This window comes from Nelumbo lutea, chromosome 3, assembly GCF_056320005.1.
Source record: "Nelumbo lutea isolate HS-2025 chromosome 3, American lotus-T2T, whole genome shotgun sequence".
Lineage (NCBI taxonomy): Eukaryota > Viridiplantae > Streptophyta > Magnoliopsida > Proteales > Nelumbonaceae > Nelumbo > Nelumbo lutea.
Window position 1 is genome coordinate 66,008,243 of NC_142686.1, and position 72,089 is coordinate 66,080,331.

The 72,089-nt window shown below is 38.4% G+C and overlaps 4 protein-coding genes and 1 non-coding gene across 9 annotated transcripts in view; 2 read left to right on the forward strand and 3 right to left on the reverse strand.

Moving 5' to 3' along the window:
* Positions 1-731: 731 nt before the first annotated feature.
* On the reverse strand, positions 732-2,285 carry LOC148865373 (xyloglucan endotransglucosylase protein 1-like). The gene is made up of 3 exons (XM_088977728.1): positions 1,702-2,285; positions 1,385-1,578; positions 732-1,291 (listed from the first exon to the last, which is right to left on the reverse strand). Exons 1-3 carry the CDS (start codon positions 1,975-1,977, stop codon positions 895-897), a joined length of 867 nt encoding a protein of 288 aa, XP_088833854.1. The 5' UTR covers positions 1,978-2,285; the 3' UTR covers positions 732-894.
* Positions 2,286-14,628: 12,343 nt separating this feature from the next.
* On the reverse strand, positions 14,629-23,034 carry LOC148865374 (uncharacterized). Of its 3 annotated transcripts, none has more exons than XM_088976632.1 (2): positions 19,235-23,034; positions 14,629-19,138 (listed from the first exon to the last, which is right to left on the reverse strand). In XM_088976632.1, exon 2 carries the CDS (start codon positions 17,033-17,035, stop codon positions 15,956-15,958), a length of 1,080 nt encoding a protein of 359 aa, XP_088832758.1. In that variant the 5' UTR covers positions 17,036-19,138; positions 19,235-23,034; the 3' UTR covers positions 14,629-15,955. The 3 variants fall into 3 exon arrangements, with proteins under 3 accessions (XP_088832758.1, XP_088832757.1, XP_088832759.1); XM_088976631.1 differs by having other exon boundaries at positions 14,629-18,613; positions 18,715-23,034; XM_088976633.1 differs by having other exon boundaries at positions 14,629-18,613; positions 18,706-23,034.
* On the forward strand, positions 16,407-16,513 carry LOC148865375 (small nucleolar RNA R71). The gene has a single exon (XR_016112070.1). It is a non-coding gene; the product is annotated as a small nucleolar RNA R71 (small nucleolar RNA).
* Positions 23,035-23,397: 363 nt separating the features above from the next.
* Positions 23,398-38,355, reverse strand: LOC148865376 (FK506-binding protein 2-like). The gene is made up of 6 exons (XM_088976634.1): positions 38,076-38,355; positions 37,894-37,943; positions 34,126-34,188; positions 32,831-32,921; positions 24,079-24,183; positions 23,398-23,673 (listed from the first exon to the last, which is right to left on the reverse strand). Exons 1-6 carry the CDS (start codon positions 38,143-38,145, stop codon positions 23,582-23,584), a joined length of 471 nt encoding a protein of 156 aa, XP_088832760.1. The 5' UTR covers positions 38,146-38,355; the 3' UTR covers positions 23,398-23,581.
* Positions 38,356-64,715: 26,360 nt separating this feature from the next.
* LOC148865377 (inositol transporter 4-like) overlaps positions 64,716-72,089 on the forward strand; it is a 7,614-nt gene continuing 240 nt past the window's right edge. The window contains exons 1-7 of one of the 3 annotated variants that reach the window (XM_088975455.1): positions 64,716-64,919; positions 65,227-65,465; positions 66,343-66,413; positions 66,500-66,835; positions 67,214-67,321; positions 67,467-68,069; positions 71,648-72,089. The exon at positions 71,648-72,089 is cut by the window's right edge and continues 240 nt beyond it. In XM_088975455.1, coding sequence (XP_088831581.1) covers positions 65,333-65,465; positions 66,343-66,413; positions 66,500-66,835; positions 67,214-67,321; positions 67,467-68,069; positions 71,648-72,089 — 1,693 coding nt within the window. In that variant the 5' untranslated portion in view covers positions 64,716-64,919; positions 65,227-65,332. Of the gene's footprint in view, positions 64,920-64,954; positions 65,082-65,226; positions 65,466-66,342; positions 66,414-66,499; positions 66,836-67,213; positions 67,322-67,466; positions 68,070-71,647 lie in introns of those variants that run through there. The other 2 variants (XM_088975456.1, XM_088975457.1) reach the window with 2 other exon arrangements.

Sequence of the window (72,089 nt, forward strand, 5' to 3'; positions counted from 1 at the left end):
TACGTATTTCAAAATATGTTGAGTGGGCTCAGATGAGATTATGTCAAGCTCGAGCTAATTGAGGCCTCAACTTAAGCCCAAGTTGAGTTTAGGTTAGTCCAAAGCTTTTTGGCCAAGCCCAGCTTGAAGTTTGAAAACTCAAACCCAATCTGTGCAAAAGTTTTAGTTGAGCCAGATTAGGATTGGGCCCACCCAAGTTGCACCACTAGTTAGAGAATAAATTGGTAGCTCACCTAATAGCTTAAAACATTTTAGGTTGAACAGTTGTTTGAGAAGAATTAAGCCGCTCACAATAACTGGAATTCAGCAGCGAGAAATTGACTAGACGAAACATGGGTTGGCTAGGTTCTGTACTTGCTCCTTCAGCCCAATCTGACCTGGGCCATGCTTGAACATCCACAAGTGAATTATTATTTCCCTCACTTCAACCCGGAAATAAACAATAAAAAACAAAAATATTAAATACATTTGTAAGGGGTTTTTATCATTCAGTACACCTCAATACCTCATAAACATGAGTAGGCCATAAATTTCCATATTTATAAAGTAAAGAAAAAAAATTCATGGTATTTGACTGAATCTAATTATAGGCCTTTCTGTCACATATGCTGAGCAATTCACCAGCTACGAAGCTTCGCTCAAAAAAAGAATTAAAGAAGATATATCATTTTGCATGTTTGAAATTTATTTATAATAAATGAAAACAGAAGGGATGATAAACAAACAAGAAATAATGAATATAATTAATTTATTTGACTTCTTTTATTACATAGCATCAAACCATGTAAATTTGAATATGAACAAAATAATAAAGAATCAACACCAACGAATATGTTACAAACTCGTTTCAATAAACTAATAAAACAAAAGCCATGGTGCCATTTCTTAGAACCTTCAACGTCTACACTCAGGAGGGAGACCCTGAGGGAAGCGCTTCACATCTGTGCAGTAGTTGTAGATCATGTAATACTTCTGTACCCATCTGAGTCTTCTTCGGCTCGTTGCATCGAGTTCTTGAGTCTGCCAAGCACTATCTGTGAAAGAATTCGTAGACTTGGAGCTGCAAGAAGAGGATCCAGCAGACCAGACACAAGCATTGGCATTGAAGTTCCTGTAGTAAGCAGTGAAGGGTGCTTTGGTCCAATCAGTTTTCACTAGGCCACCTCTTGTCGCCCAGTCATCGGCGTTCCAGAGACTGGAGTAGATTCTCATGGGTTGGTTCTTAGGGAAAGGAACGCCTCTCGCTTCTGCGTTGTTGAATTCTCTGATAGGAATGTTGTCCACCAAGAATCTGCAGAAACAAGAACATAAATATCTACTAATAAAATGAAATTAGTTCTCAACTTATGATTAAATTGATCAGATTAGAGATTGTCCTTCGTACATGATCCTTTGTGGGTTCCAGACGATTGAATAGGTGTGGAAGTTCCTGGTAGGGTCGAACCAGAGATAGAACTGTTGCTCTCTGTTTCCCTTCCCTTGTGTGAATACATTGGTGTGAAGGATGTAAGGGTCTCCACTTAGGTTTCCCAAGAACTCGAAGTCGATCTCATCATGCGTTGGTCCTTGAGAAGATAACTGCACGACAAAACAGTGAGATATGAACATTAGGCTACAAGCTAGAGTCCTGTGTTTTAATCCACAGGATTTAAGTTAAGGATTTGAGAGTTTTATCAAAACGAAATAGAGAATGAGAATTACGTAGTAGGCAGTCACTGTGCCGGCAGAGTTTCCGGCGACGAGCTTGAGCTGCATATCAATCCTCCCGAAGAGATATTCTTTCTTGGACTGGAAGCCGGAGCCAGAAGTCTTGTCGAGGGAAAGGGAGAGAAGCTGTCCTCCATTGAATATCTTGGCACGATGGTCACCCCATGTGAGGTCAAAGTCTTGGTAGAAGTTAGCAGCATAAGCAGCCATTAGAGAGCTCATGATCAAAGTTGACATGAGAAGGTCTGAAAGCCTATGAGCAAACGCCATGTTTGGCACTTAAGCGAGCAAACAAGAGAGAGGGAGAGGGGTTTTGACTTGGTGATGAATGGAGTCGGGTTTAGGGGGAATTTATACAGAGAGGGAATATGTCGAGGGATAAGGACCAAGGAAAAAGGAAATGCCCGTGAAGGAGAGAGAGAGAGAAAGAGAGAGAAAGGTTTATGGTGGAACGAGATGACGCGTGACCACAAAATAGAGCGCAAAGCTGGCAAGCACAGCTGGGAAATTTGAAACCGGAGCCACCGAGCCAAGAAGACATGGGCGGAGGGGTTGAGATCCTTCGTTTTAATTTCTGCGTACATAGGTTGGTTTTTGTTATTTTATTGGAGTGAACGACGGTGGTCCCCTCTCCTGCATTGCTTTTGTTTCTTTATACTTTGGATTTTATTACCAAACAGCTGTCAAAGATGGGAACTATGTGGATGTATGCTTATTTGTCCATGTTGGATCATGATCTTGTTGGAATTATTAATTATGTGGGACCCAAGAAAGAGAAGATTCACTGAAAGTTTAAAACATATATAGCTGGAATTGGGATGTATGAGTAGTGGACCCACTAATTGATTGGTGGCTTCTGTGTGGTCAGGACCCACCCATGATGTCCATTTCATCTGCAATTGACATGTGTATGCACCATGGAAGATTAAACATGTAGGTTCTGGATGATTCTCTACATCTCAGAGCTGTTCATAGAGATATGAAATGTATTGGTGTTTTTTTTTTCCTTTTTATTTGGCTCCAAGTATTGGTTTTTATTAGTTTTTTTTTTTCCTTAGTTGGCAATTATATTTTATGTCAAAAAATATTCTTTTAAATTTCTATCATGATATTTTTTTATAGGTATATAACCCTGTGCTGATAATTGCATTTTGTCCTATTAAATACCCTTTTTCTTTACATTCCTCCCTGTGAATTTAGAGTTTAATTTCAAAATTTTCCATTATAACTTTAATTATTATATTACTGTTCAATAATAGAAAGCCAAGTAGTTGGATTGGTATTGAATATTTTCTCCACATTCCTCATGGAATCCTTGTTCCACTTCTTTAATGAAATTAAAGACCCATTATTTGCAGTGCAAAATGGGCCAGGATTTTTTTACTAGTCTAAATATTTCAACTACATTTATAGTCCTTCTCTATGATCAAAACATATTCTTCTATTTTTGATAAATTTGAAACTTTATTTCATTTATAATAAAGAAACTTTATTTCATTTATAATAAGGAGTCACATGAAAAATATATATCCTCTGTAATCAAATACTATATAGCGCCATGTTAAGATCACTATACATAAATTATTTATATTAGGTTTAGAATAACATACTATTTATACTGGAAAATAAATTTTGGTATCTTAAGGTAAAATATTACAAATATATTAATCTAAGATTTCATGTACTCTAAGAAAAGAAAAAACTACGATTTCCAAGTCAAAAATTGGGTAAACCTCTAAAACCTATTTGGGGTAGTTTTGATTTGTATTTTTATATCAAATAATATGTTTTTTTTTTTTGTAAAAGAAAACATAGTGGTTTATGCAAGGTTTTTAAAACCAACCCAGAGAGCAAACTGGTCAGGGGTCCAATTCCCAGGTTGAACGGTCCGATCGTTCGAATCTGACAAAAAAATTAAAAAATAAAAAAAATAAAAAAAAATGATCAAAATCGTTTGAACGGCTTAAACAATTAATCGTCTGGATCAGCGGTTTGTTAACCAAAATCAACGATTTTTGAAAAAAATCTAATTTTAAGGAAAAATGAAATTGGTCACCTGATCGGTTCCCGATTCTCTGGTCCAACCATCCGGTCCGGTCCGGTTTTGAAAACCATGGGTTTATGGGTAGAGATGTGATGAATAGAGAAAATAGAGAAGCACACAGAGAAGAAAATATAATTATGGACATACTAAACTAAAGGGAAGAAAATGTGTATTGACTTTAGAGAAAGAAAACGTGTATTGCAAAAACTGTTGGCTCCACTGATTCTATGTCTTTTCACATTTTGTCTTTACACATGGCAGCTGAGTTGGAGAGATGGGGGCCACACATTCTACCATCGTTCACACATTTCACCAACAAACTTCGAGCCCAATGGAACTTTACAGCTTTGCTAAACGGGGAAATAAAAGTCTGTTTCCTTTCATTCACATCAATCAAATAGAAAATAGTTACATGGGAAAATTTTGAGGCATTGTTGGATCTAGGGAAGATGTGGCAGGAAAAACTTCCATGTGGATAATTGAAAAAGTTGTTCAGTGGATGGTTTAGATTGGGCCCACCGGAAATTAGGTGGCAGAGAACTTAATGCATAATTACAGAATGACCCCTTTTGCAAATGGGCAATTACACTTGTATATCATTTTGTTTGAGATTCATTGTTTATTTGTTTTGTTTAATTGACTTCTTTATTTAAGTTTAAAATTTAAATTATATTTATAACTGATAATCTTTGTCTAATAAAATGAGACCCATGTCATTGAAAATTTTTATAATGAATTTTTTTTATTTGAATTAGGAAATTAAATTTGAAAATTTATATAGTCCATACACCTTTTTATAAGTAATCAAATATTAGCATCGTCCAGTGGAGTTAACTAGTCTCACTAGTGAGTAGAAACATGTCGAAGGAAGAAGGCCTCTATTTGACAGTGGAAACACCAACTTTTTAGATACTATTTTCTGAAAAAAAGGTTGCCACGTGTCTAAAAGAGAAGTTCTCTAGTTTGAGGATTTTCATTTATATATATTAGAGAATGCCTCGGGTGTCGAGGGCTTTGAGAGCATGATAAACTAGACATATATAAGCAGGTGTGTAGCATATATGAGAACAGGACAGGTGCGTGTATGCTTAATCGAAAGGAAGAAATAATCTTTATCGCTGTCATAATGTGAGACCATATCGCATATCAAAGAAATGGTCTAAAGAGACTCATAATGGATTTATAAAAAAAAGTTTACATTTGTATGATTACAAAGATATATGATTAATCGAAGTAAGGTATCAACTAGATCATCTTCGCCTGTGTCTACAGATTTTTAGTTCATATTAACCCGAGCAGTAGGATTTCTTGCTGATTTGCCTTGCCTAGAACTTAGAGTTGTCTTCAATATTTTCTCCCCTTCTTTAAAGTTTCTAGGTCGTAAGTGCCTGTTGAAGTTGTTAGATAGGGCCCGTTTGTATTTACTTTTCTTTTCTACAGCCCCATCTCTAATTTCATCCACTACCTCAAGCTTGTCTATGAGTAAAATGTCCAAGTTTTCTAGCTTGATCTTCTTACCCATTGCGAAGGCTATCCTGTGTACTCTTCCTAATAGTTGCCATGGGGGTAATATGTGTAGATGTTCCTAATTTTGCCCCATATTGCCCAAGAAGGTCACAGAGTTCCTGATTTTTGATGGACAAGCCATTATCAGTCAATATTGGCATTGGTACCCCTAATCTATGGACTATGTTCTGTCTTAAGAAGTTTGCTATGTTGGTTGCACAGATTCGTCACAAGGGAATGGCTTCTGCCCACTTAGTGAAGTAGTCTATTGCTACAATGATGAAACAGTACCCCTAGAGGGTAGATGCATTTTTCCTTTGAAGTCTACCCCCCAAGTGCAGAAGGGCCAAGGTGTGATAACTAGATGCAGGTTGTTGGCGGGTTTGTGGATTGTGATGCCATGGATTTGGCACTTGTGACACCGGTGCACATGCTGATGTGTCTTCCATCGTAGTCGACCAATAAAAACCGAGGTGTAGGATGTGGTTGTGTAGGGAAAATTGGCTTGATGGGCTATAGGTTCAAAGCTATGGGCTGCCTCTAATATGTCATCAATTTCCTCACCAGCTAAGCATCATAGAGGTTTTACCGTGTGAGATTTCTTGTACAGCACGCCATCCTAGAGATAGAATCTTTTGATCTTGGATAGTAGCTTCCTTTGTAGTTGGATATCAATGGGGAGTGTGTGTTCTCACAGGTACTCTATGTACATCCTCCTCCAGTCTTCGTCGCAGACCACTAAGCATTCTTTGCTCTCTATCTATGGGATGCATTTATCACATTCTTTATGCACCTTAGTGGAGTTCTACTTCATCGTGGGCCAATAATATCCCAACCGTTGTAGTTTGCAAAATAGGGTGTTAGACAAAGTATGCCCTTAGCTCTAATCAGCTTGATGTACATTATGACATTTATTGTAAATGAATAAAGTACATATTTGATTCATGTTATATTGGTGTATTTCTGTGTAATACCCTTAAACTAGACATTTATGAGACCTGTGTTAGTTTAGAATCTTCACAGTCGTTGGATAGATCTAAGGAGTGTTATCATGTTAAGGTTGATACTAATGTGCCACCAAGCGGGTTGGGCTGGCTTGTCTCAGCTGCTAGGGTGAGACCTTAGGTACATGCAGTGTAGGTTTTCTTCAAACCCTGAACCATAACAAATTCTAGTATTGCTCTAGACTTTGGAGACAAATGCGCAAAACTGAAATGTTACACTTGGCCCCTAGACTTTATTATGGTATTGCACTATGTGTCGGATTGGTCCGTCTTTTATATGCCAATCAGTGAGATCCTTAGAGGGGGTCAAAACTTGGGTATGTTAGGACAAACTGATAATTCACCTGAGTGGGTGATCATAGTGACAAGATAAGCCCCTTTGTCAAACAAAGTGAATGATCAGGGAATGCACTCTCTTTGATGGAAACCTAAACTACCGGAAGTTGATTTTAATTTGTTGAGATTTGTTTTTGCAAAATATATTTATAAAGAAATATACATATATATTATGATTTTACAAAATTTTTGCAAAAATGTTTTAATTCCTGGGATTCATGTGAGTAGAGAGTGCAACACTGTACCTTGCAGTTGAGGGAGAGGTCTGTTAGACAGTTTATGCCCTTAGCTCCAATCAGCATGATGTACATTATGACATTTATTGTAAATGAATAAAGTACATATTTGATTCATGTTATTGTGGTGTGTTTCTATGTAATACCCTTAAACTGGACACATATGAGACTCATGTTAGTTTAGAATCTTCACAGCCGTTGGATAGATCTGGGGAGATTTATCATGCCAAGGCTAACACTGATGTGCCACCAAGTGGGTTGGGGTGGCTTGTCTTAGTTGCCAGGGTGAGACCTGAGGTACATGTAGTGTTCATTTTTTTGAAACCCTGAACCAGACCAAATTCTAGTATTGCCCCAGACCTTGAGACAAATGGGCAAAACTAGAATGTTACACCTGACCCCTAGACTCGATTATTGTGCTGCACTAGGTGTCGGATTAGGCTGTCTTTGATATGCCAATCAGTGAGATCCTTGGAGGGGGTCAAAACCTGGGTATGTTGGGATAGTCCGAGAATTCACCTGAGTGGGTGATCGTAGTGTGACAAAATCAGCCCCTTTGTCAGACAAAGTGAATGATCGGGGAATTGTACTCTCTCTGATGGAAACCAAAATTGTCGGTAGTTGATTTCAAATTGTTGAGATTTGTTTTTTCAAAATATATTTATATAGAGATACACATATATATTATGGGTTCACGAAATGTTTTCAAAAATGTTTTAATTCCCAAGATCCATGTGAGTAGGGAGTGCAACACTATACCTTACAGCCGAGGGAGATGTCCTCTCTTGTCGGGTAGTGTTTAATTATTATGGGCTGAGATTAAGTGTAAGACCATTTAGGGATAGTAAATTTGATGGGCTAATCTCACATCTGTCCATAGTCCTTGGGCCTTCATAAAATGACTGGACCTAAAGACCATTTAGTGTAAATGTTGGGCCCATTAAGAACCCATACTGATAGACTCGGGGGGTTCATTGTATTCAACAGTGAATTCGAACATGCCTTGTAACAGAGGCTAGGCCGAACCCATGTGGCTTATGTGGAGATCAATGATAGGGTCCTACACCATACAAAGAGAGCCGAGCTAGCCAACATTAAAGGAAGCGAGCCTGAAAGCTTAATGGGCCTAAAGCCCATTGAACCGGGTTAATTAGATTAATTAAATAGGGGGTGAATCTGAGTATGGATCAGATGATAAGGATAAGAGGATAACTCTTATCTACTTAAGAGTCCAAATCCAAATAAAGATTTGGATTAGGAATATTCTAATTGGATTAAGAGAAGTTGATCTTGATCTATAGATAAGATAAGGGATAAGCCTTGTCACTTAAAGAGTCCATATCCAAATAAAGATTTGGATGAAGAAACTCCTAATTAGATTAGGAGATTGACTCTTTAAGGTCTATATAAAGGAGGATGGTGAACTAAAATAATACACACAGTTCTATTGCTTTCTGCTTCTAGTTCTCGCTCTCTTTGCTCTTACCACCCTACCCTGTTCGATCTCCACCTCTTAGAGTGATCAAGATTGGATCTTGATATTGTTTCTTGGTGGAAAAAAACAATCTTGAAATTGTGTTCACTACCTTGTTCGATTCTTACTGAAGAATCTGAGGTTCTTGCTGAAGAACCATTTGTTGATCCTGCCTCACCCTAAGCTATGTCATCTTCAGTGGATGAAGGATTTGGTACCCTCTTTGGGCATGAACACTTACATTGGGAGGAGCTTTTTGCAAAGATTCTGTATCAGGTATTCCTCTCCCTAATCTTGGTTTCAGATTTGGTCTAGATTGTTTCAAGAATGAACCTTGGAAAATGCAGTTTTTCTAAATTAGGCAATAGGATTCCTAGATGGGAGAAAGAAATTTTTGAAATTTCGCCCAGCCACCCTACATGGTTCGACCATCCATATGATGGATCTCCCATCCCTTCATAGGGTACTTGTGACATCTCCATAGTTGGCTTTGTGAACTTTGTCCAGTACCGTTTCCGCCTCCTGCTTGCCTAAGCACCTTGTCCTCACACCGTCTGACTCTCTTTGATATAGTATTCCATGCTCCAACTGGAACTTTGTGATCAATCTGATGTCCTTTGTCCCTATGGTCTGGCCTTTCAGCTTCTGTATCACTTCGTACCTCCAATTGTCAGCCTCTATTTGGCCCTCATCTTCCACCCGGTCTTTTAGGGTGAGAGTTGATTGTTTGTTGACCATCTAGGTGGCAATCTCTATTGGTTTCGGGCTGGCTTGTATCTTTGAGCCTAAGGTAGCCAATGCGTCGATGAATCTATTCTTGGCTCTATTCTGGTGTTCGAAGTCTACATCCAAGTTGTAGACTAGTTTTTGGATTAGGGTTCTATAGGGTAAGATGGTTAGGTCCTTCACTGTCGTACTTCTATCGAGCTGCCCAATCACCATCTTAGCATCACCAATCACTTTTATCTTCTTTGCGTCAGCTTCTATTGTTTTTATCAGGCCAAGGACTAGTGCCTCATTTTCTGCTATATTATGGGAACATGGGAATTGAAGCTTGAACGAATATGCAGAGGTCTACCTATCAGGGGAAGTTAGGGTCACCCCAGCGCTTGCCGAGGTGTTTGTGCTACTCCCATCGAAGGTTAGGACCCATTCTCTACTTTTCGCGAAGGCAACCATGGGTATGTCTCCAGGGACTTCCTCTGATATAGGGAAGTTGGCTTGATGGAAAGGTGATCAGTAAGTCTGCTACTGCCTGACACATTATGGCTTTAGGCTGTGTGTATTCTATCGCATACTCGTTGAGCTGCATCATCCTCTTTACGAGTCTACTAGAGAGGGGACGCCTATCCATGAAGAACTTGATTGGGTCACTTTGTACGATGAGCTGCACCTTTCGCCCTAGGATATAATGCCTAAATTTTTGTGTGGCGAAGACTAAGGCCAAGCATTGTTGCTCCATGTGAGAATAGTTTTTCTTTGCTGCCTTGAGGGGGTCCTACTAGCGTAATAAATGGGGATTTCTACTTTACTCTCATCTTCCTGTGCCAATAGGAATCCTATGGCCTCTATCCCTGTTATGATGTATATCCTGAATTCTCGTCTGTCTTTAGGTGGTGACATCGTAGGTGCCTTAGCCAACGCTTGCTTCAACTGCTTGAAGGTGTCCTGGTGCTCCTGGGTCCATCCGAACTTGACGTCTTTCTTGACTAATTTCATTAATGGCAGGTCTGCGTGTGTGAGGCCGGGAACAAACCTCCTTAAATAGGAGACTTTTCCTAGGAATGTCTTTAGTTGCGACTCATTTACTAGTGGTGGCAAATCTAAGATGGCTCCAACCTTATTTTCATCTGGGTGTATTCCAGTATGATCTACTCTGTAGCCTAAGAACTTGCCTGACTGTACTCCAAATGCACATTTTTTTGGGTTTAGCATCAACTTGAATTCCCTGCATCAGATAAAGACCTTCCTTAAGACTTCGGGGTGCCCTTCTTTCTTCTTGGCTTTGACGACTATGCATCCATGTAGCATTCTATTTCCTTGTGGATCATGTCGTGGCTGCTTCACCAAGCGAATACATCTTGAAACTCTGTGAGAGAAACATGGATTAGGCTGGCTTTAGGCTCTAAGGTTTCTGTGATAAGGTGTTTCCTTACCTTTTAGAAGTGTGATGAGGTTTCCCCTATCCTTTGACGCTAATTTGGTAGAAATGTATAAGGGTCTTTTGTCAGGTACGTCAACTGCTAAGTCGATATCTTCTAAATGTTCCTCAACTTTATCGATGGAATCCGTCATGCACTTTGGGGGTGTCTTGGCCTCATCGCAATATTCTAGTGCATCCTCTTTCGATTCCTGAAGTTATTTAAGTTATTATTTGTCTTGAGTCATGGGTGTTTTATGTTTATAGAGGTTTGCGGTTTGAACATTGTGCCTTTGTGCCTGATTCAGTGTTTGAATCGTCATTTGATGGTATGATCATAGCAATGTCAGTGTGCGATGTATTGAAATAGTGCTAGTTGAAATATTACTTAGAGTCTTCAGTTAGAAGATGTAATGATTTTTGCAACAAATATATGTTTCTTGTTTGAAAAGAAAAACGTCGATAAAAGATGGAGGTTGAGACCCCCCCTTTGTTTGAAAATAAATTTTGATATGGTACTTGATGCGGTAAGGCTACGCTAAGTATTCTAAAAAAACTTATACCTCAAGGATGACCTTTTTAGCTGTGGGAGGTCCATCGCTCTCATGGTCCTTGATGATGGTGTAGTATTCCTTCCTATTGTCCCCTATCACCCGTACGCATTTGCTCCTCTTCCAGTGTTCCAACGTCCCTTTCGCTCTTGACTGGATGTGGCAGCTTCGTCCCCTCAACTTTGATTATCTTTGTTTTGTCATCCTCCACCAACTCTGTGAAGTAGATGGCATCATGGAGGTATGTCTCGGACTTGTCAAATGGGGCCCTTGTGGTCGGGATCCTTATCGACCTCCCTCAGTATTTGGCCTTGATGCACTGGTTGCATGTTGAAGGGACAAGGGCCAGGTTGTGTATCAGTGGTCACCCCAGGAGTGTGTGGTAGGAAGTCTTCCCTCGGATCACCTGGAACTCTAGCGTTATGTTGAATGGCTCGATCACGACTTGCAGCTCTATGGACCCTTCGGTGATCGATGGGTTACCGTTAAAGTCTGTTACCTCTAACGACAGTCCCTTGGTGTCCTCTTTTCGGATATTCATCAACTCCAATGTGTGGATTGGGATGAGATTTACAGAGCTTCCGAGGTCAACCATTGATCTGCGCATGTCATACCCCCTATCTTCGCCATGATATAAAAGGGTTGGTTGTGAAGGGGATCGGTAGCTAGCGTGTCATCTGTTGTGAACTCCACGTTGCTACGATTACGGCTATAAGGTTGTAAGGGGTATCAGAATACTTCTACCAATGCCTTGATGGCCAACCTCTATGTTGTTGCGTTGGCTCCCTGTTTAGTGAAGAACTAGTACAATTCTTCAATCTGTTCTAGCTTTTCAATCAGGGCATCAGCTTGGTATTTCCCGGTTGCCCAACTACGTTAATGCTACCTTCTTGGGCGTGGGCTGGGAAGGGATCAGTTTCTATGCGGGCTGGCTCCTCTGTTACAAACTGGTCCAATTTTACCTTCTACGCAAATATTCTTCTGAGGGTGAAGCAATCCATCAACTCATGATGTGGTGTCTGATGATAATTGCACCACCTGCCACCACGCTTGTCTTTTCTCAAATCTACTCCTGGAGTGGTAGTGGCTGGCTAATGACCCTATCCCATACTAACTTATTCATAATCATGATTACCTCTTCCCTGGTGTAGGGGAAGGGAGGAGGTGGTGGTGCGTCTCTCTTACCTTGGGCATTACCTCTCTAGTATGGCCCCAGCCTAGTTCCTCCATTATTTCTAGTCTTCCTATTGACGACATATGCCTCATTCCTGTTGTATGGGGATGTGTCTTTGACGGTTTGCACTATCCTCTCTGCACATCAACAAAGCTGGCTAAAAGTTTCAATTTCAACTTTTTCGATGCCTATTCTATAAGTAGGGTGCATACCCTAAACGCACTGCTTGACAAAGCTATTCTTAGTGGCATGCTCATCGAAGACAGAATGAGTGAGCTTCTGAAACCTCATGACGTAAGCTAGGAGGTCTTCTCCTGGTCCCTGCTCTACGTTCTGCAGATCGGCCATCGTTAGTTTCCTTTCCAGAGTAAACCATTTTGACAAGATCTTCTAGGCTAATTCACCCCACAAATCAATACTCCCGGGGGTGAGACTTACGAACCATGTGTATGTCAGGCTGGTCAATGACTTCAAAAACTCTCATACTTTGAGGTCTCCATCGAGGGCGAAGGAACCGAGGGCATCTTCAAACTTGTTGATGGGTTCCTGCAGGCTATCCCTCTATCCGTCGTATTGAAGCCATTGCTGGGGAGAAATGTACCTAGTAGGATAAGGCTTGTATAGAATATAGTCAGAATAAGGTTTCTACAAGACTATTGAATCCTGGGCCCAACTACGACTATCGACCACGAGTCCCTGAACGTACTCCCTCAACTCATCTCTGTTGAGAGGGACTTCTGATACCGGGTTGGCACGGGGGAGAATGCGAAATTGGTGTGTAGGTGTAGAGCCTGCATGGGATGGGACTGGGTCAGCCCTGTGGAGTTGTTCTGGGATGGTGTGCATGATGTTGGAAGTATGACAACTAGGATTAGGGTTAGGATTCGGGACGCCACGGATAGTGGCAGCAGGGATCTGCTCAGCTTGGGTTGATAGATTAAGCATGATCTAGAGAGTGCTTCTCATTTCCTCCATGCTCTACTCGATTTTCTTGAACCGTTCCTCAAAAAGTGGAGGAGAATCCTCGAACTCGTAGACCTAGTTTGATAAGATATCGATATCAGCTTGGATGGGTGTTTCCATCTCAGGATGATTTTTGGCCCCAGGGTTAGTATTTTCCTTAATGTTGTTCTACTCCTCGGGGATGGTAGTGAGGTTAATTCTTCTTGAGGCCATTCTCTGTGATCAAAGATGAACCAAAGATTTTGTTGTAAGATGGGGGTAAGGCTCAGTTGAGGAGTGGTCTCTTTGAAAGACGAAGAAAAGCCTTCAAGTAGAGTGAAGGTCTTTCGGTAAAAGGGGTTAAGAGGTGAGAGAGTCGTGAGAGTTCAAGCGTATTGGTCACAAATTCTTAGGATCCTATGATGTTTAACATGAGGGCCCCCTATTTATGAAGAATGTCCCGAGATCCTAAAAGGTAGGAGATGAGGATATTCACTCCGTATTGGGGAATGGAATATTTTGTTCGCTCGCAATCATTGGACGCGCTACTTGGGTATCACCACGTGTCTCATGAGGATCTTCTCAAGAACCGGTTTTCCTTATCCTTAAGATCCCTCATTACTCATGTGTGCTACTACCTTTTTGCACAATATGACAAGTCCTACGTGGCAATGATGATGTCACTATTCAGAGGCTAGTATTTTGTCAATGCTTCATGGCGATTCATGAAGTGCTTTGTTGTCATGGGTTTGCATGTGTCTAGGCACACGTAGTCCTTGCCATGGGCTCAGCCTACTGTCCTCCCTGACCCATTATCTAGAGCGGGTTTGCAGGTTGTGGGTTTATCGCATGTCATGGAGGTTGTGACTTCATCGCACACTTAAGTGTGTTTGGATCTTTTGGACGAGTCTTTCTTAGGCTTGTTTCAGTTTGGGTATTAACTGGATTTGGTGGGTTGCGGGTTTGCTCAACATGTTGTGGGTTCATCGCAAAGTTTGGCGATGAACCGTAAGTTCATCACAGCGTGGGGGTTGATTGTAAGCTGCTTGTAAGTGCTTCTGTGGTGTTACTCTTGGTATATGGGTGTTCTTCAAGGCCTGAGTGAGTTATACATACCGACACCAATAGTGGAAACCTCATCGGTCTCTATGACCTTGTCGACTGTGGCCATCTCCATCCCTCCCTTGTCGAGGTCATCATCGCTCCCCTCCTCGAAGTCTAGGTCTTCTCCATTCAATTCACACTATGAACTATTCAGTCAATTATGTGAATTCCTCTCTCGATTCATTCATATAATACAAATCAATTAAGAGGTGGCCAAGCTCTTAATTGCCTTAAGCACAATAATTCATAGACTATATGAAAATCACAATCTTGGATAAATCATAAAGATAAAAATATATTCATTATCATGGTTAGGCTTTCCACAACCCTAGCAAGAAACAAACCAATTCATGATAAGAGAATTAAAGCAAATAAAGGGAAAGAAAGAACTCTTGAATTCGCCCATGGTGCTGAGATCTCCTCTTCTTGCCACCACCTTCTTCTTGAGATTTCTTGAATTCTTAATCTCCTTTCCTCTCTTTCTTGACTTCTTTTCTCCTCTCTTGACAGATAACTCAATGCAATTCGTGATCCCCTCCAGAGATTGAGTGATCCTAAAGCTGGTCTGCCCCCTTCTTTATATAGCTTAAAGGGGAGGGGGTGGTCTCCTACTTCCTCTTGAAGTTTATCTAACAAGAATAGAAAGTCCTATTCTAATCCTACTCTTATCTCTTTATCTAATGAATTCAATCCCTTTATCTTTCTAAGGTTACATCAAGAATTTAGAACTGGAAGGACTCTTCTCAGTTTCTTGTTCTTGGATTCGTATTAGACCTCCTATGCAAATTGGGCTTCAGCTAGGCTTTTCTGCAAGTTAGGCTTCAGCTGCGGATTAAACCTTCCTACAAATTTTCCCTGACTTTGGGCACAGATTTGTCTTCGATACAAGCCGAATATGTGAAAGCCCAAAACATGAAATTTGTGGCTTCTTCTCTTATCTTTCTAATGGGTCTTGAATCAACCCAATCAAAGATCGGATACGCGAGTTAGGCCCAAATTATTGAATGTTGCTGAAATTGTGAAAAATCATCCGATTTGGGGGCAATAGTTGTAGATGTTAGTTCATGCAGTCTAAGTTTTTCAAAAATAGAATAAGGCATTAAATTTATTCTAGCACCTAAATCACATAAAGCTTTTTCAAATTCAGTATTCCCTATGGTGCAAGGTATAGAAAAACTCCCTGGATCCTTAAGCTTTGGGGGCAATTTCTTTTGAAGAATGGCTGAACATTCTTCATTTAGTTTTACCATCTCACCATCCTCCCACTTTCTTTTGTTGGACATTACATCTTTCAGGAATTTGGCATACTTCGGCATCTGTGACAAAACATCAAGAAGAGGAAGGTTAATATGAATCTTTTTGAAAACTTCTACAAATTTTTCAAATTGCCTATCTAATTTAGCCTTCAAGACTCTTCTTGGGTAGGGAATAGGAAGTTTAATTTCATGTAAATTCAGTTTAGGGGTACTTCCCTCATTCTCCTTTTGCAGATCGGCCACTTCAGCTTCCTTGTCTTCTCTTTGAATTTTACCAACTGTTTTCCCACTTCTTAAAGTTATAGCTTTTACTTGCTCTCTAGGATTCTTCTCCGTATTGCTGGGTAGCCGTCCCTCTTTTATTTCTGATAGCATACTTATAATCTGCCCCACTTGAATTTCTAAGTTCTTAATCGATGCTTCATGGCTTAAAAACCTCTTATCTTGCTCTTGGAACCTTGCTTTAGTAGCATTAATGAACTTAGAGATCATTTCTTCTAGACTCTGGGTTGTATGTATTTGAATATGGGTTGAAGTTTGACCTGCCAACATGAGAGATAAAATTAGCATTCTCGTGGGAAATAAAAGGACTATTTAATTGACAATCAGAATTAGTATGTCCCATTTGACCACATAAATCGCATGAGATGCTAGATTGTGTATTAATAGTTGCAATATTAAAAGTATCCAGTTTCTTATTCAGATTAGCAATTTGTGCAGATAGGGCTGCAAAGGAATCGATGTGGTGTACTCCCCTCTGATTGGTTTGGTCATTGCTCCACTGGTAGCTGCTTGATACCATCTCCTCCACTAGGTCATATGCTTCTTCTGGAGTTTTCCTCATGATCGTACTACCTGTGGCTGCATCAATAATGGATCGGTTAGAGGGGGTAATACCATTATAAAAAGTATGAATATGTCGCCAATTTGGTATCCCATGGTGAGGACACTTCCTAAGCATCTCCTTGAATCGTTCCCATGCTTCATACAAGGATTCCCTCTCAAATTGAGCAAAAGTAGTAATATCATTTATTAACTTTGCTGTTTTAGAGGATGGAAAATATTTAGCCAAAAAAATTTGGGTTAGATCATTCCAAGTGGTGATACTTCCTACAGGGAGTGAGTTAAGCCAATCTTTAGCTCTATCACGCAATGAAAAAGGAAATAATCTAAGCCTAATTGCATCATCACTAACTCCATTATGTTTAAAAGTATCACATATTTCCAAGAATTTAACAATGTGTGCATTAGGGTCATCACTTGGTAACCCACTAAACTGAATACTTGTTTTGATCATTTGAATTATTGCAGGCTTGATTTTGAAGTTGTTGGCATGAATGGTGGGCTTGCAAATGTTGGAAGTCGCCCCATCAATGTTTGGACAAGCATAGTCCAAGAGGGTGCGATTTCCTTCTGCCATCTCTCCTTTAAACTCTATTGCTGGCTCGCCAATAAAAACCTCCTCTCTTGTCTTACATTTCTTGGCCCCTTGCAACAAGTGAAGGGTCCTCTCAATTTTTGGATCGAATTCAGCTAGTCCTTCCTGTCTAGTGCGTGTCATGCACTAGTAAATCTGAACCAGGAAGAAGTCGAACAAGTAGAATAATAAATAAAAATAAAAATAAAATAATAACAAAATAAAAACAACAATAAAAAAATCCAAATTAGTCAAGGTTAACAAGTTCTAATATTATTTTAGGATTAAATCCTCGATAGCGGTGCCAAAAACTTGATAGCTATAAATATAACTCTAGCAAGTGCACTATTTATCAAGTAGTATAAAATATCGTTCCCACAGGGATTTAATAAAATAAGTATTAAAACCACAGTTTTCCCTAATTATTTAGACAAACGAAATTCAAATTTGAGCAAGAACTACTGAAATTTAAAACTATAAAAAGAAAATAGAAGCAATGATCACTAATCAAATATGCAATGGATGAAATCGCTAGGACTTTAGGTCCACCTAACCAATGTAATGAATATTAATGGATTCGACTTACTAAGATTATTTGCCATTCCCGTAAGCCGAAGTCCTTCCATTTTTATTTAATATTCTCTCTTGAGATATAGTAAAACTACGTCCATCAAGTAACCCTTCGACCTCTCGAGTAGAGCTCTCAAGATGGAAATGCATTAAGTCCAAAAAAAACCATTAAATTCAGATGAATCATGTATATATATCTCTATATACCATTCAATTCACACTATGAATTATTCAGTCGATTATGTGAATTCCTCTCTCGATTCATTCACATAACATAAATCAATTAAGAGGTGGCCAAGCTCTTAATTGCCTTAAGCACAATAATTCATAAACTATATGGAAATCACAATCTTGGATAAATCATAAAGATAAAAATATATTCATTAGCATGATTCGGCTTTCCACAGCCCTAGCAAGAAACAAATTAGTTCATGATAAGAAAATTAAAGCAAATAAAGGGAAATAAATAACTCTTGAATTCGCCCATGGTGCTGAGATCTCCTCTTCTTGCCGCCACCTTCTTCTTGCGATTTCTTGAATTCTTGATCTCCTTTCCTCTCTTTCTTGACTTCTTTTCTCCTCTCTTGACTGATAGCTCAATGCAATTCGTGATCCCCTCCAGAGATTGAGTGATCCTAAAGCTGGTCCGCCCCCTCCTTTATATAGCTTAAAGGGGAGGGGGTGGTCTCCTACTTCCTCTTGAAGTTTATCTAACAAGAATAGAAAGTCTTATTCTAATCCTACTCTTATCTCTTTATCTAATGAACTCAATCCCTTTATCTTTCTAAGATTACATCAAGAATTTAGATCTGGAATGACTCTTCTCAGTTTCTTGTTCTTGGATTCGTATTAGACCTCCTCTGCGAATTGGGCTTTAGCCAGGCTTTTCTACAAGTTGGACTTCAGCTGCGGATTAAACCTTCCTACGAATTTGCCCCGAATTTGGGCCCAGATTTGTCATCGATTCAGGCCGAATCTGTGAAAGTACAAAACATGAAAGTTGTGGCTTCTTCTCTTATCTTTCCAGTGGATCTTGAATCAGCCCAATCAGAGTTCAGATACGCGAGTTATGCCTAGATTACTGAACGCTGCCGAAACTGTGAAAAATCATCCGATTTGCCTTTCTTTGCTCCTGATGCCTTTTTTCATTCCCTGAACCGAAATACAAGAGATATGAGTCCAATTAAATACTAATTAGGTATGAAAGACAAAATATTTGGGGATAAAAATGTGAGAAATTCTACTCTCATTACTGATTGTGGTGATGGCACCGAGGTCGAGGTCGGGGAATTTGCGCCTAGTCAGCCACTTGTAGAGTTTGAAGCCCTTTCAATAAGCATCCGAGCGGATGTCCATCTTCAACTTGTGGAACTCTGGCGAGCTCTTGTAAGCAGCGATGGCAGCATCCCCAACTTCCTTTATGCTTTCAGTAAATATGGCCTCGCGCTCCTTCATAGTAATCTTCAGCTCATCGACATCCTTCATTAGGTGTCCGATCAGCTCCTTCTTTGCCCACGCATCATTCTCGAGCTTGTGGATGACACCTAAGGCCTTTATCAGCTCACCCTGGGTGCTCGTGGCTGTTCCCTCAACTCATTCAGCCCTCGCATCGGCAGCTAGGGCCCCCTTCAGGTGTAGTTCGAACTATTGCATGAGGGGATGAATCAAAGAGTTGACCTACAAAAGGAAAAAAGATTTCTAAGTACAAAAGTGGAATGAGCAAAGGCACAAGTACTAAGATCGGGGATGTACCACCATGCAATGAGTTACCACCTTAGCCCCGAGCTGAGTGACTGGTAGCCCAACAAATTGAGCGACCTCCTCGGGGAAGACTGCGTCCCTACCCTTTGTGAGGCTAGACCGGGTGTTCATGATGCTCGGGACCACCGCGGGGCCCTATCCAGAAGAGTTGACCCTGGGAGGAGCGGCCTGGGGCTTGGGCAGTTGAGTCGCCTTGGGTTGGTAAGGCGGAGAACCCTTTCCTTGGTCCTCCTCAACCAAGTCAATGACCAGAGGATCCTCGGTTGTAGTAGTGGCAGTAGGGTCAGTTGCGGGCTTGACAGCAATTTCATGGGAAGCATAACCTTAGGTCATCTTCCTGTTCTTCCTCTTCTTCATGCTCCCGAAGAGGTCAGTGGAAGGAATATCTGAAATACTTTCTATTGAAAGCGAATACTAGATTAGTTAAAGTAATCAAAGGAAAATGCAGGGAGGAAAGGCTAAGTGTGTGTGTGCCAAGGTGGCAACCTACCCCGAGGACTCAGCCCGACTACGATGAGTTTCTCCTCGGCCAAGTAATCATTTGATTTCAGACCGAGATCCACCAAAAAGTGCATATTCTCTTGTTGCTCACTATCGAACTTGTCCCCGGGGTCACTAATGCTTTTCCTCCAGTGAGTCAAAAAGGGCCGCCCCCCTTTAGCAGTAACAATGAAATATATGTTCTTCCAGGGTGGGACCTTGTTAGGGTACTCATGTAGAATCTTGTACCCTGGTTGGTAAGAGATGTAGTAACTACACTTATCTACCTCTATGAGGCCAGTAGGGTTCTTCTTGATGCCACAAAGTGAACTAAATGTCTATATTCAAGGGAATGTCGAAGTCATGGAACACAAAGATGGTCCCGACTATGGTGCAGACTGAGTTCGGATGCAACAAATCTATAGTTATGTTGAAAATTTTAATGACCTTAACAATGAAGGGGTGAAGTGGGAAGCGCAGCCCGACAACTAGCTGCTCTTCGAAGACCGTGATCTCATCGCAATCATGTTCCTAGGGAATCCCCTCTACGGGGATGGAATATCCGAGGTTATCGGGGAGTTTGTAATTTTCAACCAGAACTCGGATCTTCTCAGGCGATAAGATGGAGGGATAGAACCTATCTGGACCTCGGGTTTTACGAGCACGATGGGAGGACGATGCCTTCTTGCCCGACGACTTGGAGGACGATGCCTTCTTAAGAGACAATTTCCACTCCTGAACTAGGGGATTCTCCTTGGCCAGGCTAGAGTCTATTTGGTGCACCAAGGTGACCGCCTCAACCAGTTCGGACTCATGGTCATGAGCCGAGGAGACTCCCTCAGCTTGACCGGACTCATAGTCATAAGTTGAGGAGACTCCTTCAGCTTGATTGGAATCACTCCCACTAAGAGAACTACTGCTACTACTACTCATTATGAAAAGGAGAACGAACTAGAATGAAGGAAGCTTACCCGAAGAACGAACAATAAACCAACCTCAGGAGCAAGACAAAAGCCACAAACCTGGATTAGCATGCGAGATCCAAATCGCAAAAAATCAAAACAGGACAAGGCGGATGGGACCCTAAGGTCCCTATTTATAGCCAAGATAGTCGGTCTCAAACGGCTGGGTTCTGCTCGATCCAACGGTTCTCATCAAAACCGGTTGCACGGCTCTCGAGGCCAAAATCGATTGAGTGTGCGTTTTGACATCTGTAGGGTTTTGTAATCCGTGCGATGTCTGCATATTCCCGATACACGGCCTAGTTTTATGGTCGAGCAAACTAGTCAATATGGTCTAACCGCCATATTGGACTTTGACCGAGATAAAGACTAGGCCAAATCCACCCAAGTTTGTCATGACCTCCCTGCACCGGGTCAGGACCCCTGGCACGAGGAGTGGGGTGCAATTAATGAGGAGCGATTTGGCCCGACCTGCTAAACAGTGGACATGTGGATGCGACCTGGTGATTGGACTATGACATCATCTGCCACATCAGCATTCCATATCACTTCGGTGAGTTAGGCCACCTCGAGTGTCTTGGGCACCTTGGCAGGGATCAGAACGACCGTAGGCCTTATCCTCATCCCGCCCGGATCGGAAGGACCTAATAAGTGTTATTGGCTAGCATGTTATCCACTTCCCAGGGCAAAACGAACTCCTAATGGCGTGAGCTGAGGAGTTATCCTCATCTCGAAGGTGTTTTTGTGAGACCTACGACAGTTCATCTATATAAGGACACCAACCCCTGAGACTCTAGTACATGCGGTTTAGTGCATTCTAGCTCTCCTATTGTCAAATTATCAGCTCGCAACATCACAGTTACTAACTTAAGCATCAGAGTGACCACGCCGGGTTAGCCACCCTGGGTCCTTTAATCCTAGTTCTCTTGCAGTTCGACCGACCACCTGAGCAACCGACTTTTGAGCTGCCATCTAGCTAGGAGCTACCGGATTGCACACCATCAATAATAATTGTTATTATAATTTAAAGTTTCCACGTGCAATGCACATACTTATTTACTACAAGGATTTAAATTTATTTTTAATAATATTGTTACTTATGTAAACTTTCAATTTCTATTTTAACTATTATATATCTAAAATTCAAATACATAATATGAAGAAAATTTTCTTACGTGCAATGCACGTGCTTAATTACTAGTAATAGAAAGAGGAAAGAAGGGAGGTGAGGGGTCCTTTCACCAAAGAGCTCACAAGTATCTCTTCCTCCTCTCGTTTCTTAGACATGTGCATGTTTATTTTTAACTTAAATCATTAAAAATATAACAAGTCAATTAAAACCCACAAGAATCGCATTCTCTCATAAAATTCATATTTACTCTTTAATAAGTCAATTCTTAAATCTCTCTCTCTCTCCACCCACCTTAATAGTCAATGTTTGTAGCATCTCCCCTCCCTATTAAATCCTTATTTTCCCCCTAAATCACTCTTAATCTTTTCCAACCCAAATATGAACCCTAGGTTGGATCCAAACTAAGTAAACCACTATCAATTGATTCTTATGTTAAATAGTTGATTAATGTATACTAGTATATTTAAGCTATATAAAAATGAATAAGTTTGAAGCTCAATAACTCAAAAATTATTTATCCCCCCAAGACTCATATCAAATGATAATTCCTGTATCTTTCTCACTTTTTTTTAGCCAAGGACGATGCTAACAAAGAGAAGACTATGCGTTGAAACCAGGAAATTCTCCTTATAATCCTTGAGGCTCAGTTTGGAAGAAGTATAAATACAAATACGTAGAGTGCAAAACCTTGTATTTTGTATATTTATCAAAAAAAAAAACTTGTATTTTGTATTATAAGTATTTATATTTGTACTCTTTCCAAACTGAGCCTGATATGAAAAAATACCTTAGAAACGAGGAAAAATATTTCAATCTCTAGTCGATGCAAACTCTACCTTAAACCACAAACATTTGGGATCCTAGTTGATTTAACTAAGTTCAAATGGTCATATATACTCATCAACATACCATATGAAATATGAGTTTCTTAATATACTCCCGTTACCTAAGGACCCGTTTAGTTGGTGAGAATAGGGGTTTGGAATCAGAATCGGAATGGCCCCCTTCCAATTCCAACCAATTGGCTGGGCAGAACCAGAATCCCATTCTTATTCCTGGTGGAAGGGCATTTCCCTATTTGAAGGAATGGCCATTCCCTCCCCCTCCCTTGGAAATGAGATCTCATTCCAGTTTATTCCAATTCCAATTCTGATTCACATCTGAACCAAACAGGCTCTGGGAATAGACCATTCTAATTATGATTCTAATTCCAGAAGAAAACCAAACGGACCCTTATTTTCCTCAACCAGAATCCCATTCTTATTCCTGGTGGAAGGGCATTTCCCTATTTGAAGGAATGGCCATTCCCTCCCCCTCCCTTGGAAATGAGATCTCATTCCAGTTTATTCCAATTCCAATTCTGATTCACATCTGAACCAAACAGGCTCTGGGAATAGACCATTCTAATTATGATTCTAATTCCAGAAGAAAACCAAACGGACCCTTATTTTCCTCTTACACTAGTTCCAAGCCGAGACAGAACATTCTTGTGACTTATCATATTCATTGAAGTGCTGCCTCATATTATTTTGATCTGGTGCATCGGTTGGACCATTTATTTCTCGTTGTCCTCATGGATAAAGCTAGGATCATAGCCACGATTTCAAAGGTCAAATGGTTTTAGACCTTAACTGTTTTAAGTCCAAAATTTATTGATCATGATCATATGCAACTACAGATCAATTGATATCAAGTCATGATCAAAGTATTAAGAAAATGTCAAATAAATTCTCTAGAAACTCCTCAAATTTTTAACTACCAATGGATTCAGGAACATTTCCTCAGTTATAGCTCACTTTCACCACCTGTCGTTTTCCCTCCAGATGTTTTACCATTCACTGCAACGAGCTCGGTATCAAAAATAAGTGTTGCTCCACCTGTGATTTTTCAATTCAGTAATTAGAATTTTTATACCAGATGCAAGATGTATTCAGAAGACAATCGTCTTTTCGAAGCTTAGGGCTTTATTTTGTTTTATCTGGTTCAAAGTTTGATATTATGCAATTTGGTATAACACATAATGGGGCTATCAATTTGTAGTAACTTGAAAAGAAATTGAACTTGCAACAAGATGTTCCTAAAGTTTACTAGAAGACTGAGATTTCCACCCATGATGCAATAATACATCAAATCTATTAAAGATGGTTCGGAAACAGCAGGAGCTTTTTACACCCTGGAGTGGAATATTAAATACATATATGGCATAGGCATATCATGTTATTACTTCAACACCTATCAAAAAAACATTACTTTTAGAAACAAACAGTGCAGAAGAGTATTACCTGGAATTTTAGGTGGGGATCCTTGCTCTCCATAACCAAGTTTTGCAGGTATTTTCAACTTTCGCTTCTCCCCCAAACACATAGCTAAAAGCCCTTGGTCCCATCCTGCAACAAAGCTTATCTTGTCAAAAGATGACAATTGTCATGGGTATCAACAATAGTGTACTTTTGGAGTAGGTTTTTGGTGCAATGGCGTTTCAAGTCTCAGCATTTGTACCTGTATTATAGCAATGGAAATTGGGAAGGTGTTATGGCACATAACACATTGCATTGTTGTTTATTGTATTAAATAACTTAAATATACATCAAAAGCAGATAATCATCTTGCTTATCTACATCGAATTAGACTTTTCAACATGGTTACCCAAGAAACTTTGCTCCTATCCTTCAAAAATGATGAAGCAAAACATTACTTATCTACTTGAGTTTCGTTGCATGAGAGGATGAAACAAACTAAAATATACCTGACCTACAAAAGCATTAATTAATCTACAATCCAACCATCAAAAGCAGAAAATCTTCTTGCTTATCTACATCAACCTAAAAACATGGTTACCCAAGAAACTTTGATCCTATCCTTCAAAAACGATGAAGCAAAACATTACTGATCTACTTTAGTTTCATTGCATGAGAGGATCAAACAAACTAAAATAAACATGGCCTACATAAGCATTAATTAATCTACAATCCAACCATCCATAATCGATATTAAAGTGTAATATGAATTTTGAATTTCACCAACCAAAATATACATTCCATGTAGAACAAGTTACAACATAGCCCCGGCAAGGAAATATACAGTGGTAGCTAGGTTTTCATGCTAACATAATTTTTATTTCCATATAAAGGACTTGGGTGGCTATCAGGGTCTCAGGCTGGAAAACGCCATCAACTTACTAATTTGGTGGAGAAAATGTCGGCACAAACCCATAGAGGGCAAGGCAGGATAAAGAGTTTGTTCAATTAAGAGCCAGTTTATGGAGGTCAAACTGGGCCACATAACAGAGTTCAGGTTGAGAAAAGCTAACCAAAACCCAAATCTAGTAATAAATCATGATTAGATAAGAATGACTCAAATCCCAGTCATCCAGGTTTCAAAAAAGAAGCTTCAGAATGGCTGGAGGTCAGCTGCAATATTTCCCGACTGTTATTCCTTAACCAGCTGGATGTCACTGGGCTTTTATGTATGTATATGCACATACATTTGGCTACTTGACAAACTATGGCAGGATTCAGTCATGAAGATGAACTCTCCTTTCACATTACTGAAGAAAAACGTAGAGGGTAATCGCTTTCATGGCTCTGGAAGGCCTCTTCCTAATGCTCTAGCAATAATTTCTAGAGTCTGGCCTACAGAAGGGTTGGCATCAATATGGTGTAGAGGAAATGAGATTTGGGTCAACACTGAGCAAGAAAGCATGTATGCAAGAGAACGGTTCCTCAAAAATTACCTAGTAGGGTGGTTTGATCAAGGGAAGTTTTAGACTGGGGAGATTACATGTTGGGCTGCTGCAAAATGAGAACACTTTAATAGTGCCAGAGTAAAATCACTCTCTCAAAACCATTACCTGCTTATTTTTGCCTCTCGAAAGGAAGCAAATGGAGTTCTGGTGGTTTGATCAAAGGAAGTTTTAGACTGGGGAGATAACATGTTGGGCTGCTGCAAAATGAGAACACTTTAATAGTGCCAGAGTAAAATCACTCTCTCAAAACCATTACCTGCTTATTTTTGCCTCTCGAAAGGAAGCAAGTGGAGTTCTAGCTAAAGGACCCTGGTATCGCTAAATCTTGCTTAATGGGAATCGAATACCAACTCAAACTCTCCAAAAGGCCATCTGGTCACAGAACAAGACTTAGATGAGGGTCTTAAGTCTTCCCCTATCGGTTTAGTGCCCATTGGTCATCCGATCCACAGGAGACACTTGTGGAGATTTCATTTGCACAGATAATAGCAACCAAGAGCTAGCAACTTGTGAGTGGATCAAATTAAAGGTGGTGAGCCCACAGAACCTCTTGCCTAGAAGCATCAAGATGGTAATGTTCGAAGCTTCTTTAACCTTACCATTTGGACAGAAATCCCTCTGTCCAACCCATTTCTCAGAGATGTTAATGGCCTCTATGGAGCAGTAGTTGAAGGAGAGATGGCAACCAATCATGAACAGAGAACAGGAAGCAAAAAACATGGCAAAGGTTACATCACACTGGTGACCAAGTGGAAGAATGAGATTGTAGTGGAAGAAAAAGTTTTCTATTCGAAGAAACTGGTGGAAGTTCGGTCTCAAAATAAGGGAAGATAAGAGGTCTATGGTAACTCCTCTGTTTTTCTTTAATAAATTTTATTTTATCTTCAAAAAAAAGTAAGGTCTATGGTAATTCTAAACAGGGAAGCCAGGGATTCTTTGAAGGCATCATCGTTGCCATTTTTTTTTGTGGTTCCAGAACCAGGCTTGAGAATTGAACTATGCATGCAAGGAGGTAAACAGGGATGGAAGAAAATCGCTGAAGCTCTCGAAGAGTTTGCAGAGAGGTGCTGGTTAGTGGAAAGGAGACATGGAATTGTGTTTCGAAGTCTGACTCAGGGGACATGGGCTCGAATAATCCAAAAGCTTATTCAGGGGACAAGCAAGAAACGCTATTACAAGGAAAACTTGAGAATGAAAGACTGTTTTAGGTATCTACGGAGGTTTTGTGGTATCAAAGCTAATGTTTGAGGGAGCCCTGAAGGAATGGTAGAAAAGGAAAGTGGTGAGAGTGGCTAAAATGCAGTTGAATCAGAATTCTTCCATTGAAATTCTAGTTGGAGAAGCAAGACCGAAGTCTTTACAACAAAATGCTAATATGGATACTTCTCAACATGTTGGGACTGATGTTACAGGGAATAGGTGTGCTAAATTGGGACAACATGAGAAAGAGTTGTTGAAGTCTCCCCTTTTGGTGCCTAACTCCATGTCGTGATCTGGTAACCCCTGTTACTCTGGTGGCTTGGAATAATAACTATGTGGAAGGAGGAAACTGTACAATGCTCAAAAGAATTAATTGGAAATTTTCTGTTTCTGTAAAGTTGAAGAATGTGCAAGATGGATTTGAATGGTTGCTCACGAATGTCTATGGGCCAAACTTATATAGGCGAAGGAAGCAGATGTGGGAAGAGCTTGAGGATGTTAGAGATCTCTAGGAGGGCCCTTGGTGTTTAGGAGGTGATTTCATTGTGACCAGATTCTTTAGTGAGTCAAATAGTACAGGGAAAAAGGTGACCACAAGCATGAGGAGATTTAATGAATTTATTGAAGCCTTTGAGTTGACAGATATTTCCTTGGGACAAACTAGATTCACTTGGTCTAATCTTCAAGCTGATCCTATTTGCTCTAAGTTAGACAGATTCTTGGTTTCCTTAGATTGGGAAGAACACTGGAATGGTTTGTTGGGGAGCACATTGCCTAGGATAATTTCTGACCATTAGCCTATTTGTTTATATCAGCCAAGCACTATAGGAGGGCCTTCTCCTTTTAGGTTTAAAAATATGTGGCTCACCCATCCGGAATTTAAAGGTGAGGGATTGGAGGGATACCCACGATCATCTCCCAAGGTGGGGTTAGAGATTCCTGAAGAAGCTTCAAAAGATAAAGGAAGAAATTAAAGAATGGAATAGAGTGATTTTTGGGAGAGTGGAGGAGAAAAAGTCTAATTTGATTTCACAAATTCAAGAAATTGACAAGAAAGGAGAATTTGGGGTCAGTAATGGAAGACAAGGACTTGAGTTGGAGATTGAAGAAGGAATTAGAAGAAATTCTGCTAGGGGAGGAAATCAGTTGGAAGCAAAAATCTAGAGAAAAGTGGTTCAAGGAGGGGGATGGCAATACTAGGTAAGGCCATTTAATGAGAGATGGCCAATTGAAGGGCTTGACTGGGATTTATTGGGAGATCATCAGCTGGAATGGTTGGAAAGAAAATTTGATGACGAGGAAATAAAAGAGGCAATGTGTGCAATTAATAGATTAAGGCTCCAGGGCCAGATAGATTTACAATGGCCTTTTATCAAGATTTATGGGAAATAATTAGGGAGGATTCAATTAAAGTGTTCAGAGAGTTTCATAGGAGGGGAATTATCAATCAAGTATGAACTCAGCATTCATTGCTTTCGTGCCAAAGAAGAATGATGCCCGAAAGATTTCAGGCCTATCAGTTTAGTGACTAACATTTATAAGATTATTGCTAAAGTGTTGTCATTAAGGATCAAAAAGGTACTTCCCTCATTAATTTCACCAGCTCAAGGAGCCTTTATTTAGGATAAGACAGATTGTTGACCAAATTTTAATTTCAAAGAATAGTTGTTCACTCAATTCCATGTAGAAGTACAAATATTTCACTCAGACAATGCTCATGAATATTTTAGAGGTGATCAAAATCAGTTTTTTTTTTTTAGCATGGTACTATTCATCAAAGCACATGTCCAAGAACTCCTCAGCAGAATAGTGTTGTTGAGAGGAAGAACTAACATCTCCTTGAAGTGGCTCGTGGTTTGATGTTAGATATGCATGCTCCTAAAAGATTTTGGGATGATAGCATGTTGACAATTGCATTTCTTATCAACCGGATGCCCACACATATTCTCAAGTTTAAGGCCGCACATCAACTTTTGTTTCCTAAGTCCCCTTTGTTTTCTATTACTGTTCGTACCTTTAGATGTCGATGTTTCATCCAGGATTTGTCCCCATCTCGTGATAAGCTTGATCCCCATTCCATTCCTTGTATTTTTCTTGGTTATCCCTCACCCAAAATGGATATAAGTGTTATGATCCCTCTTCTAGGCAGACATTCATTTCTATGTACGTATCCTTTGTTGAGTCTCAGTCTTTCTTTCCTACTTCTCCTCAGGGAGAGAATTGTAGTCAGGAGGAAAAGCATGTCCTTGTTCCCTCAGCTTTTGTCCTTCTGTTACTACTTGTCATTCTCCTTCTGTTCATGTTCCTGCCAAACGTGTTTACTCTCGGTCCAAGTCTCATTCTTGTCCTCCATGTCATCAACAAGAGCAACATACACCATCAAGTGAAGAGATACTTGACACTGCATTTCCTAAACAAGTGGAATCTTAGGAGGTAAACCTAAAGTGTAGTGCATATCTCTAGTGTCGCTATTCCTAAATCTGTTGCAGAGGCTCTAAATAGTCCTGAGTGAAAGAACGTTATGTTAGAGGAAATTGATGCTCTTCATAAGCATAGTTGTCAAATGACAAGGTGACCTTCGTGGCTCGCCTCGCCTAGTCGCCAAGTAGTTTTGTATATTGTCGTATAAAATACTTTTATATTGTCATGTTTTTGAGATTATAATTATAAAATAAACATTATTACAAAAATATTCATTTTTGTGTTTATAAACTAATTTCTTATTATTATTTTCTTATTTGTTAGGGTTTAATCAACACAAACATTGCTAACTGTTGTATCGAACCCTCAAAGACTTCAAAATCTGAACCAATAAGGGAAGAACTTAAAATTTTGTCTAATCAACACATTTGTGATTAGACAAAAATAGGGGTTATTATTATTTTCTTCCACCTTTTCTTTTCTTCTTTCCCTATAACAAAAATAGGGGTTCAGCCCCTATATGTTTTGAATATTTTTTTCTTTCTTCTTTTTCTTCTCATAAATATGTTGATTTTCTAGACTTAAACATGAAGTTTATAATTTTCTTATGAAAATTATGGATAGTTATTAAGGAAAGATGGTTATGGAACCTAGGGATCTACCCTAGGATATGTTGTTTTTACTTAAAAAAATCCCATCGCCTAAGTGGGCGCCTAGGCAACTAGGCAACAAGGCGCCCCCCTGTTGCCTAGCCTCGCCATGGTGCCTTGAAAATTTTGTTCATAAGATTTGCACATGGGATTTGGTTGGCCTTCCTAAGGGTAAGAGACCTATGGGGTGCAAGTGGGTGTTTATTGTCAAGCATTGTGTCAATAGTTTAGTGGAAAGATATAAAGCTAGGTTGGTGGCCAAGGGTTTCTCCTAGACATATGGAGTTCATTACACGGAGATGTTTGCTCCAGTTGTTACAATGAACTCCATGTCTCCATCTATGTTCTTCTCTCCCTTGCTGCAATCTTTAACTGGAAATTACATCAATTAAATGTTAAGAACGCCTTCTTGAACAGTGATCTCGAGGAGGAGGTGCATATGGTTAAACCTCCAGATTTTTTGTCAAAGGAAATTGAAGGGAAAGTTCGTCATCTCAAGAAGTTTGAAGAAATAGTTGGTTAGCCACAAGTGTGGGGTTCCATACCCACACTCAGGCTCCAGTGTGTGTGGTTTCATACCCACACCTAGCTGTTTCTAATTTCTTTTATTAGTAGTTTCTAACTTCTTTTTAGTAGTTCTAATTTCTTTAGTTTCTAATTTCTGTTGTTAGAAGTTTTAATTTTTGTTAAGTTGGACTGGCTGGCCTTATTGTTTCTAATTTTTGTTTATTTCCTATTCTTGTAAGGATCCTAAAAGCTATAAATAAAGGAGTGTATGGGGCAGCAGATCATTCACCACTGAACCCCTTCTTTCTTTTCTCCTCTCTTCACTCTCTCTCTCTCTCTCTCTCTCTCTCTCTCTCTCTCTCTCTCTTTTCTTCTCTTCAAACCTGTAATACAGTAAACAGTTCTTCTTCTTCTTCTTTCAAGTAAGTTGTTGTAAGGCTTGAAGCAATCACCTAGAACTTGGTTTTATAGGTTTAATAATGTTGTTAAACAATTTGGTTTCAAACAGAGTCAAAAGTTATCATACCCTCTTCATGAAGAGAAAAGGTGATCTGGTTGCTATACTTATTGTGTATGTAGACGACATTGTTATTACAGGGAACTAAGAGTCAAAGATTCTAAAGCTAAAAGCATTTCTTGGTGCTTAGTTTGAAGTAAAAGATCTAGGCTCCCCAATGTATTTGCTCAGAATTAAAGTTGCAAGATCAGATAAAGGCATCTTTATTTCTCAAAGAATGTACATCCTATACCTTTTTACACGATATTGGTAAACCTATCGAAACTCCAATTGATGTTAATTATAAACTTAGGGAAGAAGGTGGTGAGCCCCTCTCTAGTGTGAGACAATTTCAAAGACTTGTTGGAAGATTGTTATATTTGTCTATGTCTAGGCCTACTATTGCCTATGTAGTGGGAGTGCTAAGCCAGTACATGCTCCTAGAACTAATCTTGTAGCAGCAGAGAGGGTTCTTAGGTGTCTAAAAAAAAATTCCCTGGTAGAGGTATTCTCTTCTCCAAGCATGGTCTCTTAGGGGTAGAGACATATAGATGCTGATTGGGCAGGTTCGGTTGATGATAGAAGATCTACCATAGGTTATTCTGCCTTTGTTGGACGTAATTTGGTAACTTGGAGAAGTAAAAAGAAAGTTGTGGTTGCTAGGTCCGATGCAGAGGTTGAGTATAGAGCATGGCACATGGTGTGGCTGAAATGTTGTGGTTGAACTGAAAAGGGGTCCGGGGGCAGAGCCCCTGGCCCACTTTCTTTCTCCTTATCTATCTATTCTCCCCTTCCCATTCATTTTCTTTTTTTTTTTTTCTTTTTCTCTTTTTTTCTTCTCTTTCTTTGTTTTTTCTTCTTTTTTGCCTTTTCTATGAGGTGTGCATGAATGCCTCTAGCACACCTCATGAAAAAAGCGTATGAGGCATATGCCTCTTGCACCTGAGGCGTACGCCTCAGAGGTGTCAACTCCTCAGGGCGTTTTGGGGGCACCTCGCCTAGAGGTGCACCTCTAGGCATACGCCTCCCAGGCCTTTTAAAACATTGGTTGGATGCAAGCAAGAAGTTTGGGCATGTGGCCTTTCAGACAACATCTAAGGGAAATCTTGGGCTTAGCAAGGGAACTTGGGGTGCAGTTTAGATGGACAAGAAGATCAGAAAACGGAATTGTTGATGCTCTAGCTAAACAAGGAGTAAATAGGTAGGAGTTGTTTTGGGCCTGTTTGTAAGACTGACTTTGACTAAGGGCTTTCCATCCGACCTATGGATGGTGACAGTTGTAATCTTTAGCTCTTGTTATCAATGGAAGTTAACATTTCTTATAAAAAAATAAACGCTGAACCCCACCCAAAGGGAAAAGTGGTTTGGCCTCCAGGTCAGTTTTTAGAACATTGGTTTGAATTGCTGAATAAAAGAAGGCCATTAACCATTGGTCCTAACTCCTAACTATTCTTGGGAGGGGTTTTTGTGTAAAGTGGCCACTCTTAGACTCAAATCCTCGCTTTAATGCTTGATAGCCTGAGGTTACCATTACACCAACCAATGGCCCCTTTTGAATTTCTGAATGCATTAAATATTTGAAATAAACTATCTCATAAATAGCCTAAGTGCTGAAAGCAGATTTATCATAAAACCATGTTCTGTAACAATGTAACATATATACATCTGTACTACAATGGCAAGGAAAGATGAATTAATGTGAATGTCCTGATAGAATGATATTTCAGAGAATGTACCTTAGGCACTTAGTATGTGAGGCTAGATGAAGCTGTAGTATGAAATACATTTGAAATTTCTTTTTTTTTTTAGTTTTTGATCAGCAATACATTTGAAATTTCATCATCATTCTGTCATCTCTAACAATTATTTTCATTTCCTACTTGTTTACAATATAAGGAAAAAGAGAGATAATTTCCTTTGCTCTTCTTTGTGTGTTTTTTCTCTGTTTTCTCTATCTTTTTTCTTTTCTTATTTAGTGTGGGGGCAGTCACAATCAATATCAGTTTATCACACACCTTTAATAACTTGGCCACTGCCAAGCTCAAACTTAATTGGATCATCCCTTTCAAAGCTGGAATCAAAAACAGTTCCATCCGTGAGTTTTCCCTGCATGTGTAGAGTGATAGCATCAGTAAATAAAGTGCAGATATGGAAACTTTAACCAGCCATTAAGGAGCAGCTCACAACCTCCTTCAAAACCTATTCACTAAGGCTCAGTTTGGAAAAGGTACAAATACAAATATGTACAGTACAAATACAAACAAAATAATACAAAATACAAGGTTTTGCACTCAACATATTTGCATTTGTACTCCTTCCAAACATAACATAAAAGACAATGCAATAGGTCATTCAGTTCAGCTATTTCAGCAGTTATCAAATAGCCCTAAGTCATTTTACAACAGAGAAATTTAGGATCAGAACATATGTTATCTAAAATTGCTCACAAAAAAAAAAACAAAAAAAACAATAGAGCTGGTAAGATAAATAAAATGACTAGGAAGTTTTAACATTTGCATAAGATGTTAGAACTTAGAAGATATCCATAATAATGGGGTACAGAAGTGAGCAGCACTTTTATTTATTTGCTAAATTATTTATCAATCTGGTGATTTTTTGAGAAACCATTAATCTTCCATATTTTTCAACAGTTCAGCAAAGATTTGTAAATTATATACGAGAACAAATATTTCATAAATAATTTGTCTGGTAAAAAATTACAGAATCCTTTTTTTTCTGTTATAGATTTATTCATATAACTTAGATATATTAGTCTCTATATATACATATAATTAGAAAATGATAAACCAAATTACATATAAAAAGGTCAAATATTTCTTTTACATACTCTCTCATTCTTCCTTCGCAACAGGTGAAGAGTGCAGACTATATTTATGATTTTATGCATTATTCAATTACTTTTCAATAAAGCTAAGCATGTTTAAATATAGAAATATTTTCATCAATTCTTTAAAGTATATTAATTATTTGAACCAAGTCTTTAAAATATTAAAAATGCAGGAAAAGTATTTCAAAATAGGAAAAATCATTTGCATAAAAAATATATACAATAGATAGAAGAAATAAATAATGAAAATACTACACAACAAATAGCAAAGAAAATGTTAGTGCTTGGAAAATTTTATGAAATATGAAGGTGAAAATAAATTTATCTTTTTTTTTAGTTTTTTGTTCTAGTACCTTAAAACAAACTGGAATTTCGTAAAGTCCAATGAAATCTCAAAATAAATAAATAAATAATTTATTAGAACATATCCCATTTATTCTTCCTATTGCAACTATCACCTACCCGATAGTGTACTTCGATTATGTCACCTTTGTGAGCCTGAATATCACAAGTTTCTGGCTTAAACTGCAACAAGGAAAACAAAGATGAAATTAGAAGATAACCAAGCAGGAAAAAGTCTGTAAACAAGATAAAGAATGTGATAATACCTATTTGGCAGAAAATTAGAGATAGAAAAGAAAGAACAAAAAAAGTTGGCTGATACTCTGAAATCCGAATACAATGAAAGAGTGTTCTGCCATTATGAAGGATAGAACTTAAGTAACATATGATAAGACAGACATGCCATCTCCCCTAAAGTCAAGATTTTCTGTGGGGAAGCTGCCAACCAAATCATCATTGCATGTGAAAATCTTCAAAGGAAGTGGAAGGTTGGTCTCTTTCTCCTTTGGAGAAATACCAACCACTTATTGTTCCATTGCCCCTATGCCTCTAAGGTATGGCAACACTTTTTTCCTTTGGTAGGAACATCTTGGGCGATGCCAAATGAGGTGGTGGATTTGTTTGAGATAGATTTGTTGGGTCAGTCTACCAGGAGAGAAAGTTCTTTCACAATGTATGAGGGTGGTTGTTCTATGGGGATTGTGGTGTAAAAGGAATTATAGAATTATTGAAGAGAAGTACAAGTTGAAGGAGGAAATAATAGAACTCACAATGATAAGGGTGGTTATTCTATGGGGATTGTGGTGTAAAAGGAATTCTAGAAATTTTTAAGAGAAGTACAAGTCAAAGGAGGAGGTAATAGAACTCACAATGATAAGGGTGGTTCACTGAGAATTAGTAACAAAGGATATTAAGGGGGTCTCTATCCTTGACTTGCTTAGGGAATGGCAAACAGTGGCCAGCTATCATTTTAACAAACAGAGAAGGATGTTGGATCGGAGTCCTCCAAAAGAAGGGTTCATCAAATTCAACTGTGATGGATGTTGCCTTGGAAATCCAAGTATCTCTGGTGTGGGGGTATTATGAGGGATCATTGGGACAATATAATTCTCAGTTTCTCAGGTCCAGTGGGTAAGGGGAAGTCACTAAGGTCCCGTTGCTGGTATTTAGCAGGGGAGTAAGTTGGTCAACCAGGAAATTGACCATTATCCCAATGTTCATTCGCTACTATATTGGGTCCCACGCTAAGCAAAGATACCAGAGAGTATCAATTACCCAAATAACAGATACCCTCCCAGAAGGTAGGTAAGAAACTTACCCACGTGCTAATAACACTACCTCCCGCCTCTCTCTTTACCCAGGTAATCTGTATTGTACAAGAATGCTCAAACTTCACTTACTCGGGCAAGTTTTACTGGGAAACATTTGCCCGGGTAAACATACTTACCCAGGTAAGTGAAAACGAATGGGGCCTAAGAGCAAAAGTGTGATCTCAAATCCAAGGGTTGAAGATGATGAAGCAGCAGGGGTTGAAAATTGTGGTTATAGAAGGAACTGACAAACTGTTATAAGCCGGTTGAAGACACAATATCAGATACTGTGGGAGTTCAAGCCCATGGTGAGGTTGGTCGTCTCCATAGGTGCCTGATAACTCTGCATTTTGATGCTTTAAGGGCATCAATTCAGGGGTATTTTCAGCCTTAGAATAGTCAAGATGTGCCCCTTTTCCAGTTAAATGCAATGTTGTGGCCTCTAAGGGTCTCTATGCAAATTCTGGGGAAAACTGGGAAGTTTTCATGGCTGAAATGCAGATTTTGAAAAGCTGGTGTGAAGTCCAACTAAGAGAGGGGGTGTTTTTGTGAAAAACTGAAAGCAGGAGGGCGCCTCCTAGCTGCTAAACCCAGTTTGGCGCCCCTCCTATATTAGCATGCTCCCCACACCTTAGCAAACCCTAGGGTGCCTTTTAATCCATTCTTTTCACTCTTAACAAACCCTAGCCACCCCTAACTGCTAAATCCTCACCTTTCATCCCTTCTAATCTCCACCATCCATTCTAGGGCACTCTCTTTTTAGCATTCTAACCCTAGGAACCACCTAACCTCTAATCTTCACCATTCGGCCTTTAGCCATTAAATCTCAGCCTTACATAATATTGGGTGCCTTCTCCTTTTCTTCCTAGCCTTAGGATCACCCTAGAACCATCCTACCCCTTCATTTTAAACCCTAGGGCACCCATATTTTTGCTAAAACTCAGCTGCTGCCCCCCTCTTTCTCTCTATTCCCAATTGTGCCCACCCTTCTCTATAAAAAGGACCCCAGGGGCCCTGTAGAAGGGGTTGGTCAATTCGCCCAGTTAACAAGGCTAAGGTTTCTTGAGGAGTTCAAGGGTTGTAGAAGGGGAGGACGTCCAGTTCTTGTCAAGAGGGGTTACTGCAAGCTGTTCAACCAATCTGTAGCTACTACCACTGGATCTGATCAACCATTCTTTTCTTTAGTTTTAGAATTACTTTCTGTTCTTTAATTTCCAATTCATTTTTCCTTCCTGCAAATTTTACTTTTATTAGATTTAATTTGTACTTTATTTCTTTTCTGCAAATCTGAAAGTCTGCCAGGTAAGACAGATGGCCTAGCTCAAGAAGTTCGAGGGTCGAAGGAGAGATCCTGAGACTACTACCTCTGATCGGATTCTCAAACATTTTTATTTCATTCCTTTTATTTATTTGCTTCTGTTATTTATTAATTTTTATGCATTTGTTATTCTTAGTAGTGTTCGAATTTGGTTTTAATGAATTCCATTTTTTTAATTAATTAATTTTGTATTTCTACAACTACCCTTTGTGTTCTCTCTCCCGGATCTAAATATGTAAATATTTTTCCCTTGCTTCCCTGTGGATATGACCCGTTCTCATCACTTTACTGCGTTAGTAGTTGTTTAAGAATCGGAATAAAATTATAAATGTTTAAATTGGTGCTCCAAAGTGTTTAACGACGCGCTTCCGGACACACCAGTGCCTCCTTGAATACCTCATTCAAAGGGGTTCCTAGGAGTGCATATATGTTGGTTGATTCCCTAGCAAGATGGGGGTGGGGAGAGAGTCCTCAGAATGGGGTTGTCTAGGTCCATGCTGTAATGTATAAAACTGATCAAGGGAGTTTTCCTTTGCAGATCTGGTTGTAGAGAGCTCTGCTGTATTGTAAAGCTTGCTGTTCTATCTTCGAACAGTGGGTTTTCGCCCCTTTACAGTGGAAACATTTCTTCTCTACTTCATTTACATCCATATATACACAGCCGAAAGAAATAAAAAAGTGGATGCGTTTTGTATTTATGGTAAAAAATCTGAAAGGTAAAACTTTATACCTTGTATTATAAAAGAGGGAGAGCTTCACTCAAAAAGTAATTACATATGAGAGCCCTTTACAAAGCCATAACTACAAGTATGCAGTACTTCTTTCTGGCAAGCATAAGGGATATATTATAAGAGACAATTAATTGAGCAAGGCTCTGGGTATTTGCAATCCAACATCTTTGTTTTTCTGTTTTTATTTTTCCAATAATTGTAATAAATATGAACATTTTTTCATCATGCTCCAGAAAAAGAAAAGATGTACAAGAGATTTTTCAACAATTAGCCTGCCGCATCTACAACTACTGCCTAGGATCTTCTACAGGATTCAAAAGATCCTCATCCCATTTTGAAATTTATGATTGCGCGATAATAATGGACCACCTATCTCTAAAAGAATATGAACTAGAACATCTAGGTTTGAAGTTTTCTTTAATCCCATATAAATTGTTCTATTAGAAATAAAAATGAATCACCAAAAGCAGATCTCGATCCCATTAAATAACAAAATAAGGAACAAAAGCAAATGGAAGGTAAACCATACCTTCACGCCAATCTGTAATTCCGTAACATCACCAGATTTCTTAGCAGAAACTGAAAAAAAATAAGAAGAAGAAAGAGAACAGAATTGATTAGTCAGCGCTAAAGGCTTAAAACTGTTAAGAACCATTCGACTATGCTTTTAGGTTTCATGAAAATAAGCTTAATGCGAATAAAATATTTTACCCAAAATCTCTGAAAACAACAATAGAGTTAGAAGTGATGGGATTAAAGAGCCGACTTTCGTCTTCGCCATTCCTTCTGTCTGGTGGAGTCGTGCAGAATGCTGACTTCGAGAGTCCAATCTGAATCATTCATACAAGTATAACACTGATTCGAGTGGCACGTGCAGAAAGGAGAGAATAGATATATATAAGTTCGAAGTTTTGGATAACTTGAATATTATACTTTGGAAGCCAAAAAGAAAATACTTGGGACTTTATCACCCCAACATGACTTCAATTGGGTATTTTTAAGGTATCGGTTCGGTTTTATGTATATATATATATATTATATTATAAATTAATAAATATGTATTATATATATAAATATATAAAATATTATTTATTATTTAAAAATAATATTTTATATATATTTCTACTTTATATTATATTTATATATACAATATACTATAAATATAAAAAATTGAAAATCAACGAACTGGTAAATAAAAAATAGGCCCATCACTCAATTAACCAAACTGTGAACACCCTTAAAATTGTCTTTATGACCTGCCATTAGCATTATTCCTTAATTATATGCAATTTAAAACTTTCAAAATTCTATAATTACCCTTGAAGATACTACTCATCCTCATTTTTCCTGGGACTAAGTGAGCAAAATTCCAAAGTCACCATTAACCCTCTTGAAGATGCCCATTGCTATTCATCCTTCAAAGTTATAGTCAAGAATTCCTTGACCAATACTTAACAATCTTAAATTAACGGAGTACCCTCAATATAGGCGACATATGGAAGAGACCAAGTTGTTGATGACCTGCCAAGTACAAGAGTACTTTGTGCTTCTAATCCACCAGCATATAGAAAACCAATTCTTTGATTTTGTAAACATATTTGATTGTTTATGATAATACCGATTTAATGTATGTTAATGTTGTCGAACTGAAGTGACAATTTTTAGGAGTTTATGTATGTATGTACATTGATATTTGATTTTTTTGCCATTAATAAAAATAAAAGCATTATTTATATTTTAGGAGACATTAATTGTCATTTCCGCAAATATATGTGCTTATGGGATAATCTCACCAAACGTTACAATACAAATAAATACTTAAAATAAATAAGTGGTTTGAGAAAAGACTCCCCATACATAAATACATATTTATTCAAATAAATACTTATTGAATAAAATGTCCTAACTAGTGGTGAAGGTAAACTGAGACGGTGCCCTAATTAATTTGTGATGGAGGAAGATTTGACCCGACCCCTTGGTCATGCGATACGTAGAAGCAAATGAGAGTGACCTGGCAGAAATGCCAGCTCGGCATGGCAACAGGCCCACAACCCGAGCTCCGAACTAAAGAGTCGAGCTCCCTTGAAGGAACCTGCAACCCGAGCTCCGAACTAAAGAAAGCCGAGCTCCCTCGAAGGAACCTACAAACTGAGCTCCGAACTAAAGAGTCTAGAGCTCTCCCTTCGAGGTCCTGAGCCTTACAAAGAGCACCAAAGGCCGAAAGCCCGAACTACCCACCTAGGGGCAGTTTGGGCCATACTCCTATCCGAACTCGAGACTTCACATTAAAAGACCACTTCGGCTCCAAATCGCCTGACTAAGCAACCGTACCTGACGCCCAGGAGACCGTACACGGAGGCGGCGCACCTGACCGATTAGAGGACTGACACATGACAGCCGCCATCCAACGGCCACCTGCCACCGCCATCTCAGACGGATAGAGGCAGACCTGGCAACTGGTAGTGGAGGTTATGACACCCGAACTGGCAATTGGCCGTGGAGGTTATGACACCCAAACTGGCAGTTGATAGAAGGAAGTGACCCGATCTGGCAAAGACAATGATGCCCAAACTGGCAGAGGCATGGAAGTGAGCACACAGGGTGATTATAAAAGGCCCCCACCTCACAAAGAAAAGGGCATGTGATTCTTGCGTTTTCTGGTCTTAGAATTCCTCATTTCCCTTGCCTTCTGAAGAACACTAACTTGAGCTTTGGAGTGTTCCAACCGGGTTTCTCCCGGAAGCCTCCATTTTCTCCCTTATTTCAGGCACCTCCGATCTCGTCAAAAGCAAGGTAACCGGCAGCAAGGACTGACCGGATCACGCATCATCAATTTGCATGGTGGTATTGGGGTGACCGGGATTCATTTGGTTCCCTTTGTCATGGCGACACCTTGAAAGTCCCTAATTGTTGTCTGAAAGATATCAAAGCTTAAGCAACGCTAGCTAGAATTCAAGCTCTCCAAATGAGTGCCTCTTACGTTGAATTTGAAGGGGACTTTAGTCAATTACTAAGGCTGTGTTTGGTTTGAAAGAAAATGTAAGGATAGGTAGGGAAATCTATACAAACTTTTCCTATCTAGTTTGTATATGTTTCTCTACCTTTCCCTTCCTTTCCCTACTTTTTCATTCAAACCAAACACAACCTAAAAATCTATTGAAGGAAAGTCTTGAACCTCTTTGCGCATGAAAAACTTGATAACAAATAGCAGATTACTTTTAAAGGTTCCCTCATTTCTCAATTCGTTGGACCCCTCATTCTAGCAACAAGGCTACTCATAAAATTGCTAAGTTTGCCCTCTTTATTCCTTGTGCAGTTGTGCCTATACTTGGTCCATTGTACCTAATTTTTTATGTGAAACATTAGCAGTTGATTGTACTGAGCATGTTAATGAAATGAAATTTTTCCATAGGGCTTTGTTGCTGGTTTCCGTCAAAAAGAAATAACCTAGATTTTTTTCTTGACAACTATAAAAAAGTGAGAATAGCTCCACATGGCTTTTGGATTTTTTTCTTAAATACCATTTTTTTTTTTGAATTTGGTTTCTATCCATTGTGAGGGTAGAAGTTGTAATTCAAATATCAATTTTCAGTTTATTATATTCCCTCTTACTCTCATTCTTTCTCATTGGGTATATATATATATATCCATGAACAATAATTTTAATGATATAAAAACTATATTTTTAAAACTAACCCAAAAATGAAATCAATGCTTTACAAGTGATGGGAAAGCAAATCATCCATTTGGGTCAAAACAGGTCAACTTGTGATGCCATGATTAAATATTAAATTTAAATTTAAAATCGATAAAACTACAAAAAAATAAAGAAAATTTGTAGAAAATTTTGGGCATACATCTAATATTATATATTTGTTGTATTAAATAAAATTAAGTAAGATACATAATAAGTATTTTTATAGATGATGGAAATGGACAAAAATTTAGAATCATAGTTCAATAATAAAATTTTTAAAATATAAAAATACAAAGAATTAAGAAAATACAAAAAAAATAGAAAAACTTTAGACGTGTCACTAATGTTATATATTTATCATATTACAAAAATAACAGTAATAAACAAAAATTATTTTAATTAATGATGTAAATGAAATGCAAAATTTAAAACTAATCAGAAATAAAATTCTTTTTCTATCTACGTTACGATCAATAGTCCAACCTTCTAGAACACATGGGTCAACCCATGATGTCATAATTAAATAATAAATACTTTATAAATAAGCAAACACAAACAATGAAAAATTACAAAATATTATAAAACATTTTGGAATACCTTTTATTTTATATGTTCATCATATTAAATAGAAAAATGTGAAAAATAATAAGACTTTTTTTACTAATGATGGAATGAAATAAGAAATTTTATTATGTAACGTGACAATTCATATTTCACACCAATTTCTATAGATCAACCCCAAGTGTTTCTTGAAGAATGGCAATGGTAGCAAATACAACTTGAGTTGGTGGTTTTCTACATACAAGCAATTTGGTGCTAAATGAACCCAAAATCTTAGTCGGGTTGATAAGTTAATAGATTAAGTAACCACAAAATTAAAAAAGTACTAATAAGAAACCAATATTCTAAAAGTCAATTGAAATCATGTATCCCTTTTAGTCAAACAAACCAACTTGTGATGTCAAAAATTATATGATAAAAATAAAAATAATAATAGTAATAGTAATACCCATGTACAATCATTACTTCATAGAGTAAACTGGTTAAGTGAAATTGCCATGTGTATCATCATTTGATATGATAATGTTTTCCAGCAATTGGTATGATGATGTTGCATCATCATCACCTATTAGATACATTTATGTAACACTAAATAATAAAAAAATGAAAATCATATAGAAATATATAAGTTATCAAAAATATAGAAATTTTCTAGAAGGTTATGGTACATCTTTAGTATTATTAGTTATATTAAAAAATTTAAATGTTGTAAATAAAAAAATTTTGTATCGAAACCATCTAGACTTGGAGAGCTGTCTTTAGAGAGGGAGGAAATTGTTGTACGAATTTCCTCATAATTGAGAAGAGCAAGTAAAGCTGCACTCTCGACCTCAATGATACTAATAGGAATTATATGAAATAATTGGTCATGGACCGTACACGATTCCGTAGTTAGGATATTGTTGTATACTTAGTTGTACGGGTGATAATGGATTGGGTTAGGCCGGGCCCGGATTGGGCTTTGCACTTGTGATAAGGATTATAGTTTAGGATTGGGCCCCGGCCTGGCCTGGGGTTCTGGGCCCATAACATAAGCCCTAACCCAGGTTTGTACGGGGCTAGGCCAGGCTAGGCCTGATTTCGAGCCAATGCCTTTAATGTATAAAATACTATATATCTATAATATTTTATATTAAATGACATAACGTGCATATAAACTTTTATTTTATATATTATATAATATAAATTATAATATATAATATAAATTACAAATGTCATGTTATAAAATTTATATATAAAATAATATAAAATAACATGTATACATATGTATACATTGTACACAAAATGTGCAAGTTTAAATATATGTGGGCTGGGTCGGGCCTGGGCCAGGGCCGGGCCTAAACACAAACCCAATCCCAACCCCAAAATTTTTGGGTCGGGTTGAAATGATCACCCCTACTTAGTTGCCTCTCTAAATAATGTCTTACTAATCATGAATCACTGAGCCATCCTTAAGAGTAATACTGTGAAGTTTAGTTGTGAACCAGATAGCCGTCTGTAGGTACATGTTGATTACCACAACCGTAATAGCATAGAAAGTGCTAAACCAATGCCACAAAGGTACCTGTGACGAGTTTAAGATTCGACAAAAACCTGCAATGAGCTCTGATTCTGCACAAGCTTGCAATGAAATCAGAGCCTAAAATGAGCTTACGATGAGCTCAAGGCCACCACATGCCTACAATAGACCCTAAGCCATAATACCAAAGACAATCTCAGAGCCATCGCAAACCTACGATGAGCGTAAAGCCATTGTGGGGCTGTAATGAGCTTAGATTTTTCGCAAATGTGCAGTGAGCATGAGCCACTGCGAGTTTGCGATGAACTCAAAGCTATTACAAACTTGTGATGAGCTCAAGTCCATCGCAGACCAACGACGAACAAAGAAACGCGTGATTCACTAGCGCCGCATGTGACAAAATGCCCAATAGGATTAAAAAATACACGTGAGATTAGTATCGACGTCATCTGTGCCATGTCAATGTAGGAGATTCACAAAAGAAAGTAGCATATGTGTATCATAAGAATCCTCAAACAAAAGGAAACCTCGTCCTTAGGATATCTCATATGACACATGGCGAAACCCTAGCGGTGTTCCCTGACAACTGACACTGAATCAAAGATTGCATTCCTTAGTGTAAATCAAACATTTTTAGCTCCTTCCTATCGAGACCTTAGAACTTCTCCCTATAAATAGAGGTCTAAATCATAACGAGAACATTCATTCTATCATTCCATCATTCTACCACCCTGTCACTCAGAGCCTTTAAGCCTACCCTTTACCCTCAGCCTTCCTTCGTCTTTCAAGGAGACCCTCGTGTGTAGCCTTACCACCAAACTCACATTAGAATCTCTGGTTATTCCTTGATTACAAAGGATGGCTGCCCATAGTATTAATCCCTCTACCATCCCTGAAGAACATATTGACAAGCAAGAAAATGTCAGCCTGGAGACCGGAGACTAGGCCAAACAGGACTTGGCCCAACAAATCAACATTGAGATCCTTTCTAGTAAGGTGTATGAGTTCGAGTCTTGTTTCGACCACATGGAGCAGATGCAGAATGACATTAGAACAACCCTATAGCTACTCTTCTAGAAGTTGTTCGTGATTGAACAATCACCAACCACTCCTGTCGACACTTCAACCTCCATCCTTGCCAATCACCATTTCACCAACCAGAATCCCAACATTAATAAACACCCTACCAGATCCAACCTTGTGCTAACCAGAATTCCACCGTTGAACAACCCCGTGCGACCCCACAAACCAACTTGGTGGAAGAAGCACCCATCAGCCGCAATGAATTGAAGGAATATGTCCAAGGCCTAATGGAGGAGAGCCAAAATAGAGCCCAAGCCTCACTTGTCTTCCAAAAAACTTATTATAACCGAATCCTATACAAACCTTACCCCACTAGTTACATCCTGCTTCACTAGTGGCCACAGTATGATGGGCAGAAAGGGAGCCCACAAGAGCATGTGTACAAGTTCGAGGATGCCTTTGGGTCATTTACCTTAGACGGAGACTTGAAAGTCAAAGAGTTATCCAAATCATTGACCAAACCTGCATACACATGGTTCACCAATCTGACCGCATGTAGCATAGACTCGTGGGCAGAGTTGGTGAAGAGATTCTTGTCCAAGTGGTTCACCTTGGAGAGGAAATTAACCATGGTAGACCTGCACAACACGGAGTAGTGTACGGCCGAGGACCTCTTAGCCTATGTTATGAGGTTCCAGAAATTAACACACTTTGTTTTTTATGAGCACACCACTGAGAAGAGTTTTGTTGAATAGTGTGTGCAAGGTATGCAACCAGCCTACAGGATATGCATTTAGAACATTGAGATCAAAACCTTCAACCAGTTGTGGAAGTGCGCGGAGAGGATGACACGCACTGGCAAGAGTACCACACACCCCAGTCTACTCGGCAGCATTGCAGTATGGAAAGAACAAAGCATATGTCATTGACTGGAGGCCTCGAAACACTAGAGGGCCTAATCAAGGGCCCTACTACTATGGTGGCAACTAGAACCAGAAAAGCAACACGCTACCCCCACCCCCTCCTCCTTTCGCCTACACCAAGGATGAATTGATAATGATAATGAACAAGTTGGTAGAGGACTGTGTGATCAACCTACCACTGCTGCCACCAAGAGTTGACCCAAAGAAAGAAAGACATGGGGGGAGGTAGTGTAACTTCCACCAATCGCCGAACCATGATTTAATGGACTGCTTCACACTCCGATAGCTATTCATGTAAAAGGTGAAGCTAGACAACTTCATCAAGAGGAAGCCATCTCAGGTAGAGACCAACCCCCTCCCCACACACAACCAGAGAGGCAACATCAATGTGGTAGGAACACCATGTCAAGACTATCCTGATATGCTAATCTAGTGATTTGATTAGAGCACATAATTGCAACAGCTCTTCAGTAAGCAGGGAGCCAGTGCTTTGACAAGGCAACTTGCCATCATGGCACTGGCATAAGCATTTAGAAGGCCACTAAAACCCCATCGACTGGACAAGTCTTATGTAGAATTCACCTTAGATGACATGCTGGCCACTAACCCCCACCATAACCAGCCTCTGTACATCATGGCCAAGATAGGGAGCTACGAGATGTGGCGATCCATGATTGATCAAGGAAGTTCTATGAACTTCATCTCTATCCACACTCTAAAATTGATGAACATTTAAAAGGAGACAATTAAGGGATTGCCTATGGAGGTTACATACTTCAACAACAATGCATGAACAATAGCTCTGACTTCACCTCAGACTGTGAGTGCAAGTGCTTGATTGATGCTGATGAAAATATGATTCTGGGAAGAAAAACAAAGGTTCGTCATTGTGACTATGAGTGCTCTTCTTTCACCAAGAAAATGATGAGCAGGAGATTTAAGAAGAATTGTCACTACTGCTTCAACCTCTGCTTGACCGACGATGAGAAATAGGGAAGGGAGAGCCACTGTTGCCACCTTGGAGATGAGTGGATCACTGCTCTAGTTCCATGTGGCAACGGTGGCAACGTTGCCACCGACGTTGTGGCAACGGTTCTCCACCCATCCAACCTCTCCTTTACCGACGTCGCCAACTTGTTGTAGCAATGATGAAATGGGAAGCAAGAGAAAATAGAGGAAAGATAAGAAGAAGGAAGAAAAGGGAGAATGAGAGAGAGAAAGAGAGAGAAAGAGAGAGGTTGGATGGGTGGAGAACCGCCGCTGCCCGAAATTAATTGTTTGAAACCAAGAAGGTTCATACCTGTTTAGTAAATAAATGAAAACCAAAGATGAAGAGATGAAAAGAGAAGAAGAAGAGATAATAGAAGAGAAAGAAGGGTTCGGAAAGCTAAGTCTTCCACCCCAAATCATATTTCAAAATTGGTCTTCAATAATAAGTGGTACAATGATAGGAATGCCCCTATCACTAGAAACAACAGAAAAAATAGAGTTCTAACAATATTCTAATAGCACAAGTTGGTCAACCATTTTCTCTACACTCCCCCTCAAGTTGGAAAAATATATTGATCATTCCCAACTTTCTTAAATCTGACTCAAGCTTGATTTTGTTGACTGCCTTGGTGAAGACATCAACAAGCTGCATATTAGTGGCAACATAAGGAAAGCACACTTTTTGAGAGACAACTTTCTCTCAGATGAAATGTCTGTCAACTTCAATGTTTTTTGTTCTATCATGCTATATTGTAGTATGAGAAATGTTAATGGCCACTTGATTATCACAATATAGCACAAGGGTCTTTCAAACTTAATTCCCAATTCTGTAAGGAGAGATTTCAGCCATAATATTTCAGCAACACCATTAGCCATAGACTTATATTCAACTTCAGCACTGGACCAACAACAACATTTTGTTTCTTGCTCCTCCATGAAACTAAATGGCCATTAATCTTCATATGACCATTATTTTTAAAAAGTATACCTCGGCCTGGACACCTCTTCAAGTAGGCTAAAATTCTCTCAATAGCAAGGTGTGAGATCTTGGGAGAGCGCGTGTACTGACTAGCAACACTGACAACATAAAAAATGTAGGGGCGAGTCAGACATAGATAGAGAAGTCTTCCTACAAGTTGTTGATATATACCTTTATCTTCTAGAGGCTCACCATCCTCTGCATTAATCTTATGATTTTGCTCAATGGGAGTATTAGCAGGCTTAGCTCCCAATTTTCCTGTCTCTTCCAATAGATCAAGAACATACTTCCCTAAGAAACAAAAATGCCATGCTTGGACCTTGCCACTTCAATCCCAAGGAAATACCTCAACTCACCCAATTCATTTACTTTGAATTCTTGATTCAACAGTTGCTTAAGAGAGTTAATCTCATCAATATCACTTCCTATCACCACAATGTCATCCACATACATAGGTAGGAGAGTCAAAGTAGATTCTTTCTTCTTAAAGAATAGAGTATGGTCAAATTTGGATTGAACATAGCCAAATTTTTATAAAGCAAGTCTAAATCTATCAAACCATACCCTTGGAGATTATTTTAGATCATACAAAGCTTTCTTCAACTTGAAAACTTTCTTATCAGTCTCTGCATCATAAAAACTAGGAGGTAACTCCATATACACCTCCTCCTGCAAGCCACTATTTAGAAATGCATTCTTAACATCCATATGAAATAGAGGCCAAGAGAAATTAGCAACAAGAGATAGTAAAACCCTAATGGTATTCATTTTTGCAACTGGTTCAAAGATCTCTAAGTAATCAATATCATAAGTTTGACTGTATCCCTTAGCCAACAGTACCATCAGCATTATACTTCACTGTGAATATTCACCTACACCCAACATGCTTCTTCTCTTTGGTTGATCAACTAGTTCCCAAGTGTCATTCTTTACAAGAGCATCCATCTTGGCTTTCATTGCTTCCTTCCACTCAGGGACAATGAGAGCCTCTTGAACTATTCTAGGAATGGGAATGGAAGCAGTGAAGGCTAAAAAGGACTTATATGATGATGAAATGTGATCATAAGAAAAGAAATGAGAGATACAATGGGGAGAGGATGAGGTACACTGACATTTCCCCTTACGTACTGCAATTAGAAGGTCAAAGTCATCTAAGGATGGCCGAGGCACAATAGTGGAAGAGGGTATGTCATCGGTAGTAGAAGGGGGTAATGAGGAGGCAATACTTGAATTTGGTGCTACAGAAGAGATAGGAAATGACCTGGATTGATCATTACTAGAACCAACTTGCTGCCACCATCTTCTATGAAACACCCTCAATTCTTTACACTTTTAACAACTCCCTTCAATAAACTCTCCTCCACTTGCAAGAATAGGCAAAGGAATATCTTGAGCAAACATACCCTACTCACCACTCTCCCCTTGAGGTGAAACTTTAGGGTAATAGGGGACATTTTCAAAGAAGGTGACATCCATAGATACAAATTTGGTTCTTGATGCAGGGTCATAGCAATAATACTCTTTTTCATTTTGTGCATACTGTGGGAAAATACATTTGACAGCCTTAAGATCAATTTTAGTTCATAGGCTCTAATAATATTAAGGGGTTGAAAATAGATTTCTTTCATATTGTTCCAAATCTCCTTAGTTGTCTTTGCCCAAAGATAATTTCTACTGATATGAGGCTGCATGGAGTTGCATAGTCAAGTTATAATCAAGTAATTTTCTTGAACCCATTTAGCAAGGGAAGGGTCCTCCTGTGCTGGTTTCTTTGTGTCACCCATTACATACCCCAGCTTTCCCCTCCCTCCAATGGCCATCATGGTTGATTGGGCTCATTCCAAGTAGTTTGTTCCATCAAACTTGACTATAGTAATCTGAAATGAATTGTTATTAGTAGAGTTTATAGCTCCTACAAGTCCTCCATTTGGTTTGTTCTCATTTTTTACCATTTCCATGCTGAGATGGACAAAGAATAATCACTAAATGGAGAGTACAACACTATCCAAACTCCTTTTCTAAATAGAAATTCCAAATATTATCCAAACAACACCCAAGGGAAGTAAAAAACTTTAGAGGCCATTTTATGAACACAAGGTGGGCAGTAGAGGAGATCAACACTATCAAAAATAATACAGCCCAAAAGAACAGTCCGTAAAGAAGCCCTAAAACAATCCAACAGAATAGCCAACCAACTGTACTGGTTCCAAAGAAATTTCAGCCACTTGACAGTCTAGAAAGTATGAAAACAACCCAGAAATTTCTAGGCTAAAGCAGTCTATGAGAACAGCCAAATAGCTATATTATTCCATAAAAATTTCAAATACTTTAACAAAAAAAAAATGAAAATCAACCCAGAAATTATTGGGTGTCACTCTCAATCTCTAATTTAAGCTCTAAATTAGAAACTAACCTGTTTTCTCTGGTTCTTCATGGTCATTGAACAACTGTCCAAGTAATTTGAACCTTGGGCACTATGAGCGTCGAAAAAACCCACTCACTTGCCACTTCAGCTGGAAAATGGAGTTGTCACCCATCAAGTTATGGAATGGGAACTTCAAAAATGGTATCAAGAAACCATTGTAGTGACTCCAAAACCTAAGCACTGACTACACTAGTCTAAATAAGACGTGGATAAGAGAAGGAAGGGGTTAGGCACCCCTCTCCCGGGTCCAAAGGTGGGGCCCACATGGTGTTCCATAACAAGTATGATCACATATATGCAAATAAACAATTATTTAACTGATTAAAAGAACAATGGAACAAATAAAGAGCAAAATGATACAAAGAGAATTTCCCTAATTATTTTTTTTATTTTTTCTGTTTTTATTACTTTTTCTCATTTATTTAATCTATAATTTGTGTTGTTTTCTTATGAAACCGCATTTGATTTTATTTTTAACTTCAATATATATATATATATATATATATATATATATTTTTTTTTGGAAGCTTTTATATATACATATATATTTTTTCACCTTTTATTTTTCATTTTTTATTTTTATGTTTATTATTATTATTTTTTATTTTTTTGTTACTGTTTCTATTTCAGTAATATGTTCCTCCCCTTCCCCTACGTTACCTAAATGAGTACTAGTTCCCACTTCTACCATTAGCCTAATTTATTTATTTGGTATTATTTTTTATTCCATTATTAATATATATATATATATATTAATTGTTTTAGTTGATCTTTCTAGACTAGTCTTCCCCTTATTCTGAATCCGCAAGTGGTAATACCCTCTTTGATCTGCTATACGCTTGTCACTATTATTCTCCACCTTCCTCCCTTTCTTTAACTTTGTTTTTTTTTATCATTTTTTGTTATTTAATTTTATTACTGACTGATCTAAGAGACTCCATGATGACGAACACAGCCTCCTTAGTTCGACAAAATGATTAACTGGTTCCAAAATCCATCCCCTCAATATTTTGAAGCTAAAAATCAACGAATAATCCAATTCTAACATATTTAAACTACTAGAATGAAGAACAGAACAAGCAACCATAACAATTCATTGTAATGAAATGATTGAAAGAAAAGCTTAATCAAACAGGGTTGGTCCTTCAATGAGAGAAAAAGAAGATATAATAAAGCTAATAGTATTTGATGTAAGCGTGTTTGGCTGGCTTGTATGGGGCTGATGCGTGTCGGATTAAAGGGCGCCAGCCTGAGCATGCAGGGGACACTCAGAGTTACTATCACAGACCTGAAAAACCCAGTACCAAGGCATTGCATGGCCCTGGCAGAAGATCTCGCAAGGGCCTCGTACGGCTCGCATCTGGACCATCCAAGCCTAACTACTCCTAGGTAGCTCTGGCTATAAATATGAAGCACCCCTCACAAGTTAAGGGAATTTGAAAGCTGGAGCAATCTCTAAGCGTTACCTCTCTTTAGAGAACTTAAGCATTATTTGAGACCTCATCTGGGCCCTTCAATTCCAGACCTTAAGTTCACCTTGCACGCATACTAACTTGACCATCGGAGTGTTTGCCTTTGGTACTCACCTGAGGCCTCTAACACTTTGGTCCTCGCAGGGCTCGCACCAAAGCCTCTTAAAACCTTTTGTAAACATTTTGAAACCATGATATATATATTTTGCAAAAACAAATTTCAACAGTTGAAATCGACTACCAGCAGTTTTGGTTTCCATTAGAGAGAGTGCATCCCTGATCATTCACTTTGTCCAACAAAGGGGTTGATCCTGTCACTATGATCACCCACTCAGATGAATTCTCAGACTGTCCCAACATACCCAAGTTTTGACCCCCTCTAAGGATCTCACTGATTGGCATATCAAAGATAGTCCAATCCGATACTTAGTGTAATATCATAATCGAGTCTTGGGATCAGTTGTAACATTCCATTTTTACCCATCTATCTCCAATGTCTAGGGCAATACTGAAATTTTGGTCTATTTTAGGGTTTCAAGAAAGCCCACACTGCATGTACCTCAGGTCTCACCTTGGCAGTTGAGACAAGCCACTCCAACCAACTTGGTGGCACATCAGTGTTAGCCTTGGTAGGATAAATCTCTCCAGATCTATCCAACGACTGTGAAGATTCTAAATTAACATAAGTCTCATTTGTGTCCTGTTTAAGGGTATTACACAGAAACACACCATGATAACATGAATCAAATATGTATTTTATTCATTTACATGAAATGTCATAATGTACATCATTCAGATTGGAGCTAAGAGCATACACTGTCTAACAACTCCCACTTGCATTTAGATCCAATTGGGTACAAGCCGGAGTTCTAGATTTTCCACGTGTTTCTAAAACACTTTTTGTGTCAGTGGCTTAGTTAATGGGCCTGCCACATTCTCTACTGATGCTACCTTTTAACATCAATCTTCCATAGATCTAGTATTGTTACACAATAGTGGAATGGGTGGTGTACTGAATTCCAAATTCCAGAATGAACACCTTCATTCATTAGGCAGCCTCACTTATGGCAATGTGTTCGGTTTGGGTTGTGGACTGTTATTCTTACTACTTAGGACCCCTATTTTTTGCTCTTCCTGCTAACAACACACGATCGTATCGTGTAGATATAACCAGATGTAGACTTTCTATCATCTAGATCTGACTAAAAATTGGCATCAGTATACCCCTGGATATGTAGTGAACTACATCGAATACCAGACAAAACTCTTTCGTCCTTCGAAGGCATACATGATGCTCCCTACGACTGAGGCATAGGGAACCTCTTTCATGCCCTCAATTTCTTTCAGAGTCTTAGGAGACATACCCCTGGAGATAGTGACTCCATGCCTGAAAGGAACATCTCCTTTCTTGGAGTTCTCCATGCTATATCTTTTGACTATTTTGTCAATGGAAGCAGATTGGGATAATCCTATTATCCTCTTCGATCTATCTCTATAGAGTCGAAAACCCAGTATGTAGGAAGCTTCTCCAAGATCTTTCATGGAGAATTACTGTGAAAGCCACACTTTCACCATAGTCAATATTCTCATATCATTTCCAATGAGTAGAATGCCATCTACATACAGAACCAAGAACATAACCTTATCCCCACTGGTTTTGCTATAAACACATGGCTCATACAGATTTTGCTCAAAGTCAAACTGTTTGATGGTAGAGTCAAACCGGATGTTCCAACTCCTAGAAGCTTGCTTAAATCCATATATGGATTCATTGAGTTTACATACCATGTGTTCCTAACCTGTAGTTATGAAACATTGTGGTTGCTACATATAGATGTCTTTAGTAAGATCTCCATTCAGGAACACAGTTTTGACATTTATTTGCCAAATCTCATAATCTTGGTAACTACCACAACTAGCAGGATCCTAATGGATTTAAGCATGGCCACGGGCAAAAAGGTTTCCTCATAATTGATTCCTTCTTTCTAAGTGTACCCTTTCGCCCCAAGACGAGCCTTGTAGGTTTCAACCTTATCATCGGGGCCCTTCTTCCTCTTATTGATCCACTTGCAACCAATTGCTTTTACCCTAGGGGGCGGATCTACTAGAGTTTAGACTCCATTGGTCTCCATTGAGTCCATCTCTACTCTCATGGCATCTACCCACTTTAAAGAATCTGTGTCCAACATAGCTTCCGTACAAGTCACGAGGTCCTCCTCATTGGTCATGGCTTCCACCAAGTAACTTTCTTGGTCATAGTCATAACAAACTGGAGGTCTAGAATCCCAGGTAGATCTCATAGGTTGGTTATTAACTAGAACTTGTGAGACATCTCCCACTACCCCTAAGCTCTTCTCATCAAGAACAACTTCTTAACAATGATTGTCAGGATGTAATCATCTTCCAAGAAATGGACATTTCGACTATAGAACACCTTTTGTTCTCCTGGGTCATAGAATAAATACCCTACAGAGCCTTTTGGGTAACCTAAAAATAGGCAACGACTGGTCTTGGATCCAATTTGTCAGCACTCGTTCTTTTAACATGTGCTAGACAATCTCAAATCTTCAAGTGTCTTACATTTGGTTTCTTACCAATCCAAAGCTCATAGGGAGTCTTCAGAATGGATTTGGTTAGAACCTGGTTCAGCATGTACATCGCAGTCTCTAATGTGTAACCCCAAAAGGATGTAGGTAGCTCAGAGTGTATGAGAAGTGATCAGACTATATTCAATATAGTCTGGTTCCTCCTTTCTGACACATCGTTTAACTATGGTGTAGCAGGAGGAGCTAGTTGTGATATTATCACATTGTCCTTTAAGTAGTCCCTGAATTCGTTAGAGAGATACTCGCCACCTCGATCTGATCGAAGGGTTTGAAAAGATAGGTTCGTTGCCACCCCTATTAGGTAGTCTTACACAATGTTATGAACTACTATAGACTCCAGAAGTACTTTGAGGAGTTTGTGCAACTAAAGGACCACTCTCAAATGCTCATTGGGTGTGTAAATGAGTAGCCTGCCACCTTGTGCCACTACAAGAAGTATAAATATGAGTAGAGAGCACCCCTACAAAGGCACGTTAGAGGATAACTAGGACCCTAGGAAAAGTAGGAAAAGACGGAACATTATAGACCGAATTATGTGATTGGATGCCTTAATGGGTACAAGGCGAGGAGGATATTGATCAATGCAGACAACTCGGTGAATGTAATATCTATGCACACCTTGCGAGCCAATGGGAATTGAGGACACAAGAGACAAAATCTTGGGCATGGAGATCATGGATTTCAATGCCAACACAACATTTCATGGACCCTCAGGTCAAGGATGTTGCAAGTAGAGGTTGGGCCCTTAGTATCAAGGTAGAGTTCTAAGTGATGGCTGGATGGAGCTCATACCATGTGTTGCTAGGTAAACCTTTCATTCATTGGCTAAATCATATTAATAGAATGGAGCTACATACTCATTTTCATACCATATTCGATCCATATCACATGACAAATCATTAACTAGTCTTACTAGTAATGGGCTTAGGCCCTTTTCCTTTAGTGATTAACATAAATAGGCATTGTAAGACTTCTTAGGCCTAAATATTCCATAGCATGGGACCCACAAAGGTGTCAAATAAGTCCATATGGGTTCAGCCTATGTCTAGAAAGAGATAAGTCAAATTCACTGTGATGAGGGTAGAATTTATCACATTTTTATCCCCAATTATTTTGTCTTCCATACCTAATTAATACCTAATTGGACTCATATCTCTTGTATTTTGGTTCAGGGCATGAAAAAAGGCATCAGGAGCAAAGAAAGGCAAATCGGATGATTTTTCATAGTTTCGGCAGTGTTCATTAATTTAGGCCTAACTCGCGTATCCGAATTCTGATTGGGCTGATTTAAGACCCACTGGAAAAACAAGAGAAGAAGCCACAACTTTCATATTTTGGGCTTTCATAGATTCAGCTTGCATCGAAGACAAATCCGGGCCTGAAGTTGGGGCAAATTCATAGGAATGCCCAATCCGCAGTTGAAGCCCAACTTGCAAAAAAGCCTAGCTGAAGCCCAATTCGCAGAGGAGGTCTAATACGAATCCAAGAACAAGAAACTGAGAAGAGTCCTTCCAAATCTAAATTCTTGATGTAATCTTAGAAAGATAAAAGGATTGAGTTCATTGGATAAAGAGATAAGAGTAGGATTAGAATAGGACTTCCTATTCTTGTAAGATAAACTTCAAGAGGAAGTAGGAGACCACACTCTCCCCTAAAGGAGGGGGCGGACCAGCTTTAGGCATCACTCAATCTCTAGAGGGAATCATGAATTGCATTGAGAAATCAGTCAAGAGAGGAGAAAATAAGTCAAGAAACAGAGGAAAGGTGATCAAGAATTCAAGAAACTTCAAGAAGAAGGTGGCGGCAAGAAGAGGAGATCTCAGCACCATGGGCGAATTCAAGAGTTCTTTCTTTCCCTTTGTTTGCTTTAATTCTCTTATCATGAACTAATTTGTTTCTTGCTAGGGCTGTGGAATGCCTAACCATGTTTATGAATATATTTTTATATTTATGATTTATCCAAGATTGTGATTTTCATATAGTCTATGAATTATTGTGCTTAATGCAATTAAGAGTTTGGCCACCTCTTAATTGATTTGTGTTATGTGAATGAATCGAGAGAGGAATTCACATAATTGACTGAAAAATTCATAGTGTGAATTGAATGGTATATAGAGATTATACACGATTCATCTGAACTTAATGGTTTTTCTTGGACTTAATGCATATTCCATCTTGAGAGCTCTACTCGAGAGATCGAAGGGTTACCTGATGGACGTAGTTTTAGTAAATCTCGAGAGAGAGTATTAAATAAATTTGGAAAGACCTCAATTTATGGGAATGACAAATAATCTTGGTTAATCGAACCCATCAATATTCATTACATTGGTTAGGTGGACCAAAAGTCCTAGCGATTTCATCCATTGCATATTCGGTTAGTGATCACCTTTATTTCTATTTTCTTTTTCTAGTGTTTATTTTCAGTAGTTCTTGCTCAAATCTGAATTTTGATTGTCCAGATAATTAGAGAAGATGGTGGTTCTAATACTTGTTTTGTTAAATCCCTGTGCACTTGCTAGGTTTATATTTATAGCTATCACACTACACAAGGGTAGTGAACCCTAGAGCCAATCAAGTTGGGATCAATCTGGGCCCAACACTTAAGTCTAAATGATTATTGATTTCAGTCACACTATGAAGCCCACAGATAATGGACTGATATGAGATAAATCCCATCAGGTTATATCCCTATAATGATCTCTTCCCTTTAACCTCTAAGCCCTAAATGATCAAAATATAGCTTATAGGGAAGGACCTTTTCCCTGACTATAAAATGCAGTGCCACACCCTCTTCTTAGATGGATCCTGGGATTAAAAAGTTTGCAAACATTTTTCAAAAAACAATATAATATAAGTATAAAAACATTTGCGAAACAGATTTCAAATACAGTTATATCCACTATCGGTAGTTTTAGGTTTCCAGCAGAGAGAGTGTAAACTATGATATTCACTTTCTTTGACAAATGAGCTAATCCTATCACTATGATCATCCACTCAGGTAATATCCTAAATTGCTCCAACGTACTTGGGTATTTGACCCTAAGTGAATCTCACTAGTCGGCATATCAAATGTAGCTCAGTCCAAGATCTAGCTGGTTAAGTTTAACTTTCATATTTTGCCCACCTATCACCAAGGTCTAGAGCATAACAGAAAATTGGTCTAGGCTCAGTGCTTCTCACAAACACCCACTCACTATACTTGGGGTCTAACCCTAGTAGTTGAGACTAGTTGCTCCACCAATTTGGTAGTACACTAGTGTCAACCTTAGCAATATATTCTCCCCGTAGTTTATCCAATGGTTGAGAACTTTTTTAAATTAACACAAGTGTCATAAATGTCTAGTTTAAGGAGTAATTCACAAAAGCACAACAATTTAAACATAAACAATATTATTAATACATAAAAGTTAGTGTACATCAATCTAATTGGATCTAAGAGCATGCTCTATCTAACAAGGCCAAACCCCTAATGACTTATCTTAATGGGGGGCTGGGAAAGGGAAAGAAGAGAGAGATAAGAGGAAGATAAAGTGGCCTAATAAGATAGGATAAAACCTTGGTGACTTGGCGAAATGAGAGTGCTAGAAAGAGGAAATGAGAGTGCTAGAAAGGGGGTTTGGAGAAAGGAAAGACATGTTGATGTGGACCGCTTTTCTTTATATAAAGTATAGATGTGTAAATATAAAAAATAAGTGGGTTCATTGTCAAATTATAGGTTAGAAGTAATTATCAATTATAATTAGCTTAGATTCGATATATGGTTCATAACTAGTTTTGCACATAAGTTGATTCTACCCTAACCTAGGTCAGATCTTATCCATTAACAACACAAACCATTTTCATTAAATCGAAAAGGAGGGACTTGTTAACTAAGTGGCATTACAACAACAGTAAATTAAAAAGACTATAGAACCTATTTGAAGTTAGTGATTGGTGTGTCCAAAAGTGTGTTGTTAAACACTCCGGAACACCAATTTAAATATTTATAATTTTTGTCATTTCTCAAACAACTACTAACTTAATAAATGGGTGAGAATGGGTCGTATCCGCAGGGAAGCAAGTGAAAAATTAATATATACTTAGATCTGGACAAGAGAATGCAATCGGGAATGGCAAAAAAGACAAAAATAAAATCTATTATTACTGAAATTAAATGTTTCAAATTTAAACAAGACAATAAATAAAAATGAAAATATAATGAAGTATGGGAATCAACAAAGGAAATAAAATAAATAAATAAATAAAACAATCCATAATCCGGATCTGGTGGCAGTAGCTATAGATCGGCTAGACAGCTTGTAGGAAACCCCCTGACAAGAATCGGGCGTCTGTCCTTTCTACAACCCTCGAACCCCTTAACACACCTTAGCCTTGAACTGAACGAAATCAGATCTGCAAAACAGAGAAACATATAAGAATTAAATCTAAAAGATTGCAGAAATAAAAATAATAGAAAATAAAATAAAGAAAAGAAAAGAATGGTTTATCAGATCCAGTGGCGGTAGTTGCAGAATGGTTGAACAGTTTGTAGGAACCCCTTCTATAGCCCTTGAACTCCTCAAGAAACCTTAGCCTTGTTAACTGGGTGAATTGACCAACCCCTTCTACAGGGCCCCTAGGACCCTTTTTATAGAGAAGGGTGGACAAAACTGGAAATAGGGAGAAAGATGGGGGGCGGCAACTGGGATTTAGCAAAGTTAGGGATGCCCTAGGGTTTCTAATGGATGGCTAAGATGGTTTTGGGGTGATCCTATGGCTGAAAATTGAAGGAGAGGGCACCCAATATTATGTATGGATGAGATTTAGGCACCTAGAAATGGAGGGTGTAGATTAGAACATCTAGGGTTGAAGGGTTAAGATTAAAAGAATAGGTGGTGCCCTAGATTGAATGGTTGGGATATAAGATGGAGGGAGTGGCTGAGATTTGATGGTGAGGATTAGCAAAATATGTGGCACCCCAGGGTTTAAAAGCTATAAAGGAGAGCCCTAAAATGAGTGGTTGAAATTAAAAGAGGTGGAGGGTAGAGATTAAACACCTGGGAGCGGCTAGGGTTTGCTAAGAATTAAAAGATTAGGTTAAAAAAGCTCCCTAGGGTTTGCTAAGGAGAGGGGAGCATGGTCATACAATAGGATGGGCGCTAACTGGGTTTAGTAGATAGGAGGCACCCTTCTGTTCTCACTTATTTACAAAAACACCCCCTCTCCCAGCTGGTCTTCACACCAACTTCCCAAAAACTGCACTTCAGCCTTCAGCTTAGAAAACTTCCCACATAATTTGCACAGAGACCCTTAAAGGTCACATAATTGATTTTAACTAGGAAAATGATGCACTTTGACTATTCTAAGGCAGAAAATACCCCTGAATTGATGCCCTTAAGGCATCAAAATGCAGGGTTATCAGTGATAATGGGTCAGGCCTAGTATGAATCGGGTCGAGACTAAAGGGCTTTGACTTTTATGTATAAAATATTAAATAATATACTATTTTATATTATATAACATAAAATGTGTATAAAATTTATTTTGTACATTTTATAAAATGCAATTTTATATATAATATATATTATAGGTGTTATAATATAAAACAACATATATAAATATGTAAAATGATATGTATGTAAATGTGTGTAGGGCCTAACCTTAGCCTAGGCCAGAAAACAAAACCTAGACCTAAGCCTAAAATTTCTTTTCTATTCTTGCAAAGAGAAAATGAAGAACATTATAATAGGGTAAGTAAGTAAGTATGTATGTATGTAAGTATGTATGTTTATATATGTATACAATGGATTGGGTCTACTTGAGGGACTCAAATTGACTGAATCAATTGTAACGGTTCTAGTTTCAGATTTTGTCTATTTTCTTATAATTTTTATCATATTTTATGTTCATAATGGTTAGATTTGATAGATAATAAATAAGATAATAATAACAATAGTTAAAATTGCTAAGAAGAAGAATATAGTTTTTGGTATGGGCAAATTTCTTAAAGTATCCCTATGGTTTTGGAAATTGATGAACTCTACCCTTATTATTTATATATTGTCTTAAAATACCCCCAAGTTTTCTGATAATTGACATTGTTGTTAAGCACTAATGGAAAAAAAGATATGTCGATTTTGACTTCCACTATTCCTCATACTTTCAAAATAAAACGCAACTGATGAAAATTTTCAAAAACAGTATGATTAGGGAGGAGCATTCGGTTTATTCGGTTAAAAACCAAGCCAAATAAACCAAAATTTTAAAAATCGAACTAAAATAAAATCAAAATCGAAGCCAAAATTTAGAAAAAACAAAATATAACCGAAACCGAATTTTTGGTTCGATTTTTGGTTATTTCGGTTAAAACCAAATTTTAATTGTATATACTCTATTATATATATTATAACATAATATATATTATGAAATCAAATTTTAGTATATTATGCATTAATATATGAACATATAATATATTATATATTATATGTTACATATTATATGTTATACATTACATATAATAATAAAAAATTCAGTTAATTTGGTTAACCGAAATTCTAATTCTAAAAATTGAAACTGAAAACCAAAATAACCAAAAACTGAATTAACCGAATCAATTAAACCAAAAACTGAAAAAGCCAAAATTGAAATTTTCAATTCGATTTTTTGGTTTTAACCAAATAGTGCTTACCCCTATCTATGATAGTTTGGGTCCATTAGAAGGGTGAAGAGGATGACTCTAAGGTAGAGAGAGTTCTCCACTTGGGTCTATTTGCCGAGGATGATTGCACTAATCCTCTAGCCACCCGAGATAGAGCCATTGGGGCACCGCTAACTGGTGGCTGGAATCCAATGAGTCTGCGGCAATGTTGGCAATTGTTGTGGTTGTTGGCTACGGAAACCCCAAACAGACGGTGGCGACCTTTTAGTTCAGCATATGCAGAATAGAACAATAAAAGAATGCAAAAGAAGAAAACAAAAGCAAACAAATAATTAATAGAAAAGAATGAAAGGTATCACCAAATGATACTTCTATTCAATAATAATACAAACAAATTTCTATTTTTGGCGAAAAGGATACGAACAGAGAAGAAAGCAGCATTAATACATGATAGCTTAGAAAAGAAGTATGAAGAAACGGTGCTGCTTGATGTACACTGTTTTCTGAGAAAACGCTGTGCTTTTTTTGTTTAGAATCGTTGCAGTCAGATAGGATAGGAACAATAGTAATTTTTTCTGTTTCGTATCAATGCTCTAAGAAATGTTTTCAGCACCGGTGCCCATTATCCAGTGTCACATCACTGTCACCTCACATACTTGTTGACAATAACGAACTGCAATTCCAGGACACGTCAAATTTGGGGTTACTCCAAGCCATGCCTTCCTAATTTCCGAGACATGACTTGGAGCATCGTTTTTTATGAAAAAATAGCTCCAAACAAATGCCCATTTTCTGAAACACCATTTTTTTCTGATGTGACATCATTTTCTGAAGCAATAGCAATGATGCCAAACAAACGCCTTAACCAACACTAAAATTAGTGACATCCAAACACCACTTGAAGTTGATAACCCTCAGCTTCCTACATCCAACCGCAATCCACCCAATCCTTTGCGTCCGAAAATTGATTTACACCTGACACGGCTTAGCTTTTCCATATTCTTCGCCGCTGCAATTCAGAACCAAATTGGTGAGGCCCACATGAGAGAAGAATTTAGATCTAGAGAGGTCAATGGAGCACAAAGTGGATTTATAGAGAGTTGAGACCACGATGATGGTATTGTCCATTATCCGAGGGCATAGAGAGAGACATAGAGATACATAATGCAAGTAGGGATGGCAATTTTTCCCATCCCTGATGAGGACCTGACTTCCCCGACCCGATGGGTCAGGGATGGTGATTGTTTTGGTGGGGCGAGGACGGGGATGAGGATGAATAGGAATCCTTGATAGGGGTCGGGGTTGGGGATGGAGATTGAGGTCCCCGTTTCGCCCCAACTCCGATTATATATATATTAAATATATATTATTATATTATTTATATTATATATATAAACATATTTAAAAATTATTTATAATTTAACATTTTTATTTATTTTAAGTAAATTTATTTTTCAAATAAATATTATTATCTAAAAAAATTCGAGGATTCAGGTCTCTATGGAGAACCCATCCCCGTCGGGGATCGGGGATCGGGGATGGAGGACAAATTTCATCCCCATTGGAGATCAGGGACGGGGACGGGGAATATGATCTCCGCCCCAAACCCGCCCCGTTGCCATTCCTAACTGCAAGGATATCGGTTAAGGATCGTAGTAAGAAGCTCGGAGTGAAGTACTTGAGAACGAAATATTCCAACTATGCAAACAAAACATTTGTTCAGATAGTCTTACCTAAAACCAAGAATCGATCTCAACCCAGAATCATTTTATTCTCGGCGTCTGAAGCAAGGGGGCTGGTCAAATATTTTAGGAATTCAAAGGTTTACTAATTTTAGGAATTTTTAAAAAGGTATTTTAAGAATTTTCAAAAAATATCATATGCGATGTCACATAAATGGAATGTGACGGAAAGTTAACAACAAGGTAGGCTTTAGACAATTGTCAAAAAACTTTAGGGTACTTTAAGACAATATATAAATAATAAGGGTAGAGTTAGTCAATTTACTAAACCATAGGGATACTTTAAGAAATCTTCCCGTAACTTGTTAACATATAAATAATTTAGTCTTTTTTTATCAATTTTATTAAGGTGATATTATCAAAATTTAAAATTTAAGTTATAATTTAAATAAACAAATATATTTTTCAGTATATTAGATTAGGTATGGACCTGATAGACTCAACTATTAACCGGCACAGTTCTAGTTGTTTGATTCTGTCTCGATTAATAATTAGTTCAGGACTAGTGGACTGGTTCTACTTAGACCCGACCCATTAACAGCCCTAAATAATGCCATTCAAGTGAATCTGTTTTCTCAAAGCAAGCTTTTAATTAATAATAAAAAATGAAATGGAGGATAGGGGTTCATTTTTCGTCCCTATCGGAATTGGGGACAGGGATAGAGCATGGTACCCACCCCATTTCAAGTTTAATACTAGTAATTTTGTTCATGAAAGATAAAACATAATATAAAGCTAACTTTTTCATTTTGTTAATATAGGTAAAAGACTTAAACATACCCTGAATTTTCAGTAATTGAATTAAACATACCCGAGTTTTTTAATTACACTTAAACATGCCTTCTGATCGTTAACAGAATCAATTGAAAGACTCTTTTAGCCTTTATTATTCTTCAAATTTTCAAACAGAACCATTTGCAATATTGAATAACGCAAAAGGCTTTTCAGGCAAGAGCTTGTTTTGAAATGCTTGATTCAAGTTGGATAAACTGGTATCCGTAAAGTGGCAGCTTACCTCTTCAACCATGATAGCTTTGCTGGAGATTTCCCCCAACGGTTAAGAAGAGAAGGTATTCTCACAATTCCTCTCGCTGAGTGAATTCCTTCTCAAAGGCAATGATGTTGTGTATGAAGAGCTTCGGAAGCCAGATGAGGAGAGGAAACCCCTGCCCCTGGATGAAGATCTTCCAGGAATGGGGCAGTTATGGGACCTGCACCACATACTCAACTGGATGCTGCCCCTAACTGTGGGGATGGGGATGCCTGACAATGGTCCAAAGCCAATGTCCATGTGAGCCACCCAAGTTTTATTGAGTTAAAGAAATCAGCCTCTCTAGCTCATAGATTTTTGTCCATTCAGTAAGACAGTAACTGGCTCTACTTAAAAGTTAATACATATTAGGTCATCACTGTGCAAAATGGAGTGCAACCATTTATCTCTTTATTTGCTAAAAAAAAGACCGGGTCTTTGAAAAATTTATACACCCATCTCAACTATTGATAAGGCGTGGAAGGGCAAAATAAGGATTTTAAAATTTTAAAGGGATTAGGAGGGTGTTTGGTTCCTTTACGTCTATTCAGTAAACTTTTATTGATAGTGCCACATAGGCATCATCTCGGCATTTTCTCTCTCTTGCTTTTTTGTATATATAAAAAATGTAAAAAGCAAACTTTGGTTTATGTGCATGTATGTCAGACGTTTGTAGAAGTTAGATTTTGAAGCTTCCACAAACGGCCAGGCGTTTATTTACTGTTATGCTAAAGTGGTGCCTAGTTGTTATAAACGGTTGCAATTATTGTATTTCTCGGTTTTATTAGCAAATAAAGTACAAACGTTTATTCAATAAACAAAGAAGGTATCAAACACATACTATATGATGACATATATAAATGGATCTTAACATTTCTATCCATTAGGTATGCATGTTTTTAAGTCCAATATGAGGTTAATGAATTAATGTTTCAGTCTTTTATGTCCATTTTAAAACTTCAGGGTATATTTAAGTATATGTTTGGCATCGATGCTGCAAATACAATACCGTTTTCTCAGCACGGTGTTGCTGATGTGTGGGTTGGAAGCACCGTTTTCTAAGAAAACAATGTCTTTCTTTTGTTTGGAAATATTGTTGCCAAGTAGGACGTTTCCTGGAGCAACAACAACGCTTTCTGTTTTGTACCAATGCTCCAGGAAACGTTTTCAATACTGGTACCTATTATCCAATTACACATCATGTCCCTATCATAGCCACCTCATGTCTCTGTTGGCAGCAACAAGCTGCAGTTCCAAGAAACGCCAAATTCAGTGTTGCTTCAAGACACACCTTCCCCATTTTCAATACATGTCTTAAAGCAAAATTTTTTATGGAAAAATGGTTTCAAACAAACATACATTAATTGTTAAAAACTCGGGATATATTTAAGTCTTTTACCCTACTTGGATCATTTTTATTTTAACTCATACCATTCAAAATACGATTGCAATCGAAATTCAATTCGAATCTTATAGATACAGAAAATAGATACAATACGAACTTCTAATCAAATTTTGGATGTACCCGTATCCGATTTGATCCCATCCGTTTGAAGCCCTAAATTGCAGCAGATTCGCTTGAGATCAAGATGGGATTCTTTCCTCATCTATCCATATGCAAGGTCGACGTGGGGCCTTAATATTGGTTAAACAGCCCCTAAACTAGGCAGCTAATCCGGACTCAATTATTAATATATACATAGATTAGGGAAGCCAAACCCTGCAACGGTGCAATCTATTCGTACAATTCGACTCTGTTAATCACACTTTCCAATTCCAAGTATATCCAGGAGTCACAAATTCAATAGGATACCAAATATATCCCCCCACTTTTTCCATAAAACTGCTTACTCTTTCTCTTCATCGTTATCATAATACCGTAGTAGTAGGAGAAGCACAAGGAAGAAGAAGGAAAACAATAAGTTCGTCTAGTAGACATCACCAATCAGAGGTTAGTCGTCCTTCTGCTTCCCTATTTACTCTCTTATGTTATCTTCATTTCGCTGGTTGAATTGAAACAGATCTACGTCCACCTTTTACTCATATACAATCCCTCTAGATAAGAACAGATTCACCTAGAGAAGAAAATCGCTTACTGAGTGCTTTCGTGAAGGTAAACTTTTCTGCAAATTAGAGAAAACAGAGAGTTGAGGGAAGGTTCTTAAGAAGAAAAAATAGCTTAAAATATTGAGTGACTGTAATTGAATTGTTTGACATTAACTGCCTCTCTCAAGTTCTAATTGTTCTGAGACGTGCAGGTTCTGATTGATTCCATTATATATAACTTTCCTGTGTTCTCCAACTATTAAACCAGTAGAAAGGAGTTGTTGGGTGTATATATGTTCACAGTTTACATACAATACAATGGAGGGCGGCATTCACAAAGCCAACAAAGCAGAATTCATAGAATGCTGGAATACTTCCTGGAAACGGCCTTACATCTTGCGTCTTGCCCTCTCAGCTGGGATTGGAGGACTCCTTTTTGGTTACGACACAGGTACCCAAACCAACTTAATTTCTTTCTCTGAGTGTCAGCAATTTTCATGCATGATTTGCTAATAAATTTATGAATTATATAGTCAGTGCTCGAATCTTCAATTTATTATTATTTTTTTTCAAATTACTCTCTGTAGTAACTTTATAAGTTCTTCGCTGCTATTAAATGAATGTACAAGAATCACTCATGGAATCTTTAGATAATTAATGTAAACATATGAAAATCTGTAACACATATTCTCCTACCGAGGTCAGACCAAGTCTGAAGTCTCTCTTGATTGTTAGATAAAACTCTCAAATCTTAAACCCTAAACCCTAACCTTAAGCCTTGAACCCTAAACCCCTAAAATTTTAACCTCTAACCTTAAACTTTAAGGCTGTGTTTGGTTGCAGTGCAATTTTATTTGCACTAGTACAAATACATGGGAATGCAAATGAATAAAATGCAAAATCTTGTGTAATTTTGTTTGGGGTTTTACTTTATTCTGCTTCATGTCTTAATTTATTTCATTTATACTGCAATCAAACAAAATAAGATAAATTTTGAAAAATATGTCAGAATTTACACTCAAATCACTTGTATTGCCATAGTTTTGTATTAGTGCAAATTTATTTGCATTGCAACCAAACACAGCTAAGGCTCAGTTTTGAAAGGAGTACAAATACAAATATATAGAGTGCAAAACCTTGTATTTTGTATGTATTTGTACTCTTTCCAAACTGAGCCAAATAATACAAAATACGGGGTTCTGCACTCTACATATTTGTATTTATACTTCTTCCAAGTGCAAATACAAATATATAGTGCAAAGCCCATAAAAATAAAGGTTAGTTGTAGCACCCTTAACAAATAGTTTTGTTATTTGGCTGGCATGTAGGAGTTATCTCTGGTGCTCTTCTTTACATACGAGATAACTTTGAGTCTGTTGATAGGAGCACAGTGTTACAGGTGAGTTTCTAGTGTGATGTCAAACTGAGATTGAGTTAAAACCCTCCTTATTATGCCATCCTAACTTTTATATTTTCATTGTGCAGGAGACCATTGTCAGCATGGCTGTAGCAGGAGCTATAGTTGGTGCTGCATTTGGTGGATGGATCAACGATAGATATGGACGAAAGAAATCCATTTTGTTGGCTGATGTCCTGTTCTTCTTCGGTGCAGTAATCATGGCTGCCTCATTTTGGCCATGGATGTTAATTATTGGAAGAATTTTAGTGGGTTTAGGAGTTGGAATGGCTTCTATGACTGCACCTCTTTATATTTCAGAAGCTTCTCCAGCTAGAATTAGAGGAGCCCTTGTTAGTATTAATGGTTTGCTAATTACAGGAGGGCAGTTAGTGTCATACTTGATCAATCTTGCATTCACCAAGGTACATAATAAACAACTTGTACCGTTTCATTCATTAACCTATGGCCCCGTTTGGTTCGTGGGAATAGGGGTCTACAATGAGAACCGGAATGGGCTATTCCTATTCCAACTGTTTGGTTGGATGGAATTGGAATCCCATCCCCATTCTTGCTGAAATGGCATTTCCTCATTTGAGGGAATGGCCATTCCCTGCCCCCCCCCTCCCCCGTGGGAATGAAATCCCATTTTTGTTGATTTCAATTTCTATTCCCATTCCTGTCTGAACCAAACAGATTATGGGAATGGACCATTCTGATTCTAATTCCGACTTACATTAATATAACTAAAAGAAATGATAAATCTTGATAATAATTTTGTAATGGAATTTTCCTTCTTTCAGGTACCTGGAACTTGGCGTTGGATGTTAGGAGTGGCTGGAATTCCAGCAATCATTCAGGGTCTACTGATGCTGTCACTTCCTGAATCCCCTAGATGGCTCTACAGAGAGGTCATTTCTTTTTCTATAATCTGTTAATCTCTTATGTGGTACATTAATGAATTTGTTTTAATGTGAAGAGCATTAACTCCATAATCATATCCACCAATTTCTTATTATACTTACTATTTGCTTTGTATATATTTCCATGAAATAGAACAAGAGAAAGGAAGCTGTGGACATTTTGAATAAAATATATGAACCTCATGAGGTTGAGCAAGAGGAAGAGGCCCTACGGTTGTCTGTTGAAGCTGAAATAGCAGAAGGTTGTATTGGTGGAGATAACATCCTCACGAAAGTAAGGAAAGCATGGAGTAACAAGATTGTACGCAGAGGGCTAGCTGCTGGTATTCTGTGTCAAGTGGCTCAGCAGTTTGTGGGTATCAATACAGTTATGTATTACAGTCCAACCATTGTTCAGTTGGCTGGTTTTGCTTCCAACTCTTTGGCCTTGGCGCTCTCTCTCATTACATCTGGTCTCAATTTTATTGGAACCATCGTTAGCATGTTATGCCTTGATAGATTTGGGAGGAGGAGGCTTCTTCTTGTTAGTATGGTTGGCATCATATGTTGTCTTCTACTGTTGTTTGCGGTGTTCAATGAAGCTTCTATTCATTCACCCACCATTAGTAGATCAGACTCAATGCACTTCGGTGGGAACATGACTTGTCCCAGTTACATGACAGCCCCAGATTCTTCATCTTGGACTTGTATGACATGCTTGAAAGCATCTCCTCAGTGTGGGTTTTGTGCGAACAAGGTAAGTTTTGTCTTAAGTATTTCTTTTGATCCACTACCTTGTAATCAATAATGGCAAAAAGAAAATCAGAGAGGGTTAATTTAAAAGTTAGGTAATATTTTTCTATAAAGAGATAAAAGAATGGGAATGAATGAACAGTCTTTTCCTAATTTAAATGAAACGCAATTGGATATCATTTCCAATATAATCAAAGTTTTCCTTTTCTACAATCCAGAGAAACTTTTTAGTTAGGTGTACTCACCGTGAGTTTTTTTTTTTTACCTTAACTGAACCGATTTGATCGGTTTTCTAATAATTTGAATCAAAATCAAACCGATGCGACGGTTAACCGGCTTTTTTGATTTTTTTGTGCAGTAAACTTGGACAATGAACAAGCTGAAGCTTGAAGTCTGAAGCTTGAAGGCCTATATATTTATGCAAAAAAAAAAAAGAAATACACTATAAATAATATTTATGCAAAAAAATAAAAAAATATACTATAAATAATATTTATGCAAAAAAAAAAAACCTTAAACAAGCTGAAGGCCTAAAGTTGAACTTAGACAATGAACACTGAAGTGGTGGCTGGTTTGCCGATGCCGGAGTGGTTGAAGTCGCCTGAACCTGAAGTGAGAGGTGGCGGAGATGATAGGTGTCGCTAGAGTGGGAGTAGCTGGCGCCTAGCTTTGGTGGCTTGATGCTTTCCAGTAACTGGTATTGCCGCTTGGCGGTTGGCGCAGAGCGGCGGAGGGAGATGACAGGAGAGAGAGAGAGCTCAGTTCTGAGCCTTCTGGCATGGCCATAACAGAGAAGGAAGGGGGTGAGGCCATCAGAGGACAACTATCAACCAATGCTGAAATCAAATGATGGAAGATGATGATTGGTGCCGGAGGAAAGCAAGGGGAACTGGGGAGGAAGATGAACAAGTGGAAAACACAGGTTTTCAGTTTTGGTATTAGCCTTTAGGTATCAAAAAGGGGAAAGAGGGAAAATTCATTTAAGTCAAATAGTGGTGGATTTATTTCTATCTAAAAGTATAAATATAAATATAATATATACAATACATAATATATATCTATATATATATCGGTTGGTTTGGCTAACTACTAATTTGATTAACCGGCTTTCCGATTCGGTTTCCATTGGTTTTTGTTTTTTGTGCTTTCTTACTCACCCCTACTTTTAGGCCCCATTCGCTTTTCAGTAAGTTATTTATTGGGGTGAATACACTTACCCAGGTAAGTGTTTCTCAGGAAAGACTTATCCAGGTAAGTGCATTTACCAATGTTCTTTTATTTCCCATGTAAATAAGGTAATGACCATTTTAGTCATAAAATTCAATTATTAAAAGAGGCATTTTGTCTCATTCAAGTGCTGAAAACTTTTTCCTAGGTGGGAAAGTTTTTTATCCACTTAGGAGGTGGATATTACTTAATCGGATAAGTATCCATGAAAATAAACGTTTCTTGATCTCCACATAAATGTGAAAAAAGAACATGAGTTTCTTGATCAATTAACCAATTTTCCCTCCTCTCTAAATCTAAAACAAGAACGCCCCCTCAGTTAAAACTATTACTGCGATTTTATGCATCCGAAAGCCCACTTAGTTAATAATTACTAACAGACTAATAGGATGCAATTTCTTGTTCAGTTTATAATAAAAACAACATATGTAATATTTCTGACGTCGTTTTTTTAATAACGTTAAGTTAGCTATTTAATTTTAAAAAATTCCCTAAGGGACATTTGATGAATCAATTTTTGTTGATGTATCAATTTTTGGCTAAGTACCTCATCATTTGGTCTGCTTCCAAGTGGCTGATGATTTTGAGGCCGAAGTGGAGCTGCCTAGGTGCCGAGCTGCCTGTGAGGTGTCGGGCTGACCAAGTGCAGGGCTGCCTGTGAGGTGTCGGGTTGATCAAGTGTCGAGCTGCCTGGTGGCAAGCTAAATTGATGAGCTTCGTTGCTCTCTAGAGACCTGCAAGGAACCAAATGTCAGAGGACCCGTGGTGGCTAACCTGGCGAGGTAGCTCCTATGCTTAAGTCAGTACTCTCATAGTAGACTGCGAGCTAAAAATCACAAAGTCTGAGAGCTAGAACTTGCTTATTTGCTTGCCCCCTTGCCATTGGGGTTGGTGCCTTTATATAGGCATTGTTTGGCGTGGGCTTCACGCACCATATCCGAGATTTCTGCGAGGTCGTCTAAATGGTTCAAGATTCCTAGAGGTAATTTCCATGCACGTTGACCACTCTCTCGATCGTTCGGCACGTGGGCCAACTTTCAATGATCATGAGAGTGTTAGGATATGCATGCCGAATTTGTCGGTGAGCATGTCTTACAAGTCGCCAGGTCGGCGCATGTGTCAAGTCGCCAAGTCGCACCTGGGCTAGGCCGCCATGTCGGTGCCTATGCTAGGCTGCCAGGTTGCCAGGTCGCGCCTGTGCTAGGTTGCCAGGTCGTGCTTGGGCCAAGCCGCCAGGTCGGCGTCTGTGCTAGGTCGCTAGGTGGGACACCATTAACTTGGATGAGGCAAGTTGTTGTCAAAGTGATTCCGGGTGTCACCTAATTGTTTTGAGGTGCCATGTGTCACAATATCATTGGAGGGTCAAATCCGCCCTCATCATTCATTTATCAATGAATTCAACTAAAGTGTTGGACTTATCAAATTTAAAATATTTTTCAATAGTATAACGAAATATACATTAATACATGTTATCATATTTTTGATTAAAAGGTACTAGAAAACTGGTAGTGTTTTGATATTAAAATTCAAAAGCTTGATCCTGAAATCATGAAAATTTCATCATTTCTTGAAATTTATTTCGTAAGTTGTTTAATCAAAATAATTATATATCTTCGCATTTTCAGTAAAATAATAAAAATCCAATTGCATCTCAGACTGGCAAATCCGAAAACACAAAACTCGAAGTTTCTAACATCAGTAATGGATAAAACTAATCATCCAATTTCTATACATTTTTTCGGAATACTTGCTTACTAATTGTATGCTTTTCTTTTTAGTAAATCAAGCTTTTGGCTACATATTTACATGATCAGATAGTATGTTACACCTTGCTGTTACCTTCCTTTTACCTTCATCCTCCTTGGAGATGTCAGTTGGACTGGATTTGGTCCAATCCGCTACACCAATGTGAGTCTATTATATGGATCAGGTCCAATCCAATCAAATGAATGTTTTAGATCAATTTGGACTGGTCCAGTTCAATGTCTGAACCATCCAATCTATTCAAATTTATTTTGATTTAGATTGGTTTCAACCCAAACTTGATTCACTGACACATATATTCTTATCTTATGTTAATGGATCAGATATTGGCTTAATCCAATCCAATACAAATTTGTTATGGATGGACATATTTTGGACCGAATTGATCCAATTCAATGTGTGTTGTTGGTCTGTCCAATCCGTCTAAATTGATTTTGGACTGGACGGATCCAATCTAAAACTGATCTATTGACACCCTTAATCCTCCTGCACCTTCCAAAATGATGATGATGATAATAATAATAATAATGATAATAAGTCTTTATGTTACAAGATTTTTTATTTATTGGGTTCACTCTGTTATGCATGCAGAATCATCCTGGTGCATGTTTGGTCTCCATCCCCAGTTCAAGAAGTGGATGCCAAGGAGAACATCGGCAATGGTTCACTAGAGGATGTCCATCTGAATTTGGGGTTTTGGCATTGCTGGGCTTAGGGTTATACATTATCTCTTATGCGCCAGGAATGGGAACAGCCCCTTGGATTGTGAACTCGGAGATATACCCTTTGAAATACAGAGGACTTTGTGGAGGGATGGCTGCAGTGGCTAACTGGGTTTCAAATCTCATCGTGAGCATGTCTTTCTTATCTTTAACACAGAAGCTAGGCTCAGCCTATACATTTTTACTGTTTGCTGGAGTCTCCTGTGCTGCCTTAGTTCTTATCTACTTGTTAGTACCTGAAACCAAAGGATTGCCATTTGAGGAGGTGGAGAAGATGCTCCAGAGAGGATTCAAACCTTGGCCCTTCAAGA

Coding starts and splice junctions, on each gene's coding strand:
- LOC148865376 (XM_088976634.1), bottom strand. CDS start 38,145: ATGGCGAAGACGAAAGTCGGCTCTTTAATCCCATCACTTCTAACTCTA. Junction 32,922..34,125: donor TAATCGAAGTACACTATCGG/GTAGGTGATAGT, acceptor CTACACATGCAG/GGAAAACTCACGGATGGAAC. Junction 24,184..32,830: donor CAGTGGCCAAGTTATTAAAG/GTGTGTGATAAA, acceptor GCTTTGTTGCAG/GATGGGACCAAGGGCTTTTA.
- LOC148865374 (XM_088976632.1), bottom strand. CDS start 17,035: ATGACACGCACTAGACAGGAAGGACTAGCTGAATTCGATCCAAAAATT.
- LOC148865373 (XM_088977728.1), bottom strand. CDS start 1,977: ATGGCGTTTGCTCATAGGCTTTCAGACCTTCTCATGTCAACTTTGATC. Junction 1,579..1,701: donor GCACAGTGACTGCCTACTAC/GTAATTCTCATT, acceptor TTTGTCGTGCAG/TTATCTTCTCAAGGACCAAC. Junction 1,292..1,384: donor TGGAACCCACAAAGGATCAT/GTACGAAGGACA, acceptor TTGTTTCTGCAG/ATTCTTGGTGGACAACATTC.